Source organism: Amblyraja radiata, chromosome 16 (assembly GCF_010909765.2).
Source record: "Amblyraja radiata isolate CabotCenter1 chromosome 16, sAmbRad1.1.pri, whole genome shotgun sequence".
Taxonomy (NCBI): Eukaryota; Metazoa; Chordata; class Chondrichthyes; order Rajiformes; family Rajidae; genus Amblyraja; species Amblyraja radiata.
Window position 1 is genome coordinate 4,782,547 of NC_045971.1, and position 71,724 is coordinate 4,854,270.

A 71,724-nucleotide genomic window follows, 5' to 3' on the forward strand; every position below is an offset into this window, starting at 1 on the left:
ACCACCCCTGACATCACGTTCCAGGCACCCACCACTCCCTGTGTAAAAAAACGACCTCACACATCACCTTTAAGCCTTTCCCCTGTCACCTTAAAGCTATGCCCTCTAGCCCGTTGACATTTATACCCTGGAAAAAAGGTTCTATCTACACAGAGTTAACATCTTCGACCTGAAACGTTAACTCTACTTCTCCTCCCACAGATGTGCCCTGGTCTGCTAAGTGTTTCAAGCGTTTTCTGTTTTTATCTTTTAGATTTCCAGCATCTGCAGTTTTTAAAATTGAATTCCTTCTTTCTCCATCCCACATCATTGTTATCAATCAGACCCTTATTTGCACAGGTCAATATTCCTGTGAGGTTTGGACATCTTAATATCACCAATGTCAGATTCCATATAGCACAGTGCTGGAGGAACTCAGTGGGTCAGGCAGCATCTGCTGAGGGAAGTGGATAGATGACGTTTTGTGTTGGGGGTCTTCTTCAAATGAGGCGAAGTTATCCTCTGTCTCTATTCTTTTTACTGCTGTGTTCTCCAGATACAACCATGGCCCTAACATCAACCAAACATTTGTTGGCAAAATGTCAATACTACCCTCAAACACCACAATTTAATGTCTTTAACTTGAAGCAAATGGAAAAGAATTCAAAGTCAATGTTCGCCAATGGTTCAAACGTCAGCATTTGAATTTTTTTTAATTGTTCTTAGAAACTGGTGATCAGAAGTTGGGAAGCTGTGGGTGGGCAGGGGATTGTGGGGTGGTTCTTATAGAAACATATAAAATTCTTAAGGGATTGGACAGGCTAGATAGAAACATAGAAAATAGGTGCAGGAGTAGGCCATTCGGCCCTTCGAGCCAGCCATTCAATTTGGCTGATCATCCAAAATCAGTACCCCGTTCTGGCTATTTCCTCATATCCCTTGATTCCCTTGGCCCTAAGAGCTAAATCTAACTCTCTCTTGAAAACATGAATGCAGGAAAAATGTTCCTGATGTTGGGGGAGTCCAGAACCAGGGGTCACAGTTTAAGAATAAGGGGTAGGCCATTTAGGACTGAGATGAGGAAAAACTTTTTCACCCAGAGTTGTGAATCTGTGGAATTCTCTGCCACAGAAGGCAGTGGAGGCCAATTCACTGGATGTTTCCAAGAGAGTTAGATGTAGCTCTTAGTGCTAAAAGAATCAAGGGATATGGGGAAAAAGCAGGATCGGGGTACTGATTTTAGATGATCAGCCATGATCATACTGAATGGCGGTACTGGTGCGAAGGGCTGAATGGCCTACTCCTGAACCTATTATTTCTGTTTCTAGGAAAGATGGAAGAGGGGGGAGGCAGGAGGTGATTGGGGGTGGATGGGGAAGATGAGAGTGTGGGGAAGGAGAACGGTTGGGAAGAGCATGTGGGAAGGGAGTGTGGGGAATACGAGGAGGTGAGGAAGATGAGGGGGGGTGGGGAAGGGAGTGTGGAAAAGGGCGTGTATGAAAGGAGAAGTGCTGGGACGATGGGGTGTGGAAGGAAAGGGGCCGGGGAAGAAAAGATGGGGGTTGACATGTAAAGCAGGGAGGGAGATGGGATGTGGTGGAAAGAGGGAGTTGGGGAGGAAGAGGACAAGGCAATGTGGCGGGTTAGGGTTGGCGGGGGGGAGTAGATAAGACATGGGGTCAGCAGGTAGCTGTGGGTGGGGAAGTGGACAAGGGGGGCAGCAAGTAGGTGTGGGTGGGGAAGTGGACAAGGGGGAAGCAGGTAGCTGTGTGTGGGGAAGTGGACAAGGGGGGGGGAATAGATAAGACATGGGGTCAGCAGGTAGCTGTGGGTGGGGAAGTGGACAAGGGGGGTAGCAGGTAGCTGTGGGTGGGGAAGTGGACAAGGGGGGGGGCAAGCAGGTAACTGTGGATGGGGAAGTGGACAAGGGGGAGTAGATAAGACATGGGGTCAGTAGGTAACTGTGCGTGGGGAAGTGGACAAGGGGGGGGGCAAGCAGGTAACTGTGGGTGGGGAAGTGGACAACGGGGGAGTCAGCAGGTAGCTGTGTGTGGGGAAGTGGACAAGGGGGGGGGGGCAGGTAGCTGTGTGTGGGGAAGTGGACAAGGGGGGGGGGCAGGTAGCTGTGTGTGGGGAAGTGGACAAGGGGGGGCAGCAGGTAGCTGTGTGTGGGGAAGTGGACAAGGGGGGGGGCAGGTAGCTGTGTGTGGGGAAGTGGACAAGGGGGGGGGGCAGCAGGTAGCTGTGTGTGGGGAAGTGGACAAGGGGGGCAGGTAGCTGTGTGTGGGGAAGTGGACAAGGGGGGGCAGCAGGTAGCTGTGTGTGGGGAAGTGGACAAGGGGGGGGGCAGCAGGTAGCTGTGTGTGGGGAAGTGGACAAGGGGGGGGGCAGGTAGCTGTGTGTGGGGAAGTGGACAAGGTGGGGGCAGGTAGCTGTGTGTGGGGAAGTGGACAGGGGGGGGCAGGTAGCTGTGTGTGGGGAAGTGGACAAGGGGGGGCAGCAGGTAGCTGTGTGTGGGGAAGTGGACAAGGGGGGGGGGCAGGTAGCTGTGTGTGGGGAAGTGGACAAGGGGGGGGGCAGCAGGTAGCTGTGTGTGGGGAAGTGGACAAGGGGGGGGGGGCAGCAGGTAGCTGTGTGTGGGGAAGTGGACAAGGGGGGGGGGGCAGGTAGCTGTGTGTGGGGAAGTGGACAAGGGGGGAGTAGATAAGACATGGGGTCAGCAGGTAACTGTGGGTGGGGAAGTGGACAAGGGGGGGGAGGGAGGGGGAGTAGCAGAGGAGGCGGGTGGTGCAGGGTTGGTTGTCCTGCGGTTCCACCTGGCGGCCGCGGCGGGCGAGAGGAGGAGGAGGAGGAGGAGGCGGGGTTGGAGCCGGAGTTGGAGCCGGAGCCGGGGCCTTGGATCGAGGCGGCGGCCGGGGGCCGGAGCTTTCCCGTGGGCGAGGGCAGCGGCAGCAGCGGCGGCGGGGAGCGGCCATGCGTCGGCGGGGGGTCGGAGCCGGCGCTATCGCCCGCAAGAAGCTGGCGGAGGTGGGTGGCCGGGGCCGGGGTCCGGGGTCTGGGGTCTGGGGTCTGGGGTAGGCCCCGGGGACAGGCCTCACTGCTACTGGTGGTGGAACCGTGCTAGAGTCAAGAGAGTGACATTACTTGCAGCAGCACAGCAGCATAAATAAACCTCCAGGCAGGGTTTAAACTCCATTACAACAGGCAGACGCGTTGATTTAAACATTCAGCAAGCGATCAGCCATGATCATATTGATTGTCGGTGCAGGCTCGAAGGGCCGAATGGCCTACTCCTGCACCTGTTCTCTATGTGTCTAAATATTTAGAGGGATATGGGGCAAAGTTGAACACAGAACAGTACAGCACCCCCCCCCCCCCCCACTCTCACTCTAACCCCCTCCACTCACACTCCGACCCTCACCCCCCCCTCACTCTCACCCCCACCATTACCCCCCCACTCTCACTCCCAACCTTACCCCTCACTCCCACCCTCACCCCCCCACTCTCAACCCCATCCTACTCACCCCCCACTCTCAACCTCACTCCCCAATCTCACCCCCACCCTTACCCCCCACTCTCACCCCCTCCCTCACTCTCACCCTCACCCCCCTCACTCTCACCCCTCCCTCACTTCCACTCTCACCCCCCCCCCACTCTCACCCCCCTTCCTCACTCCCACTCTCACCCCCCCCCCCCACTTTCACCCCCCGTTCTCACCCTCACCCCCACTCTCACTCTTACTCCACCCCGCACTCACCCCCCCCCCCCACCTCACTGTCCCCACCTGGCCGCACACCCATTTATACCCTTCCCCCCCTTTTAAAAATAAAAATAAACTTCAGAATAAAAAATATAAAGAATATATTATTATTATTATTATTATTATTATTAAATCGTTGAAAACATTAGCGACGCAGTGGTGCTGGTTTCCGATGGTCTTACAATGCTATTTGCGACAGTGATCGCAACTTCTACTGAAGTGTGGATGGCCGTTGGCTCGCTAGGAGCTCATCCGCCCTTTGACAGGTCTTGTTTTTGGTCCTGCTGGGGGTCCACAGCCCCCTCCTCACCTGGCAAACCAGGTGAGGGAGAAGGTTTAGTCGCCCACTATCCGACCATGGAGCAGGTAGCACGGGATTACATGGTACCCTTGGCGGGGGGGAACTCCCCCCCGACTTGACAATTCAGAGTCTGAGGATCCTTCAGTGCTTCTACTCTGGGGCTGTAGAAAGCATCTTGTTCGGCAACATCACAATCTGGTTTGGGAACTGCTCTGCCCAGGACAGGAAGGCTCTGCAGAGAGTAGTGCGTTCGGCCGATCGCACTATGGGAACTACACTCGCCCCCCTGCAGGACCTATACATCAGAAGGTGCAGATCCAGAGCCAGCAACATTATGGGGGACCCCTACCACCCCAGCAACGGACTGTTCCAGCTGCTACGGTCAGGCAAACGCCTCCGCTGTCATACCGTGAAAACAGTGAGGATGAGATGGAGTTTCTTCCCACAGGCCATCAGGACTGTAAACTCTTATCTCACCCGGGACTAATTTACTGTACTAATTTACTGTTGTGTTGTGTCTTTTTTAAATTGTTTTTTTTCTAACATGTAAATACTGATTGTTCTATTCTGTTATGTCGTTTTTGCACAATCCGCAGGCATTGCCACTTCCATTTCACTGCACAGCTTGTATGTGTATTGACAAATAAAGTTGACTTGACTTGAATATATACAAAACAAGAACAGTGCAATAATGGTTCTGACATTCTCGGAGGCTATACATACATTCATTAATTCTTCCCCTCCACCTACATTCCTTCCTCTGGCTTCACAGTTCTCACCTCTTCTATCCTTATCTCCCACCTTTTGTATTTTCATCTCTTGCCTTTCTCCAATTGCCTATCAAAAACCACACTCACGTGTAGCCACCTATCATTCGCCAGGCTTTCTCCTGCCTCCTCCAGCTTTCTCCTCTTCCAGCCTTCCAGAGGTTATGAAATAAGTTTGCAAATTCAGTTTAGTTGATAGATACAGCGTGGAAACAGGCTCACCGAGTCCACTCCGACCAACGATCCCCACACACTGGGTAACACCCCTTCTTCTTCTTGCGTATGCCGTGCACAGCCTAAAGTTGTAGGACAACTTGTTCTATTTGATCTTATTTCATTGTGCACGCTGGGTTGATTGCATTCGTCGAAACAGGGCGGACCACGTGAAGGTTGCAATCTTCCACCCCATTGGGTAACACAATTTACAATTATACCAAGCCAATTGGCCTGCAAACCTGTAGGCCTTTGGTGTGGGGGTGGGGGTGGGGGGAATCCAGAGATTCCAGAGAAAACCCACGCAGGTCACGGGAGAACATATAAACTCCATACAGACATCACCCGTAGTCAGAATCAAACCCAGGTCTCCGCCGCTGTAAGGCAGCTACCCTACCGCTGAGCCACACAAGGTTTACAGAAAATGTTCAGTGACAAAATGTTCAGGAGCAGTGGACTTGTCTCCAACTTTCTGAAGAATATTTGTACCACTAAAACATTATCTGGTCTTTACCACATGTAGGTCTGTGTTGTGTGCAGATTGCTACTACCTTTTCTGAATTTCCCCAATGACTTGATTTGAAACATTATTCTTTATATGTAAACATCATTACAACCTGAGGTCATGTAATAAGCTCTGCAAATGCGAAATGGTATTTAAGTCTGACAGTAGACTGACTTGCAAACTTGATTTGTTTAGGCCAAATATAAGGAGAGAGGAACAGTGATGGCTGAAGATCAACTAATGCAGGTTAGTGCCCAATGTCTTGAGTTGAAATCTCTTCATCTGGTCATTTTTCCTGCCTGAGTTTTGCCTTTTAAATTCCTGCATCTTTTTCTGCGGAAGAAGTAGTGGACAGTTTTTCAAAAGTTTGTCCCACATTTTGCAGATGTCAAAACAGTTGGAAATGTTCAAGACTCACCTGGAGGAATTTGCCAGCAAACACAAGCAGGAGATTCGGAAAAGCTCAGAGTTTCGAGTTCAGTTTCAAGACATGTGTGCAACAATTGGAGTGGACCCCCTGGCATGTAAGTCCAGAAACACAAGGAACTGCGGATGCAGGAATCTTAAGCAAAACACAAAGTGCTGGAGGAACTCAGTGGCCCAGGCAGCATCTGTGGATGGAACGGGCAGATGATGTTTTGGGTTGGGACCCTTCTTCAGTCCTGATCCGAAAAGTCAGTACATTCCCTCCACAGATATTCATAAGTTAAAGGAGAAGAATTGGGCCATTCGGCCTATCAAGTCTACTCTGACATTCAAGCATGACTGCTCTATCTTTCCCTCTCAACCCCATTCACGTGCCTGCTGCCCATAATCCCTGACACCCGTAGTAATCAAGAATCTGTCAATCTGTGCCTTGCAGCAGCACCTGATAGCGACCCAAGGTCATGACGAACCATCGGCTCTAGAGGGCGGCGTCTCGGTGAGGGAGGCACGAGTCACGGGGTTGTTATCTGAGTTATTATTTAAGGCCGGGCAACGCCCGTGTCAGCTGAGGAGTAGGGAGCTGTATGCAGAAGAGTAAACACGTCTAGAACACACACTTGTGTCCGACTAGTGTTTGGCTGGACTCCTGCCAGTCCCCGCCACAACCTTAAAAATACCCAATGACTTGGCCTCCACTGCCGTTTGTAGCCATGAATTCCACAGATTCATCACCCTCTGACTAGAGAAATTTCTCCTCATCTCCTTTCTGTTGCCTAACCAGCACTTTGTACTTTGCATGTACTCCTGTCTATTTCTCTACAGTCAACTTTCCACAATCCATATCCGTTGGGGGTGTTGGTTAGTACAGATGGACCTTTCCTCTGCATTTATCCCATAGCATGTCTATCCTGAGGGCATTCGATGGGGCAGACTTTATTCTGCCTAATCCTTGTGATCTTTGCCCTGGCAGTGTTTGATGGTACAGTGTACAGGGAGCAGGAAAAGGGTCCCAACCCAAAACGTTGTCTACCTCTTCCCTCCATCGATGTTGCCTGAGCTAGAGAGAGGTATCTAACCCAAAATGTGTCTCTGTATGTACCTATGTACCTTCACTGTATCTAACTGTACCTGTGCTTGAAGTGTTTGATGGGGGCAGTGTCAGAGCAGAAAGTATTAGGTAGACAAAAATGCTGGAGAAACTCAACAGGTGAGGCAGCATCTATGGAGCAAAGGAAATAGGCAACTTTTCGGGTCGAAACCCGGAAGGGTTTCGGCCCGAAACGTTGCCTATTTCCTATAGTGGAGATTGTTCAACTCTTTGCATGGAGCGAAGGAAATAGGCAACTTTTCGGGTCGAAACCCTTCGTCAGACTAATGTGAGGGTGGGAGGGGCAAAGTCACGGTAATAAAACAAACAGAACATTTGCCAACAATAATTGTATTACAGATTTTTGAAAGTTTCTATTCCACTACCACTGACTTGAGGTTTATTTTTCACTCCCTCTGTAGCCAGCAAAGGATTCTGGTCTGAGATGCTGGGTGTTGGAGACTTTTACTATGAGCTGGGAGTACAGATTATTGAAGTCTGCCTGGCTCTGAAACACAGAAATGGAGGTAATACACTGACATTATTCTGCATGTGTCTCTGTGCTGTGTTCAGGGGTGGAAATATAAAAGGCACTATAATTTAGTCATCAAGTTGTACAGCATGGAAACATGCCCTTTGGCCCAACTCTTCCATGTCGACTAAGATGTCCCATCTATGCTAATCCCATTTGCCTGCGTTTGGCCCATAACCCTCTAAACCCTTCCTATCCATGTAACTGTCCAAGTGTTTTTTAAATGCTGTTATTGTACCTGCCCCAACATCCTCCTCTGGAAGCTCGTTGCATATACCCACCACCATCTGAGTGAAGAAACATAGAAACATAGAAAAATAGATGCAGGAGTAGGCCCTTCAAGGCCATTCAATATGATCATGGCTGATCATCTAAAACCAGTATCCCGTTCCTGCTTTTTCCCCAATATCCCTTGATTCCGTTAGCTCTAAGAGCTAAATCTAACTCTTGAAAAAATCCAGTGAATTGACAGAGAATTCTGGCAGAGAATTCCACAGATTCATAACTCTGGGTAAAAAGTTTTTTTCCTAATCTCAGTCCTAAATGGCCTACCCCTTATTCTTAAACTGTGATCCCTGGTTCTGGACTCCCCTAACATGGGGGGCATTTTTCTTGCATCTAGCCTGTCCAATCCTTTAAGAATTTTATATGTTTCTATAAGATCCTCTCTCATCCTTCTAAATTGCAGTGAATACAAGCCCAGTCAACCCATTCTTTCCTCATATGACAGTCCCACCATCCCAGGAATTAACCTGGTGAACCTATGCTGCACTCCCTCAATAGCAAGAATGTCCTTCCTCAAATTTGGAGACCAAAACTGCACACAATACTCCAGGTGTGGTCTCACCAGGATCCTGTACAACAGCAGTAGGACCGCCTTGCTCCTAAACTCAAATCCTCTCGCAATGAAGGCCAACATTGCACCTCCCCTTTTCCTAATCTGTCACCATTCAGATAATCTGATAGTCTGAAGGGTCTCGACCCAAAACGTCACGCAATTCTTCTCCCCAAGATGTTGCCTGTCCCGCTGAGTTACTCCAGCATTTTGTGTCTACTTACCATTCAGATAATAATATGCATTCCTGTTCCTACCACCAAAATAGATAATTTCACATTTATCCACACTATACTGCATCTGCCATGCATCTGCACACCCACCCAACCTATCCAAGTCACCCTGCAGCATCATAGCATCCTCCTTGCAGCTCACACTGCCACTCAGTAAACTTGGAGATGTCACATTTAATTCCCTCATCTAAATCGTTAATATAGAAATAGAAACATAGAAAATAGGCGCAGGAGTAGGCCATTCGGCCCTTCGAGCCTGCACTGCCATTCAATATGATCATGGCTGATCATCCAACTCAGTATCCTGTACCTGCCTTCTCTCCATACCCCCTGATCCCTTTAGCCACAAGGGCCACATCTAACTCCCTCTTAAATATAGCCAATGAACTGGCCTCAACTACCTTCTGTGGCAGAGAATTCCAGAGATTCACCACTCTCTGTGTGAAAAATGTTTTCCTCATTTCGGTCCTAAAAGATTTCCCCTTTATCCTTAAACTGTGACCCCTTGTTCTGGACTACCCCAACATCGGGAACAATCTTCCTGCATCTAGCCTATCCAACCCCTTAAGAATTTTGTAAGTTTCTATAAGATCCCCCCTCAATCTTCTAAATTCTAGCGAGTACAATTGAATTGAATTGAATTGAATTGAATCCTTTATTTGTCATTCAGACCTTTCGGTCTGAACGAAATGCTGTTGCCTGCAGCCATACATGTAATAATAACAAAACACAATAAACACAAATTAACATCCACCACAGTGAGTTCACCAAACACCTCCTCACTGTGATGGAGGCAAAAGTCTTAGAGTTACTGTCTCTTCCCTCCTCTTCTCCCTCTGCGCCGAGGCGATACCCCACCGGGCGATGGCATCAGTCCCGCGGTTCAAGCTCCGCGGCCCGCAGCTGTTGCAACGGGTGCTCCGGAAAACAGGCACCAGCCTGTGACCTGCGAGCTCCCGACATTGTCCTCCACTGGCCCGCGGCCGAGCCCCGGATCCAGGTCGCCGCCGCCTCAGCCGCCGTAGCACCGTCTCCGCCCCGCACCGGGCCGCCCACAAGGCAGCGTCTCAGCCCCGCACCGGGCTGCCCCCACGAGAGCACCTTCCAGCCGGGAGCCCCCCACACACATAACACCACCTAATAACCAAAAAAATTACTAAACTAGACAAAAAAAACAACACAAACACAACAATACAAGCCGTGTCTATCCAGTCTTTCTTCATATGAAAGTCCTGACATCCCAGGAATCAGTCTGGTGAACCTTCTCTGTACTCCCTCTATGGCAAGAATGTCCTTCCTCAGATTAGGAGACCAAAACTGTACACAATACTCCAGGTGTGGTCTCACCAAGACCCTGTACAACTGCAGTAGAACCTCCCTGCTCCTATACTCAAATCCTATATATTGTAAATAACTGGGTCCCAGCACCGAGCCTAGCTGCACCCCACTAGTCTACCTTTGAGACCTTTGTTTGGACTCATGGACTTATTGGGTCAAAGGGCATGTCGGTAGCTTATTTGGCTGTTATAAATTGACCCTAATTTGTTACAAAACTGGAGGAAATTGATGGAAGGAGGGGAGAATAAAAAAGACTGGGATTACTGCAGGATTGATGGTCAGCATGGACTTTGTGGACCAAAGGGCATGTGAGGGAGGGTGATAGTAAGGAGTTCCAGAGCTAAACATGTGCTGGCTGAAACCTCTAGAGGGCAGTGTAAATTAGGAATGTGTGAGTTACCAGAATGGGATGTGGAGATGCCGGAGGGGGGAAGGGTCGTCGGGATTGGGAGAGGGAGGGGGACGATTTGTGGACGATGGAATCAGATAAGAGGTGCTGCTGCTAGTCTGTCGGGAAGAGTTTCTTGCCCAGAGTAGATGAATCGAGGACCAGAGTACATAGGTTTACAGTGAAGGAGAAAAGATTTAAGAGGAATCTGAGGGGTAACCTTTTCACACAAAGGGTGGTGGGTGTGTGGAACAAGCTGCCGGAGGAGGTAGTTGAGGCAGGGACTATTCCAATGTTTAAGAAAGAGTTAGGCAGGTACATGGAGTGGTGAATCTCTGGAACTCTCTGCCACAGAAGGTAGTTGAGGCCAGTTAATTGGCTATATTTAAGAGGGAGTTAGATGTGGCCCTTGTGGCTAAAGGGATCAGGGGGTATGGAGAGAAGGCAGGTACAGGATACTGAGTTGGATGATCAGCCATGATCATCTTGAATGGCGGTGCAGGCTCGAAGGGCCGAATGGCCTACTCTTGCACCTATTTTCTATGTTTCTATGGATAGGACAGGTTTGGAGGGATATGGACCAAACGCAGGCAGGTGGGACTAGTATAGCTGGGACATGTTGGCCAGTGTGGGCAAGTTGGGCCTGCTTCCACGTTCTATTACTCTAAGACTTTGAGATGTATGGGGTCTGGGGCAGGAATCACCTCTCCTCCTTGTATCCTCGGACAGGCCTGATCACACTGGACGAGCTGCACCAGCGCGTGCTGAAAGGGAGAGGCAAGTTTGCCCAAGATGTCAGTCAGTGAGTAGTGGAGAGTAAAGAGAGTATCATCATGATTGCTGATTGTCTTCTCAGTTCTTTGCATTCAAATTCTGTCCTTTGCAACCCGCTCATCCAGGGACGATCTCATCCGAGCGATAAAGAAGTTGAAGTCCTTGGGCAATGGCTTCACTATTATCCCAGTGGGAGGCAGGTACCTGGTGCAGTCTGTTCCGGCCGAATTGAACATGGATCATACTGTGGTGCTGCAAATTGCAGAGGTAGGTGTCCCGATTCCTGACAGCTTCTGCTGCTTAACTCAGCGGGACAGGCAGCATCTCTGGAGAGAAGGCATGGGACCCCTTCTTGAGACTTAAAACGTCGCCAACTCCTTCCTTCAATCCAGAGATGCTGCCTGTCCCGCTGAGTTACTCCAGCATTTTGTGTCTATCTTCGGTTTACAGTTCCTTCTGAACCATCAATTTCTACTTGTGCTCTCCGTTCAACTGTTTAGTTTCAAATACTTCATGTGTTTAGATTCTGATTTATTCGGGGAAGAGAATTAACTCAGCCCATCTTATTTTTACAGAGGAATGGATACGTGACAGTCAGTGAGATCAAATCAAGCTTGAAGTGGGAGACGGAACGCACCAACCAGGTGTTGGTGGGTATTTACACTTGGTCTGGGATTCCCACGGTAACACCTTGCTGTGTTTTGGAAACTGTGAATTAGACTGTTTGCATCGAACAGCTTTCATTTCCGCACATCCTGAAATAACTTTTCAGTGCAAGGTGCTACATTCAAACAAATGGCACCAATGGGTGCAAAGTGATGAAACATAGAAACATGGAAAATAGGTGCAGGAGTAGGCCATTCGGCCCTTCAAGCCTGCACCGCCATTCAATATGATCATGGCTGATCATCCAACTCAGTATCCTGTACCTGCCTTCGCTCCATACCCCCTGATCCCCAGGGCCACATCTAACTCCCTCTTAAATATAGCCAATGAACTGGCCTCAACTACCTTCTGTGGCAGAGAATTCCAGAGATTCACCACTCTCTGTGTGAAAAATGTTTTCCTCATTTCGGTCCTAAAAGATTTCCCCCTTATCCTTAAACTGTGACCCCTTGTTCTGGACTTCCCCAACAATCTTCCTGCATCTAGCCTGTCCAACCCCTTAAGAATTTTGTATGTTTCTATAAGATCCCCCCTCAATCTTCTAAATTCTAGCGAGTACAAGCCGAGTCTATCCAGTCTTTCTTCATATGAAAGTCCTGACATCCCATCAAGAAATATAGTTTACATGTTGCTACCGACTACCTTATAGTTGATAGCTGTTGTGTGAAAAACAGTGGGCCGAAGGGCATGTGTCCGCACTCTAGTTCTAAACTATAATGAAGCTTCCCACCTTTTTCAGGAACACTTGTTGAAGGAAGGCTTGGCGTGGATTGATAAGCAGGCTCCCGACGAGCCTCAGTATTGGCTGCCTGCCCTATTCTCTGACCTGTACTCTCGGGACGTGACACCAGAGGAAGCCGATGAAAGCTTGCCATGAGAGAAATAAGTTCATCAAACCGAGGGGGAAACAACAGCACAGATTGGGACTGTAGCACTGCTGCCTGAGTGAGGGGAATTGGTGTCTGAAGATTAAAAATGTCGTCACTTGTTATTCATATCCTGTATTTAATTTTACTTAATATTTCTGGTATCAGTGTCAAAGATCTCATTCTATATTGCTGTTGGTGGCAACTTTGTGTATTGTTGAGACAGAAAAAACTACAGATGCTAGAACACGGAGAGTGGAGTAACTCAGTGGATCCGGCTGCATCTGGGGGGGGGGGGGGGTGGAATGGACAAGTGATGTTTCAGGTTGGGACTCTGCACCCTGAAACTTCATCTGTTAATTTCCCTTCGCAGATGCCGCCTGACCGGCTGTGAATACCTACAGTACTTTCATTATTTTACTGTATTGTTGCAATTATATATCTTTCTCCCAGTCTTTACCTGGGGGTTAAAGTTTGAGAGGATACAAGGAGGCAGAGGAAGTAGGAATGGGTGAGGGGAGAGTGGAGGAAATTGATCAATTTGTTATATATTCCTAAAAAATAAATGTTAACGGTCATTGCTGAACTGCAGGCCAACTGATGTCTCTGCAGCTTAGAATCAGTTCCAGCAACTGGCTCATATATTTAGAGAAATTGAATAAAAAAAAGTCAAGAAGAAGAACGTGATTTTGTTTCTGTAACTTAACGCACCAAAAACATTGTGCATCCTGTTCACATCCCATCCATGGTAGAGATTGGGACTGTAGTACTGCTACCTGAGGAAGGGAAATTGCCTGAAGGTGAGAAATGGGGATTTGTTATTCAGTTCCTGTTATTAAAGGTGTGTTGAAAACAATCCAGAAGAGTTTGAGTTTTTCACGGCGTTCGGTTACTTTAAGTAATGGAGAGTTTCCAGTCTGCATTGAGTCTTTTACCACAATGAAACAGGCCCTTTGGTCCGACTAATCCATGCCGACCAAGATGTCCCATCAAATGGTTTCATTTGTTAATAGTCCTCTTCGCCATGTCTCACTTTCTTGTAGTTCATTAAAACCAACTTCAGGCTTCATGGCAGCTCATTTTACGTAACTGCCTCTAAGAGCTGATCGGAGCCAAATGTGGATTGTGTGCCAGTTTTGTCCTGAGGTTTATTTTAGTTCACGATAACCTATAATTATTTATCAGTTTTATTTTTAAGGGGCCCTGACCTGCAGCGTCACCTATCCAGAGATGCTGCCAGACCTGCTGAATTACTCTGGCACTTTGTCTTTTTGTAAATTCTCACTGGATTGTACAGTTTAACACCTTACACCTTGGTTTTTCTCCCACCCTCATTCAGACCTAACACTTTGTCTCCTTGATCTTCATGCAAAGAACTTTAACTTGTTATAGAGAGTAATACCCACTGTACAGGTCTCAATCCAAGTGCATAAACACAGGTCTAAGGTGATGTTTTGGTACAGTGCGATGTATATCCAAGGCCACATATAACATGCGATCTGGACATAAATAATCACTCTATTGAAGAATAGCAGAGCCGTCTCGTATTAATCCATCGATCGTCATGACGGAAAAAATTTCAGCATTCAGTTGGTGGGGAGTTACTGTGTGCAAAATAGTCGACACTTCCTAAAACTGAGTACACGGCAACAAGACGCACTCACGCCACACGTCCTTCCTTTCTGGCAAGGTAACTGTTATACATTCTCTTGGGTGGAAACTTTCGATTGCCAGAGTGAGCAACACCGGAAATTGGAGGAACAGCACCTCATATTCCGCCTGGGTTGCTTGTGTCCCGATGGCATGAACGTTGAATTCTCCCAGTTTTGCTAGCCCTTGCTGTCTCCTCCCCTTCCTTAACCCTCGAGCTGTCTCCTCCCATCCCCCCGCCCTCGGGCTCCTCCTCCTCCCCTTTTCCTTCCTTCTCCCCCCCCCCACCCCCTATCAGTCTGAAGAAGGGTTTCGGCCCGAAACGTCGCCTATTTCCTTCGCTCCATAGATGCTGCTGCACCCGCTGAGTTTCTCCAGCATTTTTGTGTACCTTCGATCTTCCAGCATCTGCAGTTCCTTCTTGAACACTTTCGATTGGATATTGCTTCTGTCAAAGTAGATTCTCCTGTTTCTGTAGAGTACCCCAAAACATTCTCATACACACCTGCAGCAAGATTGAAGAGACAGTCAACGACCGAAACGTTGCCTATTTCCTTCGCTCCATAGATGCTGCTGCACCCACTGAGTTTCTCCAGCACTTTTGTCTACTCTGGAGTAACTCAATGGGTCAGACAGCATCTGCAGAAGAATGGACATTTTGGGTCAGGACCTTTCAAGATTTGATCTGATTTATGATCAACCCACTGCATGTTAATTAGTTTGAGTGACTTTTACCAGATCGTTCCAACTCAGTTTAGTTTAGAGACACAGCGCGGAAACAGGCCCTTTGGCCCAGCGAGTCCCCGCCGACCAGTGATGCCCACACATTAACACTATCCTACACACACTAGGGACAATTTACTATTTTACCAAGCCAATTAGCCTACAAACCTGTACGTTTTTGGAGTTGCTCTCAGTTCAACTGAACACTTGCATTGTGGACACAAATGTCTGCAAAGGAATAGCTGGAAAGGTTTGCAAGGCTCTTAAGCAATTACAGACGGGATTAAATGATTTGTTTTTCCCAACAGCCTGTGTAATTAACTGAATGGCTTTCTTCTGCACTAAGATCTCGACGAATGATCGCGACAAATCTGGTGCACTCTCCCATCATGGGTCTATTTGCAAAGAATGAGGCAGCACAAGAATCATGCGTTGTGTAAATTTTCTGCTATCAGCAAATTTTTATTGCACCAAAAAATTCAATAGTTGCTTATATACAATATGAAACAAATAGACATCAGTGCTTTACATAGTTTGCATATTAGTTGTTAACCACAATTAGACAGTCCTTAACAGATGCAGGTGGTTAAATCGGTGTCATAACCCAGCCTGAGTAGCATTACTGGATCTCCTATCACCCAGGGACTAGCTAGTAACCCCTTCCCTCATGTGTAGGAAGGAACTGTAGATTCTGGTTCACACCGAAGATAGATGGAAAATGCTGGAGTACCTCAGCGGGTCAAGCATCATCTCTGGAGAAACGGAACAGATGACTTTTCGGGTTGGAAAAAGGGTCTCGATCTGAAACGTTACCTATTCCTTTTCTCCAGACATGCTGCCTGACCCGCTGAGATATTCCAGCATTTTGTGTCTTAATCTCCTCCCTCATGTTGCCTTGTTGGATAATGTCCTTGCTCACCACTAACGGGCACTGGAATGTACTTTCCAGCTGGAGAACTTAAACCGCTGCAGGGAGCCGTGAAAAGCCGATGAATGGCCATTCCCCCAGATACATTTTCACCACATAAGGAAGTCGATCAGAGACAAAAACTAGTGCAGCACTGCCTGGCATCATAAACCGAGAGATCACCTGTATGTGTGGTCCATCCGGCCCAGCTTGCCATACAAGGAGTCACTGCAGTGAGATGTCGCTAACACGAGTAGCCCAGGCTGAACAAACCAATGTGTGGAAAGGAACTGCCGATGCTGATTTATACCGAAGATAGACACAAAATGCTGGAGTAACTCAGAGGATCAGGCAGCATCTCTGGAGAAAATCCGAGAGGTGATGTTTCGGGTCGGGACCGTTCTTTAGACTCTGAAGTATGAAGAAGGGTCCCGTCCCGAAACATCACCCATCCTTTTTCTCCAGAGATGCTGCTTGACCTGCCGAGTTAGTCCAGCATTTTGTGTCAATCTTCTGAACAGACCAATCTTTAATTTACAAAAGGAGGTGCAAGCAGGTGTTTTACATGAAGTTCTCACTTCAGTATTTTCTCTCCCCACTCGTTGCCGAGATACCTGCACCCCATCCAGATGCCTGCAGTGACTTGCAGGATGTTTGTGGACAAGAGTGGAGACGGCACAGTGCCTTTTCAGGCCAACATACAAACACTTGAGGCATTGGCGGAGGATGACGAGCTTGGGCAGACCGACTGAGGGCACCAGTGTCAACTCCATCACAATCACAAATCAGAACACTCAGTCCTGCACAACCCTGGGTCTCCCGACATTTACCTGGGGCTTGAAAGAAAAAGAAAAAAAAGAAATCCAAATAATTGGTTTAAAGTGAAAAAAAAAGCATTTGATTAGTGCAGGGACGGAGTAAAGAAGACCAAACTCAAGTGGTCTTCTGTGGGAAAATTTCTTTTTGACCAGAATCAGCTTCAAGGCTTGCCTGCCTGTACAAAAAAACCACTGGTTTCCAATCCTTGTGAAAGACAATTCAGCAAAGACTTTCAGGGAGGTTCTGTGTGCTTCTTCGTTGGACCCTAACAAGTATGCTTCAACGGTACCCTAGTGAATATACCCTTCGAACTACAACCTTCCTGCCACTAACAACATCATTTGCAATCCAGTGGATGTCTTTGCAAGGAAGAAAGTCAATGATGCACTGTTTGTTTATCCTTCTGATGCTTTGCATCAGACAGTACTCATGCAAGCCTTTGGGTTAGAAAGAATATCTTGGCAGCTAATTTTGGAACCACACTTTTCGATACATTGGGATCCACGAGTATAATAAACTACTGCTTTCACAAACTACTGCTTAAAATGGACAAATCAATCATGAAATTAATTACAGCCCAGTGGACTAGAGAGCAACAATCTATTATCCATTCACCCATTTACAACATTCCAATAATCCTGTTCAAGAAGGAACTGCAGATGCTGGAAAAACTCAGCGGGTGTGGCAGCATCTATGGAGCGAAGGAAATAGGTAACGTTTCGGGCCGAAACCCTTGAAGGGTTTCGGCCCGAAACGTTGCCTATTTCCTTCGCTCCATAGACGCTGCCGCACCCGCTGAGTTTCTCCAGCATTTTTGTCTAGTCCAATAATCCTGGTGGCCAGAGGTCTGGTGGACTGTCGTTAAACATGTTCACCTAGTAACGGGCTTAAACGTATTGCATTACGTTTGGTTCAAGCATTTCTTCCATTTTATTCCACATGACAGCATCTGAGAGAAGTTTTGCCTGAATGTGTACCCGGGTGGTTGAAGTTCAGAGGGGCAAACCTGCTTTGGATTTAGGTGTCAGAATCTACACTGATCTGAGATCTCAGTTCTGGGTAGCAAAGGTTTCCATTGCAAATGAACATCAATGATGAAAGGTTTAAGAAGGAACTGCAGATGCTGGAACAATCGAAGGTAGACAAAAAATGCTGGAGAAACTCAGCGGGTGAGGCAGCATCTATGGAGCGAAGGAATGGGTGACGTTTCGGGGACCCGGAACGTCACCCATTCCTTCGCTCCATAGATGCTGCCTCACCCGCTGAGTTTCCCCAGCATTTCTGTCTACCTTTTAATGATGAAAGGGTTAGAACAGCCCAGTAATTGTATGTCTGTGTAATGTGAGCCAGTCTATGGACTGCAAAACAGTTCTCACATCCCTATCTTCCCTTATGGCACAATACTTTACTGTGTTGTGGGGGGGGTTGAAGCCTGAAGTGTACATGACATAGGTTTTAAAATGCGCACGCACAGGCACAGAGTAATGCATGTTGCCCAATAGCACCGTGAATGAAGGATCCCAGAAAGCAAACCGAGCCACTGAAGTGGTCTGGCACCAACTCACTCTTGAGAAACAAGGTGTTAAGTCATCATGGTGAAATCTGACCAATTGTCTCAAATATAAAGTGACTTTATTGTTCCATCAGATATCTATCAAACCGTTTGCTCACAGGAGCAAACCCTCACACTGGCCTCGACTATTAATTGCATTGAAAGTGCATAATTACAAGAGCTGTGATCAATGTCCGTGGTTATTATCTTGGATCGCTTTATAGGATGGAGAACTATTGCATAACACGACATGCCCACCGAACAATCACACTCAACTCCTGAGAGCAGCACACTCTCGCTGGTACAACAGGCAAGCGACAGAAGGATCCCTCCTCATCATGCAACGGGGCAATTTCACGCTGGGTGACCCAGGCACACACACACACACATCTTTTAACCCGATCTTGCTGGAAAGTGCACAGGGAGAAGAGTCTTTGCACATCGATCAGGAACAAAGGCAGTTTGGTGAATGTTTCCCCTTCCCCTTCCTCCTGTCACCTGGCAGCAAACCAAAGGAGCCACTCTGGTGTCAACCAACCCAATGCACACCATCAACGGCCCAGGACACCTCTGGGGTCTTTGGGGGAAAGGATTACTGTGCAAGAACTGAACTATTAACCGAGTTCCCTTTTTCCACAAACGTTGCCTAACCCGCTGAGTATTTCAAGCAGTTGATATGTTTGCTTGTGGTCCATCTACTCAGGTCCAGTGGCAGAGAGCCAGCTCACCGAAGAGTTAAATTTAAAAATGGAGACATTATTTAGAGAAAAAGGAAATCCTGATTGTACCGTGATGTGACATGCTTCAAGATCCTGCCGCAAACTGAAAAAAAAACAGGACTCTATGTCTTCAACTTTTGAATGACACACGTGCAGGTCCCTACAGTACTCATCACCAGTCAAGCCCATAGATTAGTGTAACAAAGGATTCAAGGCAAATTCATTGGACTTGTTGAGGAACACAGTGTATGGCCTTGTCCTCTGGACCACCAGAAATGGGATCCTTGGACAAACAAGGTAACACGGTCCATAGGCATCTACTCCACTGCATACATCAATGTCCACCACAAACGTATAATCTCTGGGTGGGATAGAAGAATAAAGCAACAGGCAGGCCACATGGAAAGTGTTTTGTTTTTCTCCTACTTGTTGTTGATCACAGAGTACAAAACCAGGAGGACAGGATACTCGAACCCCAGGAATTTTACAGCCATTGGCCTGTCAGGGTTGATGTTTTACAAATGTTCTGTCTTGCTCGCACCTAGTTAGTTAATTCACCTGAGCAACAAATCTGAAATAGACACCAGAACTCAAATAAGGTGAAAGCTACTTTGAACCAGAAGGGACATTGTGGATTGAGGAAGGATTTAACAGTCTATTCTCCTAGATTGGATTTGAACTTGCATCGGAGAATGACAAAGTTATGATGGGAACGCAAAGAATCCAGAGTGTGGAGACGGGACTTCAGTAGCATAGTATGTAGGAGAAACTTTGAATAAAGATTTATATTTATCTCCAGTTTTAAGCCAGCCCAACTGTACATTTATGCATAAGAAATTAATTAGCTATGATCGCACATCATCTCCAGATATGGTCTGCAGAAACCTAACAGATCACCAGCCTTTTAAAGACAATAAAAGGAACAAGCAGGCAATAGTGCTTCTTCAGCAGGTTGTTAGAACTGTTAACCGTGGGGCTTTTTTTGGATTCTAGTTCGATTTTCCAGCACACACTTCAAACAATCTTTCTCCTCGACCCGGGTAACTGACTGCTCAACCAGTTACTCCACAAGACAATTTGCAGGCACCCAGTAGAGTTAACATTATTACACAACATGCGAGACTTGAAGCCAGACTGTGATAAATTCACAGTTTTTAATACTTAAAATCTCGATATGTGGAAAAGGGTCAGGAATAAAGCTGTCAAACTACCATGCACATTAGACTAAATATTTCACAATGCGTGGTTAGTCACGTACCACAAATTCCCTTTAAAAAAATACATGCCTTTGGGTAGTTTGATAAAACAATTTGAATCGTATCGATTTACGTTATTGATTGGTTAGGGGAGAGACCATAAGGAGCTACTTGTCACCAGTGCAGCCTCATGGAAATAAACAAAACTGAAATGAAGTAAAAAATGTGGGATTACTGTAAATACTTACTTTAGTGGACAATCGAATGTCATTAATATAAATGCCTGTAAAAGTGGCCTTTCAGTAAACTGTATTTTGCTGCCTTTGTTTGTGTTTATCTGTTAGCAAGTTCAAAGGGCCTTTGAAAAAGACTGAAGGAAGATTCTCTGTAAATGGAGTGGATTAATTGTGTAGGTTGTGCGGAACACGTTAGCCCCAGGCTCTCTCTCCCCACCTGGTGAAGCTGCAAAAAACTGACTGAAGATGCAAATCCTGAAGCCATAAATACTTGGAACAACAACAGCCCAGAGGAAGTCACCACCACAAACTGGTTTGCATGTGAATGTCACTTATGTAAAACACACAAAACGTCTGTCTGCTGGTTGTATTGGTCGGGATGAAGCACAAGGGTGACATTGTTGGGTAATCTGGGCATTGGAGCAACACTTTACAATGAAAGCAGGGCCCTGCCATTGAGGAGTATGGATTGGAGAGCTAAAATCCTAAAAAAAAAAAATTATCATATATGATTCTGACCCAAGCCAATTCTCCCCTTCACTCTCTCTCTCTCTCTCCTCTCTATCATTATAAAGCGAAAGCCAAGTGAAACAGGCGGCCCACAAAGATCCCTGACCTTTGGTCTATTTACAAAACCACACGAAGGGTCTCGCCCCTGGACCTGAGCTTGTGCCCAGCTTCCCTTAGATCCTCACCACCACAGACACTGCCCGTCCCACAGTCTGTACCCTAGGGGTTCGAGGTGCCCTGGCTGTCTTGCTCGTTTCCTGAGGAGCTGCTGTCAGAGTCTGGCTCTATCTCCTCCTCTTCGTGTTTCTTTTTCAATCGTTGCCGGGTGATCTGCAGCCGATTCAGTAGGGTCTGGTAATCAAAGTGACCGCGCCTCTCTCCAAACGGATCCTGCAAGAGCAAGGAGAAAATGGCCACCGCTTTACGCTGAAATTGATTACTACCATTAACAAACACACGCGCGCACGCACGCACATGCACACACACGCACACACATATATATATATATATATATATATACACACACACACACGCACGCACGCACACACACAATATACAATACGGTTTTATTTGTCACATTGCACATAAAGTGCAAGTGAAATGAATTTGCCAGCAGCGGTACAATGATAAAGAACACACAATCTATCTATCTATATTACTAAAAGTCTGTTCTTGACCGGTTTTGGCCATCTGTGCTGCGATTTCCGAGAGAACGCCGCCACCTACGGCCGTCATTTTTGGCCACCTTGCTCAGAGCCCCCCTCCGCCGTATGTGTGCCGAGGATTTTTCCCGTCGATGAAAAATGACAGAGATATTAATGATTTTAATATGATGGGGAGGGGGGAGGGACTATAAATCCAGGAAGTGGTGTGCCTCAATCAGTGTCTGCAAGCTGGAGGAAGGCAGAGGGTCACGTTTCTCTGAGCTGTGAATAACACTGAACACATGTCTACTCAAATGTAAGTGTCCTTAGTGGTTCTAAAACGCTTGCAGAATGTGTCTATTGGTTCTAAAATGTTTGCAAAAAGTGTTTATTGGTTCTAAAATGTTTGCAAAAAGTGTCTCTTTTGGTTCTACAATGCTTGCAGAATGTGTCTTTTTTGGTTCTAAAATGTTTTTTAGGTTCTCCCCTCCCCCTTTCCTCTCCCCCCTCCTCTCTCTCCCCCCCTCCCCCACCATTCCACCCCTAAACCCCCTCCCCTCCACACACTCCTACCCCCTTCCCTCCACCCACCTCTCCCCCCCCTCTCCCCTCCCCCACCCTCCCTCCCTCCCCTAAACCCCCTCCCCTCCACACCCCCTCCCCTCTTCCCTCCACCATCCCCACTCCCTGCTCCCCACCTCACCCCCCTCACTCTCACCCTCTCTCTCTCTCCTCCCTCACCCACCCTCCCTCTTATCCTCCTCTCCACCCCCTATCCCACTTGCCCCCCTCTCTGTGTCTCTGTCTCTCTCTCTCTGCCTCTGCCCCTTCTCTCTCTGCCCTCACTCTCTACCCCCTCTAGATGTGACTGCAAGTTGGGGGCTATGCGTCAGTAGATAGGGTGGTTATGGGGTAAAAGGAGCAAATTAATAATATTAATATAATATCAAGGGGGTAATTAGCGTGAGTGCTGGGGGGGGGGGGGGGATAGTTAGTGTGTGTGACGCTGCGTGCCGCATCCCCCTCCGACAACCGCACGTTGGGGGAACAGACCCAACGGGTCTGCACTTGGTCTAGTACACAATTAAAATTTAACACAGCCATCCACCACAGCATTCATCACGGTGGTGGAAGGCACAAAATGCGCACACACACACACATGCAGGAAGGGAATGCAGACGCCAGTTTATACCGAAGATGCTGAAGTAACTCATCTTCACCGGGCAGCATCTCATGAGAAAAGGAATAGGCATTCTAGTTGGGACCCTTCTTTAGACCCGAAACGTCACCCATTCCTCTTCTCCAGAGATGCCGCCGCCTGACCCGCTGAGAGCTTAAGAGCCTTTTCGATAAGTAGATGGATATGCAGGGAGTGGGGAAATAGGATCATGTGCAGTTTAGATCAACCTGGAATCAATCATGTTCAAGAAGGAACTGCAGATGCTGGAAAATCGAAGGTAGACAAATTGCTGGAGAAACTCAGCGGTTACGGCAGCATCTATGGAGCGATGGAAATAGGCAACGTTTTGAGCCGAAACGCTTGAAGGGTTTCGGCCCGAAACGTTGCCTATTTCCTTCGCTCCATAGATGCTGCCGTACCCACTGAGTTTCTCCAGCAATTCTATTTACCCTGGAATCAATCATGTTTAGCATGGGCATTGGGCCGAAGGGCCTGTTCCTATGCTCTACTGCTCTATGTTCCTAAGTAATTTGCAGAGAAAGTTCAGCAAATTTACCGACGACTTTGCAAGATGCATAACTCCTTTCGACAAGCATGTGTGAAATCATGTATATGGCATTAAATGTGAAGTGCTTTGCGTCCTCAATGACAATTTGAGGCATAAATTAAGGAGATTGGCTCAGAATGGAGATATGCCGGCACAGTTGGGCTGCTTGTAAAACAACAATTAATCTAATTTGAAACCTGCCAATGTTACATTTGTCTTTGTAGTGGTGCTAATGTCACCTTTTGACTGTCAAGTGGGAACAGATGAGTCAACCTGGATGTAATGCTTGGAGTACTGATGCATCATCGTTGACTTTGAAAGAATTTTGCATTACTCTTAGTCAATAACCCCAATGGAATGATATCCCAGTAACTAATTAATAACAGATTCTGTAGAGGCAACAACATCAATCCAGTCCATGTGGAAGGTCGCTTCACAGAACAACTTTGTGAGGAGAATCCACAAGGAAGCGCCCTGCCCAAGTGCGGGGGGGAATGAAGAAGCAATATGTTTTTTTAAATGCTCCAGTCTGGGATCTAACAAAACCAATCAGCATGCCAGATATAATTAAAACAACGTATGTGGGTGTTCAATGCAAAGCAGCGTGGAGGAAGGAACTGCAGATGCTGGTTTGAACCGAAGATAGACACAAAATGCTGCAGTGACTCAGCGGGACAGGCAGCATCTCTGGAGAGAAGAATGGGTGGCGTTTCAGATCGAGACAAGTCTTCAGACTGAAGAAGGGTCCTGACCCGAAATGTCACCCATCCCTTCTCTCCAGAGATGCTGCCTGTCTCGACGAGTTACTCCGGCATTTTGTGTCTATCTTCAATGCAAAGGAGATGGATTGGATTAGGTTGGTTTATTGTTGTAACGTGTGCCAGAGTACAGTGAAAAGCTTTTGTTTTTTGTGGTAACCAATGAATTCAGATCATACTATACATGAATACAATCAAGTCATACACAAGTTCTACAGCTAGCGCAGAGAAAAAATACCAGAATGCAGAATATAGTTTACAGCATTGCAGCATTACGTTTACAGAGAAAAACAGAATTTAAAAAAATTTTTGTTACGTTTATTCATTTATTTACTTTATAAGTTTATTACTGAGATATAGTGCAAAGCTTTTTGTTGCATGTAAGCCAGTCAGCGGGAAGGACAATACATTATTACAATCGAGCCATCCACAATGATTTGGAAAATAAATGGTTAAAGTTATTTTTGTACACTGATGCTGGATGTTGGATGAATGATGCTCAAGAAAATGAGGCTCTCTATAAGAGCACCCATTATCGCTGAATTAATCACCAACAAGGCTGGGAAGTACAGCTGGTACAGCTGATGCCTCACGGTGCCAGAGACCCAGGTTTGATCCTGATCTCGGGTACTGCCAGTGTGGAGTTCGCACGTTCTCACTATGACCATAGGATTTCCTCCGGCTGCTCTGGTTTTCTCCCACATCCCAAAGACGTGCCGGTTTGTAGGTTAATTGGCCCTCTGTAAATCGCCCTAAATGTTCAGTGAGTGGATGGAAAAGTAAGATAGGAGAACTAGTACAAACAGGTGATTGAAGGTCAGTGTTTGACTCGGTGGACTGAAGGGGCTATTTCCACGCTGCATCGTTCAATCAATCAACTGATTTCACCAATGGCACAGGAGCAAATCACATGTAGATATGAGTAACAAGATTGAGCAAAAAGATGTTACCTGCATGGTTTGTCCCTGTAGATGAAGTCGATCCTTACAAGACAGTTCATAGAAATCGTAGAACTCCATGAAAGATTTCTCCATCACACTCCTGAGTCAATGGAAAACAATCATACAGTAATTTAACTAATCAATATTTTACAGTTGTGTATCTGATTTGTAATTTACACAGCAACAAAAACAACCTACGGCTGAAGACTAGAGGGCATAGGTTTAAGATGAAAGGGGCAAATTTTAAAGGAGATGTGCGGGGCAAGTTTTTATTTGACAGAGTGTGATGGGTACCAGGGCTGGAGATGGAGTTGGAATGAAATTGGCTTTAAGAGAGACTTTTAGATATGCACACGGATATGGATCATGTAGGCAGAGGCAGAGGAGATTAGATTAATTTGCCACCATGGACATTTTGGGCTGAAGGGCCATATCCTGTGACGTACTGGATATCACGCAACAAAAAAGCTTTTCACTGTACCTCGCTACATGTGACAATATTGAACCAAACTACTGTTTTATGTTCCATTACTGGATGGTGGAGCAGAGATGAGGGGCAAGATAGCCTACTCCTGCTTCAATACCGTATGTTTTTATACTAGCCAATTTAAGTGCCTCTAGAATAATAGAGCGCAAGAGGCCATTCACCCCACGGCATCCATGCTGGCTCCTTCAAAGAGCCATTCAGCTCCCTTGCTTTCTTCACCTTGTTTGCAAATTTCCCACAGAATCGTGTCAATATCAAATTCTCGTCCACTGAATTAAACCCTTTCAGGGAATGCTTTCCACATTACATCCACCTACTGATTAAATATTTTCATTTCCATTCGACAAATATTACATCCTTTGGGTATTGACTGCAGTCAGTCACAAGTGCTCTGTGCTTTCTTTAAACTCTCTCAGTATAATTATCACGCAAATTGCATTTAACAGTGAATGGCAACTGGATGACATTTGACGGCACTGGGCCTGTACTCGCTGGAGTTTAGCAGGATGAGGGGTGCCGTCTTTATTGAAGCTTACTGAATCGTGAAAGGCCTGGACAGAGTGGACGTGGAGAGGATGTTTCCACTAGTGGGAGAGCCCAGGACCAGAGGGCACAGCCTCAGAATAAAAGGAAGCATCTTCAGAAAGGAGATGGGGAGGAATTCCTTTAGTCAGTGGGTGGTTCATTGCCACAGACAGCGGTGGAGGCCAAGTCATTGGGAATTTTTAAGGCAGGAATCGACAGATATTTGATTAGCAAACATGTCAAAGGTTATGGGGAGAAGGTAGGAGAATGGGGTTGAGAGGGAAAGATAGATCAGCCACGACTGAATGGCGAAGTAGACTCGGTGGGCAGAACAGTCTAATTCTGCTCCAATGGTTTATGATCTGAAGGATCAAATATTTCAGAGCATAATTTAACAAGCTTCACCCTTGAGTGAAATTGCTTCACTTAAACCCATGTGAAGTGACCTTACCTTAGTGCATCTGGGCAAGGACATTTCCCATCTAACATATCACAGACAGCTACCCTGACAGATTCATGCCGGATGCATTCATTGTAGTTTTTACTGTCTCCTGGATGTCTCTCCTAAAAAGATTGTTAAAAATATCACAGTTTTTAAATAATGTCCATTTATATATTTACAAATATTACCCGACCCATTCTCCCATCCAAATTTTTCTCCAACTCACTAGAATAGGGAGGTTCTAGAGGGATGTGGGCGAAATGCAGACAAGCCTAAAATGCCAACCTGGTCGGTATGGACGAGATGGGCTGAAGCTCAATGTTTCTGATCTATATAGCTCTGTGGCTCTAAGTGACACACGGCTAGGATTTTGATGGGAATGACAATATTTTGATAGCCTTTGTGTCTATCTTAGGCATAAATCAACATCTGCAGTAAATTTTCATTACAACATTAAAGGAGATTTTTTTTCCATGTTACCCCTCTTTCCCCTACAAAGATAAGCCGTTACTCGACCACGGTCCCGGAATAACACATTTAAATGGTTACAGCTTGTTAGCTCTGACTGCTGATGGTAATGGCTTCTCATTTGCAGCGTGCACCATGTGACGAGCCTGCCTTTACTCCATCTGCTCTCTGGTATAACAGGTACAAACAGGAACCTCGGGCAATTTTCCCTTTTGCAAAGTCCAGAGTAAAACCTGGACGCTGCTAAAGAATCACAACCCTCCCCAGTCACCAGTGGTGTTCCCCAGTGCTCAGTCCTAGGGCCCCTCCTTTTTATAATTTATTTACTTCCCCTTGGTTTTATTTTCAGGAAATACAACATTCAATTTCACTGTTACGCGGATGAAACCCAGCTCTACCTGTCCCACCAAACCCACTTCCATGCTTCCTCCCTCTTCCCTGTCTGACTGCTTAGTGGAAATTAAAACCTGGTTTGCACACAACTTCCTCAAACTCAACAGTGGCAAGACTGAAATTCTCCTTGTTGGCTCCAAATCCACCCTATCTAACTGTCCCAATATCTCATTCACCATTGACAATTCCATAGTCCCTCCTTCCCCTCAGGCCAAGAGTCTGGGTGTCATCCTTGATAGCGCACTTTCTTTTGAAAAACACATCAATAGTCTCACTCGGTCTGCTGACTTTCACCTACGCACTATCCACCGTCTTCATCCATCATCCATCACTCGCACTGCTACTCTCATCCACGCCCTCGTCACCTCCATTATTGATTATTGTACTCTCTCCTCTCTGGTTTACCCAAGTCCATCCATAAACTCCAATTGGTCCAGAACTCAGCTGCCCGCATTATCACCAGAACACCATCCACTGAACACATCACTCCCACCCTCAAACAACTGCACTGGCTCCCTGTCCAATACCGCATTGGTTTTAAGATTCTCCTCCTCACTTTCAAAGCCCTCCACAATCTCGCTCCTCCATTCCTCTCTGAACTCCTCCAGCCTTACACTCCATCCCGAACTCCCCGATTCTCTTCTTCCTCCCTGCTCTCCACTCCATCTGCCTGCCCGCCCACGATGGGGTTCAGAGCCTACAGCCGTTCTGCCCCCTGCCTCTGGAACTCTCTCCCACTTTCCACCCGTACTATAGAGTCTCTTCCCACCTTTAAAACCTCCCTCAAAACTCACCTATCCAGTCTGGCCTAGCCCACGTAACTCCACCTTCTATCAAATTCATGGATATGTTGTTTTTATTTCATTTTATTTACATATTTGCAATTTGCTTGTTTTAACTGTAAGGTGTCCTTGAGTGCTCTGAAAGGGCGGCCATAAATAAAATGCATTATTATTATTAATATCAGCAACTGCGGGAGAGGTGCCGACTGGAACCAAGAATTATGAAGTTCTCGTCCGTTTAATGCTATCTCTGGTCTCACAGACTTGGGGAGGAAGCACAGTGGTTTAAAGACTAAGTTGGATGGAAGAAGTTCCGAGGTTGGACTAGGTCTGAAGAAAGGTCCCAACACAAAACATCACCTATCCCTTTCTCCAGAGATGCTGTCTGACCCGCTGAGTTATTCCAGCACCGCATGTCTATCTTTAGGATGGAAAACAGATTGGCAGAATTTAAATTAAAAATTCATCACCTAACAATACTTCTTTGACATATCACTACACTCTAGAGGCCAAATGCCTCAGACGTTTGCTACTTGCCACAACTAGACTGCACTAGTGTCGCTGGGCTCTCCCACTCCTTCACTTCACCGCATTACCGTCGTCTTCCATTTCCATCACTCATCTATTTATCTAACTTCCCATAAATAAAATCGTCAAGTCCAAATTATAAATGACTCTAACGTTGTTGAAGATGGTGCCAGCTTACCTGTTCAAAACCCGGCTCATTGTGATATGGGTTCTCAGTCATCAGGGACTGAATGGATATGAGTACTGAAGAGATGCTCTGGGCCGGGCTCCATGCTGGACCTGTCCAGGTGCTAAAATGACAGATGTCTCCTTAAGACAGAGCAGAAACCTCCAAAATCAGAATATTGGTGATTCGGCACCAATCTCATGCGATATCGGCAAATCTTTTATTTAGTGCAAATCATCAGCCTGCAACTTTTTTTTAAAATACAAAATGCTGCAATCATTCAGCGGGTCGAGGAGCATCGATGGGAAGAGACACTGCCTGGTCTGCTGAGCACTTGTGGCTTTTGTTCCAGCTTTCCACAACTCCAAACGCAGGCAGGACGGCCTAGTGTAGATGGGGCATGCTGGTCGGTGTGGGCAAGTTGGGTCTGTTTCCACACTGTGTGACTCTATGAACTGGTGGTTCGGTGATCCCGTTCTGAGCCCTCTGAATTTTATAGTCGGCAGGGCAGTACTCTGCATATCGCCAACTTGGACAATTTTTACATTTTATCAAGCCAATTAATCAATCCAATTAACCTACAAACCTGTATGTCTTTGGAGTGTGGGAGGAAACTGAAGACCTCGGAGAAAACCCACGTAGGTCACGGGGAGAACGTACAAACTCTATACAGACAGCAGCCGTAGTCGGGATCGAACCCGGATCTCTGGCGCTGCATTTTGCTGTAAGGCAGCAAATCTACCGCTGTGCCACTGTTCTTGTGTTGTACTCTCTATGATTCTGTCTTTGCAAGGACAGCAAAGCAAAACGTAACTGCATATTCGCACATCCACTGTGCCAAACATCATAGCATTCTGCATCTCTTTATGAGGTGTGTCAATTGCTGATTTCTGCTGGTAAAATGGCTCAGCGGGTCAGGCAGCATCTCTGGAAAAAAAGGATGAGTGATGTTTTGAGTCGGAACCCATCTTCAGCCATCTGGAGACCAGTTCCAACTCGAAACGTCACTCGTTCTTTTTCTCCAGAGATGCTGTCTGACCCGCTGAGTTACTCCAGCACTTTGTGTCTACCCTCAGTACAAACCAGCATCTGCAGTTCCTTCATACGTTCATAAGTGATAGGAGCAGAATTAGGCCACTCTGCCCATCAAAGGCCCTTCCTCAACATTAGGTCATTCTCTCAACTGATTGCAGAGTTCAGCATTCAGTCCTGCCTCAGGCTAGTGGGAGGCATTTCAACTTTACTCAGAAATATAAGCACCGCATCTCCACCTGACTGTCAGTACTTACCCAAGTATGCTGAGGCACACTTTGCCGTTTCTGTAAAAATTTGGGTTAAAGCGCACGCTGTTATTTCCAGTTGTCACGAGTTTGACCCTCGGAGGGTGGATGGGATAGTCAGGAGGGCAGCGAAAGAGAAAAAGAAAAAAGCCCCCTTCATACGGTGTGTCGAAAGGTCCTGTGATTAGTGCATGGATCTGCATGGAAACGACACAGAAAATCTGATCAGAATGTACTTAACAATTACAGGGCATCAACCAACAAGAGAAAAATTCACGTGTTACAGTGCCCTCCAAATTGTTTGGGACCAAGTCATTTATTTATTTGCCTCTGTACTCCACAATTTGAGATTTGTAATAGAAATCACACGTGGTTAAATTGCCAAATTTTATTAGAGGCCGTTTTTGTATATTTTGGTTTCACCATGTAGAAATTACAGCTGTGTTCAAAAGAGCTAACTGATAGAGCTCTTGGGGCTAGCGGAATCAAGGGGTATGGGGAGAAGGCAGGAACAGGGATACTGATTGTGGATGATCAGCCATGATCACATTGAATGGCGGTGCTGGCTCGAAGGGCCGAATGGCCTACTCCTATTCCTATTGTCTATGTATAAGCTATGCCCTCTATTCTTTGACATTTTCTTCCAGGGAAAAAGGTTCTAGCTTTCTACCCTATCTATGCCTTTCAAAATGTTATACATTTCTATCAGGTCTTGACTCAACTTCCATAGAAAACAATTCAAGTTTGTGCAACTTTTCCTTGTTAGCTAATACACCCTAATCAAGGCAGCATTTTGGTAAACCTGTTCTGCACCTTCCCCCAAGCCTCCACATCCTTCCTGTAAAGGACTGATCAGAACTGCATGCGATACTCCAAATACGGCTTTACCAAAGTCTTAAAGAGCAGCAACAAGACTACCTGACTTTTATACTTAATACCCTGAAGTATTAAGGGTTCAGAAGGTTAGCATTCTATACACCTACTTCTATCCACCACTCTATCTATGTGTTGCCACTTTCAGGGAGCTATGGACCAGGACCCCAAGATCCCTCTGCACATCAATGCCGTTAATGGTCTTGCCACCTACTGTATACTCCCTCCTTACATTTTGCCTCACAAAGTGCAAAACGCCACACTTGCTTGGATTAAACACCAGCTCCCATTTCTCTGCCCTTATATGTAGGTATTCTATATCCTGATGTACACGTTGACAGCCTTCCTCACTGTCTGCAACCCCAGCAATCTTGGTGTCATCTGCAAATTTGCCCATGCATGTCCAAGTCATCTATTCCACATGTAATTATATGGATCTGAATTAACTCTAAAGGTCAGGTTTCAGAATGTATTTTTGGTTTAATATGGAATGCTAAACGAAATTGTGCATGTATGTAACACGTTGCAGTCACACCTTAGTCATATCTTGTGGGTCTGGCACCACAAACATCCCCGGGGGCGGCTCTTTGTAAATGGACATGATATCCCTGCATCAGAGAAGGAGGACAGCATTAAAACACATTCAACGTTAGACTGCAAAGCAATCGAATACTACAACTAATTCAATCACTGTAACTGAAGTCTTTAAAATTGTGAAAGGATTTGAACTTTTAGTTTAGTTTTTGATTTGCTCTCTGCGGAGAAAAAAAAAGAATAATGCTACAAACACCGGGAGAGACAGAGAGATTCAAAGAGTCCACTTGACAGTGTGAACTCCCTGGCAATTGGGAGTGATGATCGATGTTTGCTGCAGAAGAAGGGGCAGAGAAATGGCAGCTTCATCCCAGAAACAGTTTGTGTTTTTGGAACACTTTCCCAACCTTACAACCAAATTCTAGACCCAACATACAGAGGTAAAGAATCCCAGATTAAATCCAATCCAGTTCCCGTTCTATTGCGCTTTTCATCCACGTAACCACAAAATCCCAGGTAAACCACGTGAAAAAGGTAGAGGACTCAATATTGTTTCTGATATTCATTTACCTGCATCACTGGTAAAGCCATCGTTTATTCCCCACCCCAATTGCTCGAGAAGGTGTTGGCGAGCTGCCTCTTGAACCACTGCGGTCCTTTTGGTTAAGTTGCTTCCAGTGCTGTTGGGACTTATCATGTTCTTTGTGCTGGGATGCAGTCATACAGCGTGGAAATAGGCCGAACAGACTCACGCCAAACAACATACCCTCTAAACCTATCCTATCCTACCCATGAGCCTGTCCAATTGTCTCTTAAATGTGATGATAGTGCCTGCAGTACTAATCCTGGATGATTTTCCGTATTGCCAGGTAGATGTCAGTGTTGTGACAGTACTGCTTTGCCTAGATGGCAGCCAGCTCTGGTGTTCATGACCACACTTGGGACGTTGTCTGTGTTCGGTATCATGCGGAGTGAATCGATGGGCTGCACACTCTTGTGGTGGCATGGATGTCGGGAGAAGTCCAGATGCATCATCTATTCGGCATTTCCGACATATCAAATTAAGCAGATCTGCCACCCTATCACAGCCTGTGGACTGTTGCTGCTAAAAATAAAGGCTGAACATCAGATAAGAATAGAATTAAGATTAGCTGTGATGGCTTCCAGTCAAATTGCTCATGAAGACTAACAGCCTGAGTTTGTCCTTGAAGAAACACCGGAATGATGACATGTGAGCAGAGTTAGCAAAGTCTATTGACAATCAAGAAATTGTGTTCTGAAATATTACGCTTCAATTTTTGGTTCTGCTAGAATTTGATGACGGAATCTAACAGGCAATATTTAATGATGTGTTACTGACATGTAGAGCCTCAGCAAAATTGGTCAGTCTATCCAATAACAGATCAATAATAGAAAACAACAGCCATGCCAAAAGCTAAAAGATTGCAACACAAAATGCCAAAGCTTAGAACATCACCAACTCCAGTCTGGATTAGAAGCCACGTGAAGGAAATTTAGTCACAGAGAGCAATTTATTTAATTATTTAGTAAAGTGTGATTGCAGATCCACTTCTGTGACCCTGGTGACTTCTGTGACAAAGAGTCGCCTGGCCTGGGCGCCATCTTGGATTACATGAGCAGATACAAAAACTGTATGTACATTCAGAATACACTAAAAACATGTTTTGAGACAATTAAGCACCTTTGAAGTGCCGTCACTGTAGAAATGTAGAAAATACAGTCTAATTGCACAAAAAAAGTTCCGATGTAATGGACGGAGAATGGTTTTGTTAAAATTATGCTCTCGGCACCTCTGGACCAAACTGCTTCACCATACAAGTGGGATGGAAAATTTGTCATCAAATCAAAAGAGCTCACTAATAATTCTTCGGAAGGAGAGCAGGAACTGTATTTAAAAAAAATGTTGATCTCGTGCTCATCTGCAGAAGAGAATGAACCATAAATACCCAAGGGCCTTCAGTTATTTAGCCAAGGTGCACGGGAAGCTCTCAATGATACACGAACCAAGACCTTGTGACTTAGTTTCAACAAAGCCTTAGCTTTTTTAGAATTTAACCTACTGCATAATTTATTGGAGCAGTGTCAATCATGATATGTTCATTGATAATTAAAAATTAACTGAATGGACAAAACTGTGCTAAATGGATTTCAATGCAGGTAGATATAAGGCTGTCCATTCAAAACTAGCACAGAGATTGTTTTCCAAAAGGAGAGGTACGTAAATCATTAAAATATCAAGGAGAAAGTCAGAAAATAATTAAAATGGCAAACAGAACCTGGACCTTTACATCAGGAAAATTAAAATACACAGCATTAAGTCACGCAAGAGCTTGCCAGGACTACAATTGAAATACAGCTGGCAGTTCTGGGTACCATTTAGGAATGATCCATTGGTCTTAAAAGCATAGATTTAGTCAAGCTATGAAGGTACAAGGGAGCAGGTCACCACTGCCTTCTCAACAGCCGTAAGAGATGGGCAAAAGGTAGGCCCAGATCTTAAAAAATAACTGAATTCCAAGGATAAGCTGAACAACCTCAGGGCGCATTCCCTAATTCAAAAGGTAAATCTGCAATTTGATTAACATTGTACTGAGGAGAATTATTAGAAAGGTTGAAAGAAACACTTGCCGCTGGTTGGGGAATTGAGCAGTGAAAGTCAGAAATCACTTGCACCTGCAAATAGTTCTAAGTGAGGAATCCTCTCCCGCACAGAGCTGCCAGAGGTGGTAATTGAGGCAGGTACTATTTAAATTTAAAATAGCTCCATCCAAGACCGCAAGAAATTGCAGAGCATTGTGGACGCAGCCAAGGCCATCACGCAAACCAACCTCCCTTCCATTAACTCCGTCTACACTTCACGCTGCCTCGGCAAGGCCACCAGCATAATCAAGGACAGGTCTCACACTCCCTCTTTTCTTTCTCCTCTCTCACATCTGGCAAGAGGTACAGAAGTGTGAAAATGCAAAGCTCCAGGTTCAGGAAGAGTTTCTTCCCAGTTCAGGCAACTGAACCATCCTATCACCAACTAGAGAGTACTCCTGACCTAGCATCCACCTCTTTGGAGACCTTGAGACTACATGTAATTGGACTTTATCCTGCATCTGTCCACAGTGGACGGCTTGATTGTAATCATGTATAGTCTTTCTGCTGACTGAATAGCACACTTTTCACTGTACCTTGGTCCACGTGACCAAAAACGTAACTAAAGGGGGCCCAAAGAAAAGATTGAAAAGACTAGGCTTGTATTCACTGGAGTTTAGAGGGATGAGAGGATATCTTATAGAAACATATAAAATTATAAAAGGACTGGACAAGCTAGATGCAGGAAAAATGCTCCCAATGTTGGGCGAGTCCAGAACCAGGGGCCACAGTCTTAGAATAAAGGGGAGATCATTTAAGACTGAGGTGAGAAAAAACATTTTCACCCAGAGAGTTATGAGTGTATGGAATTCCCTGCCACAGAGGGCAGTGGAGGTCAAGTCACTGGATGGATTTAAGAGAGTTAGATAGAACTCTAGGGGCTAGTTGAGTAAGGGGATATGGGGAGAAGGCAGGCACGGGTTATTGATAGGGGACGATCAGCCATGATCACAATGGCGGTGCTGGCTCGATGGACCGAATGGCCTCCTCCTGCACCTATTTTCTATGTTGGCCCGAAAGGCCTGTCTCCATGCTGTATGACTATCTAATAATTCTACAGCATAAGAATGGGTAGATCCCTGGACTTCAGGGCACAGATCAGCTACAATCTCACTCTTAAACAACAGCAATAGCTCCAGCGGCTTGATGACATTCCCCATTCCTACCACAACTTCCATCCACATTGTGCCCATTGTTTCACAACTCTCCATCTCCCTGCACAGAATATTACCAAAGGGGTTAGTTTGCAATATTTTAATTCCACCAAATCCTCTGTTGCTTTAAAATATTCACACAGGACAAATCATAAAGCTCCAAATATCTTCATCAGAACATCTGCAAATATAACTGCTGGCACTTTGTTAACTAACAACAGATATGAATGCTCATGACCATAGGGAGTTTAGCAGGGAGTGGGCCTCCATCACAGAGAGGAGTAGGAAGTTGAAATAAACACCAACGTTTGTGTAAAGGCAGTATGCAAATAAAGTTGGCTTTTGAAAACAAAAGAAAAAGCTGGTGGAGGAAAAACCCGAGTTGAAGGTACAATGAAAAGAGACACCGTAAATATACATTTAGTACGTGCACTGATGTGCATTAAAGTGAAACTGATAGACACTGGAGTAACTCAGTGAGACAGGCAGTATCTTTGGAGAGAAGGAATGGGTGATGTTTCGGCTCGAGACACTTCTTGAGACTTGAGACGTCACACATTCCTTCTCTCCAGAGATACTACTTGACCCGCTGAGTTACTCCATCAATTTGTGTCTATCTTCGGTTTAATCAGGCATCTGCAGTTCCTTCCTGCACAAGTGAAACTGATAGTTGTGTACGAGGGAGGATGGGATTGAAAGGATCGTGGATGAAGGAAGTGATTGAGCTCAGGAAACTGCACCATGAACGTTCTCCTAGACCATTCTTGCTTTTTGCTCCTTACTGCACCCTGCTATCCTAAACATCCCCCCCTCCCTCCATCTCACAGCCACCCCCAGAAGCCCCCCGTCCTCTACACCCCCTGGATATTGGGTTACTTCACTAACGTCCTTCCCTCACCCTTCTCCCGTGGCCCCCCTCTTCTCTCCATTGTGACCCCGCACCCCGTCCCCTCTCCCTATGACCCCTCACCCCGTCCCCTCTCCCTGTGACCCCTCACCTCGTCACCTCTCTCCCTGTGACCCCTCACCTCGTCCCCTCTCCCTGTGACCCCCTCACTCCTCACCCTGTGACCCCTCACCTCGTCCCCGCGCCCTGTGACCCCTCACCCCTCTCCTTGTGACCCTCACCTCGTCCCCTCGCCCCGTGACCCCCTCACTCCTCTCCCTGTGACCCCTCACCTCGTCACCTCTCTCCCTGTGACCCCTCGCCTCGTCCCCTCGCCCTGTGACCCCCTCACTCCTCTCCCTGTGACCCCTCACCTCGTCCTGTGACCCTCACTCCTCACCCTGTGACCCCTCACCCCGTCCTCTCACCCTGTGACCCCTCACCCCGCCTTTTTGTCCCCTCTGGGCCGGACTAACGAACCCACCTCTTGATCCGCAGCAGGCAGGGCTGCGAGGGCTTCTCGCTGTCCCAGTCGGTGCTGAGGGTGGGGTCCCACGAGGTGGCGTGGAGCTGACTGAGGAGGCCGCTCGCCACCGTGCCGGTGCTGCCTGGTAACAGCATCGGGCTCACGCTCTCCTCCACCGGGGCCTCCGCCATCTTGCCCGCTCCGCCCGCACTGCGCACGCGCCGACAGCCGGCCGGCCCCGGCGTCAGCAGCGCCGCCACCGCCCGCTCCCAGTACTGCAGCCCGCCCGCCCGCCGCAAGCACCGCCACCGGCCGCCCGCTCCCAGTACTGCCGCCCGCCCGCCCGCCGCAAACACCGCCACCCACCGCCCGCTCCCAGTACTGCCGCCCGCCCGCCCGCCGCAAACACCGCCACCCGCCGCCCGCTCCCAGTACTGCCGCCCGCCGCAAACACCGCCACCACCGCCCGCTCCCAGTACTGCCGCCCGCACGCCCGCTAGTATCGTGAACCATGCAGCAGCCTCGCCCCGCGTCTTGCGTCTGCCGGGGGCTGGTGCCGCACACCCAGGCTCTGCAGCAAATGGCGGATTTCACCAAGGAAACACTGCAATGCCGGCACAATGAGATTCCCAGAATAGTGCAAAAGATAAAATGCTGGAAAAGCCCAAGCAGACGCAGCCTGACCGACTAAGCTAATCTGTGTACATATTTACGAACATTTCCAGATTTTTTGTTTTTATTGCAAATTTCTAGTACATGCATTTTTTTTTTTTAAATCACTGCTGAATGTAAATGGGTGCCTCTCTATATATCACACACTGCGCTGTTGAGTCACGTCCTTATGGGAAGAGCAGGAATTGGGGAATTATCCACGTTACATACGATGTGCAACACTAAATGTCGTTTGACCCAACAAGCTCTTACTGCCAGGCACATTGGCGTAAAGTCTGAAGAAGGGTTTCGGCCCGAAACGTCACCTATTTCCTTCGCTTCATAGATGCTGCTGCACCCGCTGAGTTTCTCCAGCATTTTTGTGTACCTTGGCGTAAATATAGTTGGTCCTATCTCTATAACTATCTCTATAGCGCCTCCAACTCTATAACTCATTTGTTCAATCTAATCGTAAAATATATCTACGCCATATACCTCGACTACACAAGAGAACACGGTAAGGATAGACACAAAAAGCTGGAGTAACTCAGCGGGACAGGCAGCATCTCTGGAGAGAAGGAATCGGTGACGTTACTCAATACTCTGACTGATGAAGGACAATGTGCCAAAAGCATTTTTGACCACTTAATCGATCTGCGACTCAACCTTCGAGGAACCATGCACCTGCACTCCGAGATCCCTCTGCTCCACAACACTCCCCAGACGCCGACCATCCATTGTGTAGGTCCTGCCCTTGTAGGACTAATCCTTAATCTTTATCTGCATGGATTCTATTTCTGTCTTGCCCCCTTTTTGTTTTAATTGCTGCTGCTCTGATGCCCAATAGGTATTGCAACTCCACTCAATTTCCTTCTATCCTTTATAAATCCACCTCACCCTGAACTGATCCATCCTCATCCGATTTTTCTTTAGCCGTCTCATTACATCCCACCCAGTCTTGTTTCAGTTCAGTTAATTGTCATGTGTACTGTGGTATAATGAACAGCTTTTGTTGCATGCTAACCAGTCAGCAGAAAGACTATACATGATTATAATCGAAGGTAGACAAAAGTGCTGGTGAAACTCAGCGGGTACAGCAGCATCTATGGAGCGAAGGAAATAGGCAACGTTTCGGGCCGAAACCCTGCCTATTTCCTTCGCTCCATAGATGCTGCTGCACCCGCTGAGTTTCTCCAGCACTTTTGTCTACCTTCGATTTTCCAGCATCTGCAGTTCCTTCTTAAACATGATTATAATCGAGCTGTCCAGTGTACTCACTAAGCTTTATTAGACACCATTGTCCAGAAAGTTGAACTCGTGTGAATTGGATTTCCAATCACCTTTAAGATCTCCACCCAGTTTAACTCCTAGGAATGTTTGTGCAAACCACTCATCAATAACCTCCCATATTATTGTCATATGCTCGTTTACTAACTATACTTTTTGTTCATATTTCTTGGAGATGTTTCCTTATGCAAGGACTTTGACATCGTCCCATTTACATAGATTACCTGACCTTGATGTTAACTTATTGCCGAGTTACTCCAGTATTGTGTGTCGATCTTTGGTGCAGCTACATATGTGGGAATGCTCTAAGAATAAGGGGTAGGCCATTTAGAATGGAGATGAGGAAAAACGCTTTCACCCGGAGAGTTGTGACTCTGTGGAATTCTCTGCCTCAGAAGGCAGTGGAGGCCAATTCTCTGGATGCTTTCAAGAGAGTTAAATAGAGCTCTTAAAGATAGCGGAGTCATGGGATATAGGGAGAAGGCAGGAACAGGGTTCTGAATGTGGATGATCGAAGGGCCGAATGGCCTACTTCAGCACCTACTGTCTATTATAAGCAAACCAGTGGGGCCAGTAAAGGTACTGCCATGTTTGAAGTACATCTGTTAGACACGTTCATGGAATCCTCAAAATGTGAAGAATAAAGTCAGTTAGCGAGCAGCCCCATCACCGAGCGTTATCAAATTTCTGGCTCCATATGATTACCCCACTCCTCAGTCATGCACTGTTTCTGGACAGGACAATGATTCATTACTGACACACATTTTAGGAGTTGGTTTAACCATTTTATTCAGACATCGATCCTGTTGGACTAAATCAAAGAGTTCTTACACAATTGGACTGGACAAAATAATCGGTTTGAATACTCGGGGACGACAGAGGCCACCTGTCTTTGCAATAATTTACTCTTCCCCAACATGTCTTCCAGATCTCTGCAGGAATTTACATGGCAAACAGGATGAGGAAGGCAACCATCAGACAGAAGAGCCCCATGGCTTCAGACAGGGCAAATCCCAGGATGGCGTAGGAGAAAAGCTGCTGTTTCAGAGAAGGGTTCCTGTTGAAGAGACAAAACAATGATTAAGTAAAGTAAATCCATATTCACTGATGAAGTGTCATTGGCATAAAACTTTAACTGGTTATCCAAGTCTGAAGAAGGGTTCCGACCCAAAACATAGTCTGTCCATTTGCTCTCCTAATGTAGCCTGAACCGCTTATTCAAGATTCCAACATCTGTAGCTCCTCGTCTCCACTATTACATTTTGGAGACACCGCCCAAATTGCTGATTTTGTTCGTTCCCTTGGCTACCTGCTCAGCAAATCCCTGCCACCCACGGTAGAGCTCCCATTAATCTTATCACCCCATGTATGGCACCTTCTCCCACACACAGCAACCCTGCTTACTACCCATTGTCCTGTAACCTTCTTATCATGTTGACCTAAACTACAATGGAACTTGGTTCCAGTTACCAAGTGACCAGCTGGGAGATCTGGTCATTAGCTGAAGTCCTTCCACTGGAGACCCACACATGAGGTGGGAAGGTCGATGGGCAAGACAGACAAGCACACCACTGCCAGGAGCAGCCACGCTCTTCACACGGCAAGTACTTGCTTCCACCACCGCCGCACACGCCCCTATATCTTGCAACTGCGCCATTATGGATGGAGCTCCCATAATAGTTACACCGAGTAATCAGGTTACTAGCCTAGTTGCATTCCGATCATTTGCCTGGTGACCTGCATCCAGCACCAAGATGGGCCACTCTGACATGGGGGGGAAGCAGCTACTACTGTCTCATTATCACAGGGTCCACAACTAAGCAACTCCTAGAGCACCTTCGCCACATGGACTGCAGCAGTCGAAGGAGCTGTTTCACCATCTCGTGGATCAAGGTAAAACATGGAATCATTTATTTCTAGGCAAGTGATTGGGAAGCAACTAACTTAGCCACTCTTTTGTAGGCAGCTGGGCACAGGAGCAGAAACTGGGAACCTTTCAATTGCCACTTTCATTTCACTGCACATCTCGTATGTGTATGTGACAAATAAACTTGACTTGATTACAACCCTTGGGGTAATTACGAGACTTCAATGCCAGAGAAACTGTTGCATGAAGATATTTCACCTGGAAGACAGTAGTAAAGTAATCCTGATCTTTTCACATTGTACCTAAGCACGGATATAAAGCTAGTTCAAACCTGGGGACAGCAGCAGTGCAAGAAAGCAACCCAGCATTCTGCTCTGCACAACCGGTGGAATCACAAAAAAAAAGAGTTCTAATGGATGATTTGACCATAGGCCGCAGCACACATAAACAGACCTGGATAATGGTGAAATTCAAACCGGTTCCTTCTCCTAGAGTATTAATCCTCCTTTAGATCGAAGCAACGTGGGACAGATTCAAAGTTTTAGAGAACATGATTGGTAGTGTTTCCGGCTGAGTTAAAAGACACCCGACCCAAAATATCACCTATCTTTGTTCTCCAGAGACGCTGCTTGATCCGCGGAGTTACTCCAGCACTGTCTTTTGTTTTGTGTAAATCAGCATCTGAAGTTCCACGAGTCCACAGTCCCTTGGTTCAACACGTGCTAGCTAAACTAACGCTCCACAACTTGGCTCAAGGAGGCTCACCTGGCATAGCCGATGATCAAGCTGCCAAATACAGTTCCAATACCAGCGCCGGAGCCAGCCACCCCCACGGTGGCAGCTCCAGCACCGATAAACTTAGCAGCAGTGTCGATGTCCCGGGAGGTGACACTGGTCTGGAGGTCCCGCCTTACCATCTGCATTAGTGCGCTCCTTGGTCCAGGGAGGAGCTGTGCCTATAGAGGAGGCAGACAGGGTTAAAATGCACCGCCTCAAAACACAAACCATTCCTTGCAATTTGCCAAATTCTACTATTTGATACAAATCACAGCCGTGTGGCCAAGGGGCTTCCCTGGTCAAAATGGGAGATAATGGGGAGGTGAGATCTCAGGCACACAAGCATAATATAACATACGCTCCAACCAAAACTACATTTAAGGCAAAGAATTGCCTCAGAAGGAAAGCAGAGTAACAAACCGCAATGGCAGAGTGAGGTTCAGCACTCTGGCTTTTATATGGGGCAATTTGAGTAAAAATAATAGGACTTTGACAGAATAATAGGAACTGTTTAGGGGGATATGTACAGACAGATAAATGGTATCAGCTTACATCGCCACAGAAAGGTTGAGTCGAAAGACACGTTTCTTTGCTGTGTTACTCTATGACAGCAGGACACGCATACAGCAGGCAGAAGCTACAATGAAAAGGAGATCCAGAAGCACCTGCCACAAACAGCTTGGCAGGCCGTTCAATGTTAAATCTGAGTACAACCTGAATCTGCGAGCCGGGGGCACGCAGTCAAGGCAGGATAAGCATATGAAGCTCAATCAGGAATGTTGTACAGGTGAACAGAAGCTTCTGCTGCATCGAGGCTGATCAAGGGCAAAGCATGAAACTTTATCCTAATGCATTGAGATAGAGCTAAATGAATTGGGGGGGCGGAATGGACACCTTCTCCATTGATGTGTGTGCTTTACTATTCAAACTGAGCATCTCCCTCCCATATTCTCACCCAAACATCTACCAATTCTTGGTCCCACCCACACTCCACGGAATTTGCGCTTCACTATACAGAAGCAGCACCTCTGTTGACCCAGTCAACCGCCCACCTTAATGGCCTGGTGAAGAATTCTGCTGCAGGCACCACTGGATAGATTGGAACCCAGCAACGAAGGTCGTTTGTATTTAATTTAGCAAAGGCAACCAATGGTACTGGCCCTGGGCTCCAATGGGGAGGGTAAAAGCAGAAAAATCGCCAATCTATCCCTGAGAAATACCATTGGCTGTTTTATGCCACGTTCTATACAAATAGGCATTACTACTGCCGTTTTAACAGCAGCACTTAATTGAGCAGGTCAATCTACTACAGGCACAAAGGAGATGTGTAAAGTGGCAAATTGCTTTTCCTGTACCCAATCTTTTAATCATTTTATTTATAGCAACAACCCATTTTGGGGAAGGGAAATGTCCGTCGTGCTTTTGACTTGCATTGCACTTGGCGAGTGTCACTGCCGCCATGACAAGTGGCCAAGAGCGGTCTGACAATCGTGTCATTCAACAACCCCATTTCCTAAACTCCACAAGGTTTCAAAGAAATTTGCACCTGTTCATTTCGGGGCTCTGGTCTGCTTAGGACAGAGGCCGACATAGGCCTGAGGAATGTCCTTGAAGTGCTGCGAACCTGCAAACAAAAAAAGGTGCTTCAGTAACAAAATAAAAAACCCTCGTCCTACTTCAAACCCAATAGCCACGCGCCACGCCCACTTTGTGCCTATCCGCTAACTCCCCATTGTCCCAAAGACAATTCTGCCCAATGGCTAATGATTCAGACACCCCATCCACATCAACTGATCACCTCACCTAACCACCTCCACTTTGATCCTGTATGCTACCTCTCTACCCAACCACCCACAACCCTCTCCAACTCTCCAAGGTAAGAGAATGGGGTTGATAAAAAAAGGACCAGCACTGACCTAATAGCAAAGCAAATTCACCCATCTTATGGTCAACAGCTCATAGCATTCTCTAAAGATCATGACCCACAGTTAAACCATCTCTCTTCTGCAAAATGGTGCCAGATCAAGACAGCTCTTTGCATGCTCTTCCCAGAGTTGGATCTACTACCATCGCTCAACTCTTCCAATTATCTTTTCTACAAAGTATCACCCCTTTGCTTATTTTATTGTACTCAAATTTGAATTGATGGTGTCCATGTATGATGTGTCTGAACTGTTTAGATAGCCTGCAAGACAAAGCTTTTCACTGCCTCAGTACAGGTGACACTAAAAGCCTGAACCCACATTGTTCAACATATACCATTACACTTGAACATCACACATCCTTTCCAAGCATCAATACATTTCATTAGAAATCCACCGGAATCTGACCATCAAGGTTTGCCATTTTCTGAGCAGCACAAGGTCAGATACAAGACACTAGCAAGGTAGGGCACAAGATGGAGAAATTGCTAATATTGGAGATTGCAGATAACATTTCTTGTTCCAGAGAGAAGCTAATTAAGGTACACTTCATCTTTCAAGTATAGTCATCTTTACACCGAGCATAAAGACAATGACAAGGTGACCCACAATTATGCCAGAGGAATGTATAGCAAATCAAGGAGATTAATTCCATCATACAAAATGAAACAAAATGTCATAGTAAAGAGCAGAGAGCCACAGAGTTTTCATCAAACACTTACCACAGCAGGACAGGAGACAAACTTAGCACAAGCGTACATCATGGTTAAACCTACAAGAAAGAAGAAAGGTTACACACAATGTCTAAGGTAGACAAAGGTGCTGGAGAAACTCAGCGGGTACAGCAGCATCTAAGGAGCGAAGATGCTGCTGCACCCGTTGTGTTTCTCCAGCACTTTTGTCTACCTTCGATTTTCCAGCATCTGCAGTTCCTTCTTAAACACACAATGTCTATCTGACTCGCCCCTAATAGCCTGTACTATAACCGGCACTTTAATGCGCGGAGATAAAGGAATAATGCGATTAAGGGGGTGGGATGCCGAGTGAATGGGGACACGCAGGGCTGCGGCCAACACCGAGCCCCGGGGTCGGTCCCAACGACCCTCGGCGCCGGCTGGAGGTCAGCCCGAGGTCGGGGCCGGAGGATCCTCCGCTCGGCCGCACGGGGAAGGGGTGACCGGGGGCCCAGGAGGTGGCGCTGACCGCCCGAGGTCAATGGCCGCAGTGGAAGCCTCGGGGCGCGGTGAAATCGGCCCGAGGCGCCGGGGAGGCGCTGGGCCCCGACCACCGGGATCGCCGACCCTCCCTCCACGCCGCGCCCGTCCACGAGCCGCAGGCCCCGGCGCCAAAGCAGGCGAGGCTCGAGGCCTATGGTGAGGCCCACAGGCCCAACCCTCCGAAGCCCGGGGCGATTCCCACCGCACCGCGGGGTGACGGGGGCCCGGGGGCGAGGGATGTTACCGGCGGCGGTGGTGCAGCGACGCGCGTCTGTCCGTCTCTCAGCCCCGCTCCCCCAATGGCGCCGCCGCTCACTCACCTTCTCCTTTAAGTCACCTCGAAGCTCCTCTGTGCCGATTGGCTGCCCGCGCCGGATATCCCGCCCCACCCACGCACGTCCGCTCGCCGATGATTGGCCGGCTGCGCTGAGCGGCGGCGCGGGAGGCCAATGGCCGGGCAGTCGGCGGCGGCGGTGGGAGTGGAGGCAGCGCTCCCTGGCGGCGGGAGGACCGCGGGGCAGCGCTCCCTGGCGGCGGGAGGACCGCGGGGCAGCGCTCCCTGGCGGCGGGAGGACCGCGGGGCAGCGCTCCCTGGCGGCGGGAGGACCGCGGGGCAGCGGCCAGCGCCCCGTCCCTGCGCGCCAAACAGCCGTCCGCTGCATTCTCAACCTCAAGGTGACTTTGCATCAAAGATACGTTCATTGAGGGGAATAAGTCATTGTCACCACATCTTCACACCATGAATCGAACTAACAGTCACCTCATAGATTAATACAGTGTGGAAACAGGCCCTTCGGCCCAATATGCCCACACCGGCCAACAATGTCCCATCTGCATCAGTCCCACTTGCCTGCGCCTGGTCCATATCCCTCCAAACCATGAATACTTTTGCACGCCACATTTTTCAGTTTTTTATTTGTAAAAAAAACATATATCATTTTCCTTCCACTTCACAATTATGCACCACTTTGTGTTGGTCTATCACATCAAATCCCAATAAAACACATTTACGTTTGTGGTTGTAACGTGGTACCACCGACCGAACCATATAGATTCAAATGGGAAAATGAAATAGGTCACCCTATCACGAAAGATATGTGGGACGAAAGTTTACAACAAATACATCAATGTTCATTAAATGCCAGACATACTTTAATACAATTCAAGGTCTTACATAGACTACACTACTCTAAAATAAAACTAAATAGAATCTTCCCACAAATCTCTCCTATTTGTGATAAATGTCTACATCTAGAGGCTAATTTAACACATACGTTTGCAAACTGTATAAAACTTAAACATTTCTGGATGGATATTTTTGAAATAACTTCAGAAGTTATTAATACAAAACTGGACCCAGACACAAAATTAATAATACTTGGAATATCAGAAAAAAGCTTAACACTCACAACAAACCAAAGAAACTTCCTCAACTACAGTATAATAACCGGGAAAAAATTAATATTAAAATTTTGGAAAGGCCCTACAACCCCCACAATTAAAATGTGGATTACGGAAATGTCGGAGACCCTATACTTAGAAAGAATTAGACTTGTCTTAATGGACAAACAAGATCTTTTCCATAAAATTTGGGCTCCATTCATTAACTATCTGAAGGGATAGATTGGCACAGCACGAGGACCCAACTGAAACTTGAACTCAGGAACAGATGAAAAGCTATACTTTATAACCTACGAACCTATCTCCATTGACGTATTACAGGTAACCCATTCCACCTCCCTTGTTTTTCTGTTGTGTTTTTTTTTCTTCTTTTTTCTTTGTAACTTTCTACCCTCTCTTTCTCCCTCTTTCTATAAAAAAATAAAAACACTAGAAGCAGAAGTAATTGATAATGGAAAATTTTAATAATGTAAGACTGATGTATATGAAAAGTTTTTTTACTATAATATGTAACTACATTTTATAATATGTCTACTTCTAATAAATAAATTAAAAAAAACAAAAAAAAAACACATTTACGTTTGTGGTTGTAACGTGACAAAATGTGGAAATGTTCAAGGGGTATGAAAACCTTTGCAAGCCACTGTATTTACAATATACATCAATGATTTGGATGAAGGGATTCAAAGTAACATTAGCAACTTTGCAGATGACACAAAGCTGGGTGGCAGTGTGAATTGTGAGGAGGATGCTATGAGAATGCAGGGTGACTTGGACAGGTTGGGGGAGTGGACAGATGCATGGCAGATGAAGTTTAATGCGGATAAATGTGAGGTTTTCCACTTTGGTAGCAAAAACAGGAAGGCAGATTACTATCTAGATGGCATCAAGTTGGGAAAAGGGGAAGTACAACAGGACCTTGTACATCAGTCTATGAAAGTTAACATGCAGGTACAGCAGGCAGTGAGGAAAGCGAATGGCATGTTGGCCTTTATAACAAGAGGAAGTGAATATAGGAGCAAAGAGGTCGTTCTGCAGTTGTACAGAGCCTTAGTGAGACCACACCTGGAGTATTGTGTGCAGTTTTGGTCCCCTAATTTGAGGAAGGACATTCTTGGTATTGAGGGAATGCAGCGTAGGTTTACAAGATTAATTCCCGGGATGGCGGGACTGTCATATGCTGAGAGAATGGAACAGCTGGGCTTGTACACTCCGGAGTTTAGAAGAATGAGAGGGAATCTCATTGAAATATATAAGATTGTTAATGGTTTGGACACGCTAGAGGCAGGAAACATATTCCCGATGTTGGGGGAGTCCAGAACCAGGGGCCACAGTTTAAGAATAAGGAGTAAGCCATTTAGAACGGAGACGAGGAAACACTTTTTCTCACAGAGAGTGGTGAGTCTGGAATTCTCTGCCTCAGAGGGCGGTGGAGGCAGGTTCTCTGGATGCTTTCAAGAGAGAGCTAGATAGGGCTCTTAAAAATAGCGGAGTCAGGGGATATGGGGAGAAGGCAGGAACGGAGTACTGATTTGGGATGATCAGCCATGATCACATTGAATGGCGGTGCTGGCTCGAAGGGCAGAATGGTCTACTCCTGCACCTATTGTCTATTGTCTATTGTCTATGTTCATAAGTCATAGGAGCAGAAGTAGACCCTTCGAATCTACTCTGCCATTCAATCATGGCTGATCTATCTTTGTTTCTCAACCCCATTCTCCTGCCTTCTCCCCATAACCCTTGACGTCCTTACCAATCAAGCATCTGTCAATCTCTGCTTTAAAAATATCCAATGACTTGGCCGTTTGTGGCAATATATAGGATGTGGGCTTAAATTCTAAGATCTTTTAAAGGAGCAACAAAGGTTTGTGTGGTACAAAATTGTATCAATCATCATCACTATCCACTTCAATAACCTGGAGCCTCACTGTTCAAGTTCAAGTTCAAGTGAGTTTATTGTCATGTGTCCCTGTATAGGACAATGAAATTCTTGCTTTGCTTAAGCACACAGAAAATAGTAGGCATTTACCACAAAACAGATAAATGTGTCCATATACCATGATATAAATATATACACACATGAATAAATAAACTGGTAAAGTGCAAATAACAGTAAGTGGTTATTAATAATCAGAGTTTTGTCCGAGCCAGGGTTAATAGCCTGATGGCTGTGGGGAAGTAGCTATTCCACTGCCTGCTGCACCTGGGGGAGGGGGAAGCTTACAAAGCCGTCCCCCTCCCCCACCTTGGTCAGTCTGATCACCTCTCATTGTTCCTGCTCCCTAAGTACTCCCCACTCATCAGACGGGTTAAACCCACTGTGAGGACAGTTAAAGTCTGGTCAGAGGAGGCAGACTCCACACTTCAGCAGTGTTTTGGAAACACTGACTGGGAGGCGTTTGCAGCCCAGGCCACCCTTGACTCCCACACGGACATTGATTCCTACACATCCTCTGTTCTGGACTTTATAAACTCCACCATCAATAGTGTCACCTCCCTCAAACGGGTGACCATATTCCCGAATCAGAAGCCATGGATGAACAGCGAGGTCAGGCTACTGCTGAAAGCACGGGACACCGCTTTCAGGTCAGGCGATGCTCGAGCCTACAATTCATCCAGGGCTAACCTGAAGAGGGGCATCAAGAAGGCCAAGCACTGCCATAAGCTCAGGATTGAGGAGCACTTCAACAACAACTCCGACCCCCGACGCATGTGGCAAGGCATCCAGGCCATCACGGACTATAGACCCACCAACACCACCCCCACATCCAGCGACGCCTCCTTCCTTGAGGAGCTTAACCACTTCTATGGCCGCTTCGACAGGGACAATCTAGAGACAGCCATCAAGGCTGTGCTCCCTGCTGATCACCAACCCTTCACACTCACCCCCTACGATGTGTACGTGGCACTGAGTAGGACTAATGCACGTAAGGCTGCTGGCCCTGACGGCATCCCCGGGCGCGTCCTCAGGGTCTGTGCTGCGCAGCTGACAGACGTCTGGACTGACATCTTCAACCTGTCACTTGCCCAAGCAGTTGTCCCCACGTGCCTTAAAACCACCTCCATCGTGCCGGTGCCAAAACACTCCACTGCGGCAAGCCTCAACGACTTCCGCCCAGTTGCACTTACTCCCATCATCACCAAGTGCTTCGAGAGGCTGGTCCTGGCACACCTCAAAGGCTGCCTACCCCCCACATTGGATCCCTATCAGTTTGCCTACCGCAAGAACAGGAGTACGGAGGATGCCATCTCAACGGCACTTCACTCCGCACTCTCCCACCTCGACAACAGAGACACTTACGTAAGAATGCTGTTCATCGATTACAGCTCAGCATTCAACACCATTATACTCTCTAAACTGATCACCAAACTCGGTAACCTGGGCATAGACCCCTCCCTCTGCAACTGGAAACTGGACTTTCTAACCAACAGACCCCAGTCTGTTAGGTTAGACAAGCACACCTCTTCAACCCTCACCCTGAACACCGGCGTTCCACAGGGCTGTGTGCTGAGCCCCCTCCTCTACTCCCTCTTCACCTACGACTGCACACCTGTACATGGTACTAACACCATCATCAAGTATGCAGATGATACAACGGTGATTGGCCTTATCAGCAACAACGATGAGTCAGCCTATAGGGAGGAGGTCCAGCTCCTAGCAGCATGGTGCGCTGACAACAACCTGGCCCTTAACTCCAAGAAGACCAAGGAGCTCATTGTAGACTTCAGGAAGTCTAGGGGCGGCACGCACACCCCCATCCACATCAACGGGACGGAGGTGGAACGTGTTTCCAGCTTCAGGTTCCTGGGGGTCAACATCTCCGATGACCTCTCTTGGACCCACAATACCTCAACTCTGGTCAAGAAGGCTCACCAGCGTCTCTTCTTCCTGAGGAGACTGAAGAAGGTCCATCTGTCTCCTCAGATTCTGGTGAACTTCTACCGCTGCACCATCGAGAGCATCCTTACCAACTGTATCACAGTATGGTATGGCAACTGCTCTGTCTCCGACTGGAAAGCACTGCAGAGGGTGGTGAAAATTGCCCAACGCATCACCGGTTCCTCGCTCCCCTCCATTGAGTCTGTCCAAAGCAAGCGTTGTCTGCGAATGGCGCTCAGCATCGCCAAGGACTGCTCTCACCCCAACCATGGACTGTTTACCCTCCTACCATCCGGGAGGCGCTACAGGCCTCTCCGTTGCCGGACCAGCAGGTCCAGGAACAGCTTCTTCCCTGCGGCTGTCACACTACTCAACACTGTACCTCGGTGACTGCCAATCACCCCCCCCCCCCGGACACTCCTCCCACAGGAAAAACACTATGACTGTATGCATGTAAATAGATTTATTTATTGAAATTATATTCTATGTCGCTCTTCCAGGGAGATGCTAACTGCATTTCGTTGTCTCTGTACTGTACACTGACAATGACAATTAAAGTTGAATCTGAATCTGAATCTGAATCTAACCTTTGTACTTCTGGAGACATGAGGAACAGCAGTTGTTGGAATCACGAGCAAAATACCAAATACTGGAAGAACTCGGGGTCCTGATTCAAAATGTTGTCTGTCCATCTCCCTCCCCAGATGCTGCCCAACCTGCTAAGTTCCCCAGCAGTTTGTGTTTTACGTTAGTATTCCTGTGTTTTCCACATATGCTTTAATTAAACAAGTGAATTGCTCAGTTTCTGACCCGAAACATCACGCATCCATATACTCAAGAGATGCTGCCTGGCCCGTCAAGTTACTCCAGCATTTTGTGTGAATTCTCAGATGCACAGTTTGTTTGATGCATAGACTGTGATATATATTTATATATCCACATTACCTTCTTATGGCAATGAAGAGAGCCATTCAGACAGGCATGTCTATGCTTCTAAAGCAATCCCGTCAGTCCTATTCCCCCATTTATTTTTTCTGTTGCCTATTGGAATAGCATAGTGGCGCAGCGGTAGAGTTGCTGCCTCACGGCGCCAGAGACCCAGGTTTGATCCTGACCTCGGGTGCTGTCTGTGCAGAATTTGCACGTTCCCCCTGTGACTGAGTAGTTTACCTCAGGGTGCTTCGGTTTCCTCCCGCATCCCAAAGACGTGCGGGGTTGTGGGTTAATAGGCCTCTGTAAATTGCACCAAATGTGTGGGGATTGGATGAGAAAGTGGGATAACATAGAACTAATGTAAATAGGTGATCACCCTTGGACGGAAACCTTCTACAGGCTGATTATGATAAAGGGGGTTAAAGCTGGAAAAGAGAGGTGGGGGCGGAACAATGCCTGGTAAATGGGAGGTGCCCAGAATGCAGACTTGGTCAGCATAGACAAGTTAGGGTGATGAGCCAGTTGGCATGCTATACACTCTATGAATCTAGGACACTACAATGGACTGGGTCCATGCCAACCATCGATCATCCATTTACACTACTTCTATATTATCCCTCTTTTACATCCATTCCCTATATACCAGGGACAATTTACAGAGGCCAATTGACCTACAAACCCGCATGTCTTTGGGATGCGGGAGGAAACTGAAACACCCAGTGGAAACACGAGGTTACGGGGAAAACATTGTTTTTTCGCTGAATGGATAGCACGTAACGACAAGCTTTTCACAGTACATTGGTGCACATGACAATAATAATAAACTAAACTAAACTAAAACATACAAACTCCACAAACACAGCACCCAAGGTCAGGATCAAGCCTGAGTCTCTGGAGCTGTGAGAGAGCAGCTATACCAGCTGCGCAATGGTGCCGTCCAAACTAGCGTGTTGAGCAGCAGCAGCAGGAAATATCTTCAGGAAGGAAGGGAGAAATGCCTGTTAATATTTCATGGTGGACAGGATCAAATAACCATGATAAATGTTTAGCACTGACATATCTTCCACTGTCCCAAAGATTAAGGGTCACAGGAAGAATTAAAAGCATCTCATAAACATCACAGGATATAAATAACAAACAATTTAAAAGGCTGAGGTCTTTCGCAGTTTAGATGATGGGTAAATCCTGCATTTACAGGAATGAAATCATCCTACAAGATTATTGCTGTGTAATTATTCCTCTTTTGTTTTTTTATTTATATAAATTGAACTTCATGATTGAACCCAGGATAATTTTGAAGTTAGATCAGTTCTAAACTTTCACAATCAATTTAAGCTAAAGCTTGAGATTGAAGAAGGGTCCCGACCAGAAACGTCACCTACCCATGCTCTCCAGAGATGCTGCTTGACCCTCTGAGTTATTCCAGCCATTTGAGTCATTTTTTGCAAACCAGCATCTGCAATTCCTTGCATCCATTATAGGTTGGGAGAGGTTGGGCAGGCTGGCACTTTATTCCATACAATATATATATTAATGATTTGGACGAGGGAATTGAATGCAATATCTCCAAGTTTGCGGATGACACTAAGCTGGGGGGCAGTGTTAGCTGTGAGGAGGATGCTAGTAGGCTGCAAGGTGACTTCGATAGGCTGGGTGAGTGGGCAAATGCATGGCAGATGCAGTATAATATGGATAAATGTGAGTTTATCCACTTTGGTGGCAAAAACAGGAAAGCAGACTATTATATAAATGGTGGCCGATTAGGAAAAGGGGAAATGCAACAAGACCTGGGTGTCATGGTACACCAGTCATTGAAAGTAGGCATGCAGGTGCAGCAGGCAGTGAAGAAAGCGAATGGTATGTTAGCATTCATCGCAAAAGGATTTGAGTATAGGAGCAGGGAGGTTCTACTGCAGTTGTACAGGGTCTTGGTGAGACCACACCTGGAGTATTGCATACAGTTTTGGTCTCCAAATCTGAGGAAGGACATTATTGCCATAGAGGGAGTACAGAGAAGGTTCACCAGACTGATTCCTGGGATGTCAGGACTTTCATATGAAGAAAGACTGGATAGACTCGGCTTGTACTCGCTAGAATTTAGGAGATTGAGGGGGGATCTTACAGAAACTTACAAAATTCTTAAGGGGTTGGACAGGCTAGATGCAGGAAGATTGTTCCCGATGTTGGGGAAGTCCAGGACAAGGGGTCACAGCTCTAGGATAGAGGGGAAATCCTTTGGGACCGAGATGAGAAAAACATTTTTCACACAGAGAGTGGTGAATCTCTGGAACTCTCTGCCACAGAAGGTAGTTGAGGCCAGTTCATTGGCTATATTTAAGAGGGAGTTAGATGTGGCCCTTGTGGCTAAAGGGATCAGGGGGTATGGAGAGAAAGCAGGTACGGGATACTGAGTTGGATGATCAGCCATGATCATATTGAATGGCGGTGCAGGCTCGAAGGGCCGAATGGCCTACTCCTGCACCTGTTTTCTATGTTTCTATGTTTCTATACAAGCATCCATCATAGGAGCAGTTAGGCCATTTGGCCCATCCTTGGAGCACAGGAGCCTGAGCTGTGATCTTCCAGACGTATAGAAAATCATGAGGAGAATAGATAGGATGAAAGCACAGAGTCTTTTACCCAGGGTGGGGCAATCAAGAACAAGAGGACATTGTTTTAAGGTGAGTGGGGTGGGGAAAGATTTAAATAGGAACCTGAGGGGGCAACATTTTCACTCAGATTGGTGGATATATGGAACGATTTGCCAGAGGATAGACACAAAATGCTGGAGTAACTCAACGGGACAGGCAACATCTCTGGAGAGAAGGAATGGGTGACTTTTCGTGTCGTGACCCTTCTTCAGACTGATGTCAGGGGAATGGGAGGTACATAGATAAGGAAGTTTATAGCTAAGGAAATGTAAGGTGTGAAAACAGGACAAAGGGAATGGAGATCAAGGAAAATGTAGAATAGATCATTGTGAGTTGGGAGAAGGCAACAACGAAGCAAACAGAGATAAAATGTAGTCAGAGACAGTAAGATTGGTCGGTGAACTGGGAAACGGATGGAGAGAGAGGGAAAGAATAGGTTACGAAGTTTCTCCGACTACATTTTATCTCTGTTTGCTTTGTTGTTACTTCAAGTAACCCTCTCTTGTTGGGAGGGGGTTTGTGCTCAATTACACTGTATGTTGCATGTACCCAGGTACAATGAAATTCCTTTCTTTTTGCTTACAGTTCAGTAAAAATCTTACTCTACATAAGCACAATCATACTTAAGTACAAGTGTGTAAGAATGGTAGATTACACCGAGACAATACACAAGAGTCGCCCCGTTTCTTGTGCCATCTTATATCCTTCAAGTTTCAAAGTGGTTAAAAACCTAGAGCCTTAACTTGGCCATAAAGGCTTGTGTAGGGAGGAGGTATGGATTAAGCTTCATAGTTTTGAGGCTGTGGAAAATAACAACTGACTTGCATTTTTTCTGAGTAATAATCAGTGCAGCAGATGGGAAAATTGACCAGCCTACACTTATAACTCTTTATAAACCCAATTAATCTGATAATATTTTCAGCTTCTATCATATTATGGTGGCACAGTGGTGCAGCGGTAGAGTTGCTGCCTCACAGCGCCAGAGACCTGGGTGTGATCCTGACTACAGGTGCTCTCTGTATGGAGTTTGAACGTGCACCCTGAGTGGGTTTTCTCCAGAAGCTCCGGTTTCCTCCCACATTCCAAAGACGTGCAGATTTGCGGGTTAATTGTTTTCTGTAAATTGTAAATCGTCCCTAGTGTGTAGGATAGTGTTAGTATACGGGGTGATTACTGGTCGGCGTGGACTCAGTGGGCCGAAGGGCCTGCACACGGGCACTTTCCTACACACTAGGGACAATTTACAATAGCCAATTAACCTACTAACCTGTACGTCTTTGGAATGTGGGAGGAAACTATTTCTGCGCTGTATCTCTAAACTATATGGAGGAATTCTTCAAAGTGCACAAAGCATGATCTGGATTAAAGAGCTGGACTTTGCAGAATGGGGGAATCGTTTCGACTGACCTCTGCACCGTTGCCAGACCACTTCCTTTGCAGTTCCGTCACTGGCCAGACGGTGCCACATGCGACCTGTTAATGTAAAGACTGTTCAGTTACAACAGGAGCCAGGCAAGGTCCCAAAATCACAAGACCCAGAGGAACACTTAGCATGTCTCAGCTTACCCCGACCCAGACACTTTACCCTGTAAAAAGGTCTGATGAAATATGTCGACCCGAAACGTCATCTATCCATGTTCTCCAGAGATGTTGCCTGGCCTGCTGAGTTTACTCCTGCACTTTGTGTCCTTTTCTATATTAACCAGCATCTGCAGATCTTTCTTTCTATAACTTAACTGTGTATGTTTGTCTGTGGTTTGGGTTTAGGTTCATAATTGTCAAGTGTATCGAGAATCGGTGAAAAATGAGTCAGTCTGAAGAAGGGTCTCTACCAAAACGTCACCTATCCATATGACTCTTGTGTACTGCAAGGTGAGGTCTGCTATATGATTTTACCAGATTATATGCAAAACAAATAATTTTGCTGTACTTAGGTACATGTGACAATGACGTATAATTGATTGATTGATTCTCCAGAGATGCTGCCTGACTCATTAAGTTACTCCAGCACTTTGTGTCCTTTTGTGAAATAGACAATAGACAATATGTGCAGGAGTAGACCATTTGGCCCTTCGAGCCAGCACCGCCATTCAATGTGGTCATGGCTGATCATCTCAAATCAGTACCCCGTTCCTGCCTTCTCCCCATATCCCCCGACTCCGCTATTTTTAAGAGCCCTATCTAGCTCTCTCTTGAAAGCATCCAGAGAACTTGCCTCCACCGCCCTCTGAGGCAGAGAATTCCACAGACTCACCACTCTCTGTGAATAAAAGTGTTGCCTCGTCTCCGTTCTAAATGGCTTACTCATTATTCTTAAACTGTGGCCCCTGGTTCTGGACTCCCCCAACATCGGGAACATGTTTCCTGCCTCTAGTGTGTCCAAGCCCTTAACAATCTTATCAATCGAAATACTTGTGTGTTGCGTGTTATGTAATCAAATCAGATAATATGGCGGAGACACAAGGAGCTGCAGATGCTGAAGTTTTGAGGAAAACACAAAACATCAGCGTCAGTGGATCAGGCACCAACTCAGAAGGGAATGGACGAGCAATGTTTTGGTCAGGACACATCTTCAGTCTGTTCATTTGAGTTGCTAAACCAGGTCGTGATACAACCAGTCACACACAGCTCTTTGAGAAGCTCCTCCACAAATAGACACAGGTCTCTACATTTTAAGTCTGCTGGGGAAGAGCAATAAATGTTGACCTTGCTACTTAGACTGCCATTTAATGAACTAATAAATAATAAGTACTACATTGTTACTTTGGCATGACTGATCCAACCAGATCAATTGAAGCTCACCGACCGGCAGAGAGGCAGAGTTTGCTGATTTATTGTCCTATTGGTGGGTTGAGTTGAGTTTATTGTCACATGCACCAGATACTGTGAAACGTTTTTGTTGCGTGCTAACCAGTCAGCAGAAAGAAACTACATGATCGCAATCGAGCCATCCACAGTGTGCAGATTCATGATAAAGTAGGTATGTTGCAAAGCCTACCTGAAGCGTCTTTGAAAATCTGCCGCTGCGGGTGTGCGCGATTTTGGCGCCGTTTAGAGGGGGCGGGTTTAAAACGCGATTTTCTCTAGGCTGTTCAAATCGAAGATGTTCAGCCTAGTTAATTATTAACGAAAAATCGCTGGAAGACCCCGTCGCAAAAGCTATTATTAGGTTTAAAGGCCTTGAATAATAGTTATAGTAGTTTAAAAATCAATCTCTAAACCCGCGACCGCCAGCAACCGCAGGGTCTCATAAAGCAGACAGCTGAAGGTAGGTTGTATATTTTTACATTAAAAAGGGCTTCTAAAGATCCCTTTATACAAAGTTTAATATTGCGAGGAGCTCATTTTGGGCCCATTATATCGCGCAGTATTTTTCTGGGCATTTGGGGCACAAATCTACCGCAATGTGAACGTTCTAAACCAGCGCGTTCCACAGGGACCCACTGGAAAGCTGATTTAAATGGGCATTTATTTACAGCAATTGAACACTGAATTCCTTCCATTTGGCCTATAAATTAATGTAAATGAGATTTAAAAATCATGTTTTATTGTGAATTATTTGTGAATATTATTTGGACATTTAGGCTATTTAAAAATGTTAATCATTTATTAAGAAATGGATAGATGTTTAGATCTAGTAATTGAAGTCTGAAATTAGCTACAATTAGGTAACTAACTAATTATATGCTTTAATTTCAGGTCATCCAAGTAAGATTATTTTATATTTGTTTCAGAATGCTTCAATCTATGATAACTGAAAATTTCATTCAGTTCTCTTAATTTTTAAGAAAGTTATGGGCTTTTGACTGTTCACGATCACAACTTTTTTGTTATGTCCATAGAAAATCAATAGGGAACAAGATGCTCATTTCCGAGTATGAAAATGGCCATAACTTTTTAAATACTTGAGATATGAAAGTGAATTAGGTGTCAAATTAAACTTATTTTTATGCTTTATCTGATGGGATAAATTACAGACTTGATTTTTAAAATCTCAAAATTTTGTAACATTGCTAGATAAAGGGGGTCAGACTGCTTCACAATGCCAGGGACCCGGGTCCGAATCCAGACCTCTGTTACTGTCTGTGTGGAGTTTGCACATACTCCCTGTGACACTGTGTGGATTTCCTCCAGGTGCTCCAGTTTCTTTCAATCCCAAAGACCCATGGGTTGGTAGGTTAACTGGACTCTGTAGGTTGCCCCTAATGTAGGTGAGTGATAGAATCTTTGGTTTAGGTATATATTATTGTCATGCTTTCAAGACACAGTGAAAAGCTTTTTGGTTACGTTCTGTCCAATCAAAACAGATAATACAATGCATGAATACACTAGACACTAGAGGCAGGAAAAATGTTCCCGATGTTGGGTGAGTCCAGAACCAGGGGCCACAGTTTAAAAATAAGGAGTAAGCCATTTAGAACGAAGACGAGGAAACACTTTTTCTCACAGAGAGTGGTGAGTCTGTGGAATTCTCTGCCTCAGAGGGCAGTGGAGGCAGGTTCTCTGGATGGTTTCAAGAGAGAGCTAGATAGGGCTCTTAAAAATAGTGGAGTCAGGGGATATGGGGAGAAGGCAGGAACGGGGTACTGATTGTGGATGATCAGCCATGATCACATTGAATGGTGGTGCTGGCTCGAAGAGCCAAATGGCCTCTACTCCTGCACCTATTGTCTATTGTCTTATACAAGCAAGCCAAAGACAAGTTCAAAAGGTCGAGCAGAGAGAAAGATAGAAATTATGATAGATTTATAAGTGGAAAAGGGGATTGTAAAGAGTTGAGCACTTGTATTGGATGATAGTAGATCCTCCTCTGGAACTAGAATGCAAATAGTCACCACACTTCAGCGCCATCTTGAATCTGGAGGGAATATGGGGATGTGCAGGAAATGGGTGGTTGATGTTTAGCATGGACTCAGTGGGCCGAAGGACCTATTTCCAGTGGTGTATGTATCTATGACTTCATGAAAACATAATGGTTACGTTACCAGTTGGGACCAGTGACACTCAGCAGGGCAGTGGGGAATTTAATTAATTCAATAAACCCAGATTACATTTGGGTATTTGTAATAAAATACATGGATTTAAACTTCTGGATTAGTTCAGTTTAGTTTGGTTTCGTTTGGTTAGTATAGTTTAGTTTGAAAAGTATACTTCACTTTAGTTTAGAGATTCAGCATGGAAACAAGTCCATCTGTATTTATGTACAGCATTTTTTTTCATTCATCATCGTTGTAAACATTAGCGACGCTGTGGTGTTGGTTCCCGACGGGAACGGTGACGGACGCACCACACATCTCTGTCCTCCAGTTCCTGCGGACTTCCACCGCTGGAAGTCCAGGATTCTGGTGTGTGTGTGTGCGCTTTATCAACATTCCTTTCAATGCTATGTACGACAGTGATCGCACCTTCTACTAAGGTGTGGATGGCCGTTTGCTCGCTATGTGTAGCATTATCTGATTTGTTTGGATTGCATGCAATCCAAAGGTTTTCACTGTACCTCGGTACACATGGCAATAATAAACCTAAACCTAAACATGTCCATTTAAAACAAATAATTTAATCTCATCTACTGAGCCCCCACCCCCATGGACTGTCTCCCTCAGATGGTCACGTCGCACAGACACATCTGCACTTTAGTCTGTTTTGACTATTTTACTGTTGTAATGTTCTTTGTACAAACCATGTTCTCGGGTATCTAAACCTAAATTTTAGTAGTTACTTAAGTTATGATGTCGGTTGGAAGCTGCATACCCAAATCTCGTTGCACTTATGTGCAATGACAATAAAATATATTATTAATATTATTATTATTATTATTATTTTATACTTTGTAAACATAAGATTCCGAACTTAAGATATTTATGAAATTGTCAAATCATGAGTTAAGATTGCCTTACATTCCCTGGGTACTGTCTCATGTTTTTTAAGTTATTGAAGTTGATCAGGTTAATAAATCGATATATTCTTCCAAATGGATTCCAGAAAGAGAGAACGTATCCATAAAAATCCCCTTCCTGAGATGTCTCCATCCCCCCTCCAATCCCCACCTCCTTTGAATATGGACACTCTTTGTGCCATCACTAAACTCAGGAACAGCATCTTCCCCTCTGTTATCAGGCTTCTGAATTGTCCTTCCGTAAGCTAGGGTACTGTTCGATTCACCTCTACCTCATTGCGGACATTGGACTTTGTATCTGGAACTGACGCACTATAATGCTGAGAACTATGTTCTGTACTCTGTATCTCCCCCTTTGCTCCACTGATCATACCTGAGAGTCTGACTTGATTATAGTGATGTACAATAATATATGCTTTGATTGGATAGCATGCAATGCAAAGCGTTTCCCTGTACCTCAGTACACGTGACAATAATAAACTTAAACCTGGAAACATTATCTCTCACGTTTGCCTCTGCCGATGTATTGCACCGTGTCCCACTATCTTGCCCCTTCCGGCAAATTAAACTGGTGAAGAAACAGGCAGCAATTATTTGCTTTCCATCCGCGAGCATCTGGTTCCCATTGCAACTCATCAACTGCGGTGTTTAATGTGAAAGCATCACACAATGGAGGTGGGAACGTTGCCGTTACGTGGGGGAAATTAATGGAATTGGTGGGAGAACGGAATTGTCGGCCCGAAACGTTGACAAATCCTTCCCCCCCTCCCCCACCACCCACAGATGCTGCTTGACCAGCTGAGTTCCTCCAGAGGTTTGGTGTTTGCTACACTATGGACAGCCGTGGTCATTAGTGAACAGTGTTTAATTGTATCGAATATGCAACAATGAAATTCTTACTTAGTTTTAGTTTAGTGTAGTTTAGTTCAGAGATACGGAGCAGAAACAAGCGATTCAGCCCACCGAGTCCACGCCGACCAGCGATCCCCGCACACTGACTTTATCCTACACACTCTAAGGATAATTTACAATTATACCAAGGCAACTAGCCTATAAACCTGTACGTCCTTGGAGTTTAGTTTAGTAACACAATACACATAAATAATGTATAACAATAAAAGAATAAAAAAATCTACCTCATTGAAGACCCTCGGACTATTTTTAATTGGACTTTACTGGACCTTATCTGACACTAAATGTTATTCCATTCATCATGTACACTGTGGAAGGCGCGATTGTAATCATGTATAGTCTTTCCACTGACTGCATAGCATGCAACAAAAGCTGTTCACTGTACTTTGGTACACGTGACAATAAACTAAACTGAACAAGTGGGATTTGGAATCACCAGCTCCTGACTCAGGATGGAGACAAAATGCTGGAGTAACTCAGCGGGTCAGGCAGCATCTCTGGAGTGAAGGAATGGGTGACGTTTCGGGTCGAGACCCTTCTTCGGACCGGAGTAAGGAAGCTTCTCATTGAGCTATAGCTGATAGCATATTGATTTTCCAGTTTCCAAGGAGATAATGGAACACGTGTCAGGACTTTGCACAGGGAACAGGGATGTGTGGCAGCATGAATCACGAGGACTAGTGACTGCAGTACACCCTTGATGATTTCCTAGTCATCTGCTCCCTTCCTCCCCCAATCCATTAAAACAGCTCAGCAACAAGTAAAGGCCATTTGACCTAATAAGTCAGTTTCCTTCTGGTCGATTTTAATTCTGACTTCCTGCGCCCTCACCAATCCCCTCTTTCTCGGTAAGAATATAGAGCTGTCTCTTGAAGCCATTCATCATAATTACTTTGTATGACCTTGGCTCCTTCCCTGGTAACTTAATCCACATGTTTATTGATGTGGAATGTTTCTACCTGAAGTCCTTGTTCACTTCCACGTTTCAAATGATGCCATTTAGATTTTGAGGCCCTTGTCAGCATGAATAACATTGAAGGTTATTTCTCCCTAATTCGCCATCCCTGCCTCTCATCGGAATTTTATTCAACCTAGTGTAAACTTGATACAACTAGGACTGCCAAATATTGGCTAGAGGTAGTTGCCCTGATTGAGAGCGTTGCTAAAGGGGTTCGTTTGTTAAGGAACGGAGTCACATATAATGAACCGGTTAGGATTTATGACACTCTGAGAGCTTGTCAGTTTGTTTTTAACTAATAGCAGATTTATTGTTTTAAATTGAAATGATATTCTCAAGCCATGCCGAGGATTGAACCCCCCAATCACTGAGATTAGTGGTTCTGCAGAGTGGTAGTGCTATAGCCACACCACCTCTGCAACTGTGTAAACTCTACTGTTGAGAATAGATCTTGGTCTCTCACCCATGGCTATTCTCGTTGGGAGAGATAGGAGCAGCTCTTTGAGTTGGGGGTGAGAAGGTGTACGTGGGAAAAGGCCAATCCCAATTCTATCCAGGTAAAGTTCTAGTGCGAGATACATTGAGTAAGTAAGTACATTTTATTTATATAGCACGTTTAAATCAACTCGGGTTGAAACCAAAGTGCTTTACAGAGAAGAAATAATTAAGTTTCCGTACATCCATAGAAAAAAAAAAAAACCCAGTAAAATGACACGGAACACATTATAGAATTCAACATGAACGTCCCCCCACAACAGAATCAAAATGTTCTACTGTGGGGAAAGGCATCAGAAAGTTCAGTGATCACCCGAGGTCGGGGCCTATTTGGCCTCCGCAGCCAGTCCAATGTTTTTAGGCCCTCTTGCCGTGAAGATGGGGCTCTGGCGTCGGGTGAACACTCCTCAGCGGTTTGGAAATGTCTGGAGCAACCGCTTCCTCCCCGGAGACCGTGGTACGCGAAATCCTCATTGAGGCAGTGAGGCAATTAGACTGAAGACTTTATGTTACAGATAGAGTGCGGAAACAGGCCCTTTAGCCCACCGAGTCTGCGCCGACCAGTGATCACCCTGTACACTAGCACTATCCTACACAATAGGGACAATTTCCAATTTTTACCAAATCTAATTAATCCAACTCTCTGGGTGCTTCGACTTCCTCCCACATTCCAATGACCTACGCGGTCACAGGGAGAACGTACGCACTCCGTATAGACAGCATCTGTGGTCAGAATTTAACGTGGGTCTCTGGTGCTGTGAGGCAGCACCCTCTACTGCCGCACCACCATGCTGCCCCTGTATTAATTGGCAACATCCTTGTAAATCTTCTCTGCACTTTCCAGCTTAACAAGCAAGATGCCCCATCTACTCTAGCGTTTGGCCCATATCCCTCTAAACCTTTCCTATCCAAAGTTGTTACATTTTAATCCTATTCACGATGGATTGTTCCACTCTCTGCTCCTCTCCATTTGCAGTAGGGATTTAGTGCAGCCTCAGTATTTGTTGCTGCTGTTACCTGAACACCAGGGCCGATATTTGACCATAAGGCTTCAGCTGGGCTCATTCATTATCAAAACTTGGTGGCTGCTCTGACAGGTGAAGGCCTAAGCTGGAAATGCCAGAAGAAACATAGAAATATAGAAAATAGGTGCAGGAGGCGGCCATTCGGCCCTTCGAGCCAGCACCGCCATTCATTGTGATCATGGCTGATCATCCCCTATCAATAACCCGTGCCTGCCTTCTCCCCATATCCCTTGACTCCACTAGCCCCTAGAGCTCGATCTAACAACTCTCTCTTAAATCCATCCAGTGATTTGGCCTCCACTGCCCTCTGTGGCAGGGAATTCCATAAATTCGCAACTCTCTGGGTGAAAAAGTTTTTTCTCACCTCAGTCTTAAATGACCTCCCCTTTATTCTAAGACTGTGGCCCCTGGTTCTGGACTCGCCCAACATTGGGAAAATTTTTCCTGCAACTAGCTTGTCCAGTCCTTTTATAATTTTATATGTTTCTATAAGAATCCCCCTCATCCTTCTAAACCAGTGAATACAAGCCTAGTCTTTTCAATCTTTCCTCATATGACAGTCCCGCCATCCCAGCGATCAATCTTGTGAACCTACGCTGCACTGCCTCAATCACAAGGATGTCCTTCTTCAAATTAGGAGACCAAAACTGTACACAATACTCCAGATGTGGTCTCACCAGAGCCCTATACAACTGCAGAAGAACCTCTTTACTCCTATACTGAAATCCTCTTGTTATGAAGGCCAACATACCATTAGCTTTCTTCACTGCCTGCTGTACCTGTAAGCCAACTTTCAGTGACCGGTGTACAAGGACGCCCAGGACTCGCTGCACCTCCCCCTTACCTAACCTAACCCCATTGAGATAATAATCTGCCCCCTTGTTTTTGCCGCCAAAGTGGATAACCTCACATTTATCTATATTATACTGCATCTGCCACGCATCTGCCCGCTCACTCAACCTGTCCAGGTCACACTGCAACCTCTTAACATCCTCTTCACAGTTCACACTTCCACCCAGCTTTGTGTCATCCGCAAACTTGCTAATGTTGCTCCTAATTCCCTCTTCCAAATCATTAATATATATGGTAAACAGTTGTGGCCCCAACCCCGAGCCTTGCGGCACTCCACTCGCCACTGCGATGTGCAAAATTGACAGGGTGGCACTGTGGCACTACGGTAAAGTTGCTGCCTTACGGCGCTTGCAGCTCCGGAGACCCGGGTCCGATCCTGACTACAGGCGCTGTCTGTACGGAGTTTCTACGTTCTCCCCGTGACCTGCGTGGGTTTTCTACGAGATCTTCGGTTTCCTCCCACATTCCAAAGACGTACAGGTATGTTGGTTAATTGGCTTGGTATAAATGTAAATTGTCCCCAGTGCGTGTAGAATATTGTCGGTGTGCGGGGATCGCTGGTCAGTGTGGACTTGGTGGGCCGAAGAGCCTGTTTCCACGCTGTATCTCTAAACTAAACTAAACAGCTACAGGAAGAAAAAAACTCCCCTCTGGAAGACAAAACCCATTCCCTCTGCTGTAGATAACCTTCTGAACTTGGTATTAATATTGATTTATTTTTATCAGATGTAGTGAGGCAGGATGAACAGCTTTTGTTTGTTTGCTATCCAATTAAGTGAGATCATTTGATCAGCATTTGATGGCTCTGGTAGGTGCTCGCTGGAGTTTGGAAGCATGAGGGGGGATCTCATAGATACCTACTGAATAACAATGGGTCTGGATAGAGTGGATGTGGAGATGATGTTTCCAGTTATGGGAGAGTCTAGCCAGAGGGCACAGCCTCAGAATAAAAGGACCTACCTTTAGAATGGAGATGAGGACGGTGGTGAATCTGTGGAATTCATTGCCACAGACCGCTGTGGACACCATGTCATCGGGTATTTTTAAAGCAGAGATTGACAGCTTCTTAATTAGTAAGGGTGTCAAAGGTTACGGGAGAAGGAAAGAAAATGGGGTTGAGAGGGATCAATAGATCACCCATGATTGATTGGTGGAGCACACTAGATGGGCTGAATGTACTCATTCTGCTCCTATGTTTTATAGTCTCATACTACACATGAGAACTTCCACTCACTTCCAAATCTTGTTGCTTGCTCTAGAACTCACCTGACACCTGTCCTAACTTCACATATTATCGAATGTCAACAATGTACATTGTGGGACTTTACAAGCAGAGGCACACTAACACACATTGTTCATGCACGTAAGGAAATAAATGCACACATATATTGATGCACATCAAGATGGAAAGGGTCCAGAAAAGATTTATGAGAATGTTGCCAGAACTCCAGGACTTGAACTATAGAGAAAGGTTGAGTAGGCGGGGTCTCTATTCCTTGAGTGCAGGAGGATGAGGGGGTGATCTTATACAGGTGTACAAAATCATGAGAGGAATACATCGGGGAGACACACTGAGTCACTTGCCCAGAGCAGGGGAATCCAGAACTAGGGGAGATTTAATAGGAACCTGAGGGGTAACCTTTTCATACAGGGGGTGATAGGTGTATGGAACACGCTACCAGAGGAGGTAGTTGAGGCAGGTGGGACTAGTGTAGATGGGACATGTTGGTTAGTGTGGTCAAGTTGGGCCGAAGGGCCTGTTTCCACGCCGTATGGCTATCACATTGCACACACTAATAACCACACATAAATAGTGTATATACAAACAGATATATACACTCATGTAAGCACTTTCATACCAATACAAACATAAGAAAATAGTGACACACATGTTCATCCACTAATACAAACAGCAGACACAAAGCAGAAGAATTTGCAGACTCTGCCAGCAAATGGTGCAGGGGTGTGAGGTCCCTTTAAACACCGGGCTGCAAGGAGGGCGCTGGATACAGCCGTGAATGAGGGTTGAGGGGATTCTTTGTAATGTCGCCATGGTATTGTGTTGATTGTCAGCCCGAACCCGGAAGCAGATCTCACTGAACTGCAAGTTACGCTGTGAAAGTATATGTGTGGGAAACGCCTTCTAGGTTTCTATTTCATTGTTCAAGGTGTGCAGTCACTTCTGTTGTGTGTATTTATTAATATTATACATGCACACAACTGCACAGACATATATACATGGACATATGTACACACACACACACTCGCACACGCACACACACTCACACACACACACAAATGCACACAAGCACACACCCTCACACGCCCACACACACTAACACATACACATTCGCACACACACACCCACACACACTCACACATGCACATGCACACACGCACGCACACAAACACACACCCCCCCCACACACACACACATGCACATGCACACACGCACGCACACAAACACACACCCCCCCCACACACACACACAGTCACATGCACACACCCACATACGCCCACACACACTAACACATACACACTCGCACACACACACCCACACACTCACACATGCACATGCACACACACACGCACACAAACACACACCCCCCCCACACACACACACATGCACATGCATACACGCACGCACACAAACACACCCCCCCCCACAAAAACACACACACAGTCACATGCACACACCCACATACGCCCACACACACTCACACATACACACTCGCACACCCACACACACTCACACATGCATAAACACACGTGCACAAACACAAACCCACACACACTCACACTCACGCACATTCACTCTTACACACGCACACATACATACAAACACACCGGAACACCTGGAGTAAACCGACGTGGTCACAGCGAGAGCGCCGACCGGTGATCACTCCGTACATTAGCACTATCCTACAATATCGGGACTATTTACAATTTTTACCTAAGCCAATTAACCTACAAACCTGTATGCCTTTAGAGTGTGGAAGGGCCACAGCTTAAGAATAAGGACTAACCCACTTAGAACGGAGACGAGGAAACACTTTTTCTCACAGAGTCTGTGGAATTCTCTGCCTCAGAGGGCGGTGGAGGCAGGTTCTCCGGATGCTTTCAAGAGAGAGCTAGATAGGGCTCTTAAAAATAGTGGAGTCAGGGGATATGGGGAGAAGGCAGGAACGGGGTATTGATTGGGGATGATCAGCCATCATCACATTGAATGGCGGTGCTGGCTCGAAGGGCCGAATGGCCTACTCCTGCACCTATTGTCTATTGAAACTGGAGCACCCGGAGAAAACCCACGCGGTCACGGGTCACGGTACAAACTCCGTACAGACAGACCCGTAGCCATGATCGAACCGGGGTCTCTGGTGCTGTGAGGCAGCAACTCTACCGCTGCGCCACCGTGCTGCCCCTGGTTGATCCTAGCAGAGCAAGGGCACAGGGAAAAGCACAGCAGAGGGAGTAATTGGATTCCACTTGCAAGGAACTGTTGCAGGCACGGTGGGTTAAATCATTTCCTTGTGCAGTGAGCTGCCGAATGATTTCAGGATTCTGATCGTGGGCCAGACGGTGAGTACAAAACTGAGGATCTGCTCAGAAACGGAGGGAATCTGGGGCGGAGGAGCAAGGGTCGTAATCAGCTCTTATGATAAAGGAATGAATGAATGAATGAATGAATGAATGAATGAATGAATGAATGAATGAACAAGCCTGCTGTTTGCCTGGACTACAACATTCCCATCCTCCACGGTGCCTCCATCCCGGACTCTCGACCGTTTGTCAATAAACATTTTACAAGATGCCTCGTTCCCATTGCACCTGCTGCTTGTTAAATAATCTGGGATCTCATCTTCGTCACTCTCTCAACAACTCCTTTCACCCCGCTTCCTCCCGTCTAGACACATTGTAAGTACTTTATTTACCTCACCCTTCCTCAAGATGATTCCATGCGCTGGAGTACAATACACATTTCACACCGTGCATTTCAAAGCAGCACATTTTGGAGAACACAGGAGTGGGAAGCGTTGACCTTGATATTTGTTTATCACTGTCACACACACCGAGATACAGTGAGAAACTTTCTTTTACGTGCTTTCCAGTCAAATTATACTGTCCACGAGTACCATCGGAACCACGTACAAAAACAACAGTTAGTGCAAGGAGAAATACACTGTAAGGGTGTTACAGAGTTACAGTCACAGAGAAAGTGCAGAGAAGAAAAAGTGCAAGGCCCGGAATGAGGTAGGTTGGGAGATCGGTAGCTTATGGGAGGACTGTTCGGTAGTCTTGTAACAGCGGGGAAGAAACTGTTCCTGAATCTGGTGGTACGTGCTTTCAGACCTTTGTGGCTATTCAGCTTGTCGAGTCTGTACCAGCATTAGATTAAATAGGTAGGAAGGAATCGCAGATGCTTGTTTAAACCGAAGATAGACACAAAGTGCTGGAGTTTTTGACCCAGAGAGTTGTGAATTTATGGAATTCCCTGCCACAGAGGGCAGTGGAGGCCAAGTCACTGGATGGATTTATGAGAGAGTTACATAGAGCTCATGGGGCTAGTGGAATCAAGGGATATGGGGAGAAGGCAGGCACGGGTTATTGATAGGGGACGATCAGCCATGATCACAATGAATGGCGGTGCTGGCTTGAAGGGCCGAATGGCCTCCTCCTGCACCTATTTTCTATGTTTCTATGTTTCTAATTCAGTGGGACAGGCAACATCTGTGGAGAGAAGGAATGGGTGACGTTTCGGGTCGAGACCCTTCTTCAGACAAATAGGTCAAGGATATGGAGACACAAGAGACGGCAGATGCTGGAATCTTGCTGCAGCACAGAGAAGAGGCCATTCAGCGCATCTTGCTTATACTGGACAACCTGAAGTGCTGCACAAACAGAACCTCTTGGCATGGAGACTCATGGAGCTGTTGTGCAAAATGACAAATACTTGTGTTAATAAGGTCACGGTCTATGAACTGTGTCTTTGATTGCACCACATTTTATTTTGCACGAGTATTATGGTTATTTATTTATTGTTTTTTTTGTTTACTTTATATCATCTGTGTGTTTTGCCTTCACAGGCCTGTTAAACTCCTGCAATAAAGAATTTCATTGTTTCATTGTCGGTACAATGGCAATTAAACACTCTTGTCTCTTGACTCTTAGCTCAGGACCACTTTCTAGTTGTTGGTAGAATTGCTCAGTTGCCTCTGAACAGTTGGGAAGAAACCATCCCTGAATCTGGAGGTGTGCGTTCGTTTTCACACTCCTGTACCTCTTGCCTGATGGCAGAGGAGGAGAAGAAGGAGTGACCAGGGTGAGACTGGTCCTTGATTATGCTGCTGGCCTTGCCGAGGCAGTGTGAAGTGTAGATGGAGTCGGTGGGAGGGAGATTGGTTTGTGCGATGGTCTGGGCTGCGTCCACAACTCTCAGCAATATTTTGTGGACTTGGATGGAGCTGTTCCCAAACCATGCTGTCTTCTTCTTCTTCTTGCGTATGGCGTGCACGGCCTAAAGTTGTACGACAACTTGTTCTGTTTGATCCTATTTGATTGTGCACTCCAGGTTGATTGCATTTGTCGAAACAGGGTTGGGCCACGTAAAGGTTGCAATCTCCCACCCCAAACCATGCTGTGATGCATCCTGATACAATGCTTCCCAAGGAGCATCTGTAAAAGTTGGTGATTGTTGTTGGGTTGAACGTCCTAATCCTTCTAAAGATGTAGAGGCATTGGTGTGCTTTCTTGACCATTGCTTCCATATGGCTAGTCCAGAACAAGCTGCTGGTGACATTCACTCCGTGGAACTTGAAGCTTTCAGTCATCTCTACTTCATTGCATACTGGGGTATGTGTACTGTTTCGCTTCCTGATTGCTTCACTGATTGCTGTGGGAGGCACCCTGGAGCATGGAGACAGAGCACTGGCCGCGGCAGGTGAGGGGCCGGGCCGTTCGTGGTTCGAGGTGTGGGTGGAGTGGACCGCTGCAGTAGCCTGGGCCTCGATTGGACCTGGCCCCGCTCCTAATGGCCGAGGGTGCGGATCGCACGCGGCCTGCAGCACCACGGAGCGGCGGTGGAGAACATCGACAACATCGCCAGGCCAGCCCGACCCCTGCAACTCACACCCAGTGCCATCGCCAGGACAATGGACCCTTGTGGCCAAGTTAAAAGTCTACATTTATTTTGAACAACTTTGAATATGAAGGATAGAAACATAGAAAATAGGTGCAGGAGTAGGCCATTCGGCCCTTCGAGCCTGCACCGCCCTTCAATATGATCATGGCTGATCATCCAACTCAGAAGGATGCAAGATGGCGCCAGGCACGTGGTGACTGTGGTGTAATCTGCTATTCATTCACACTTGTACTTACGTATGATTGTGCATATGTACAGTAAGATTTTTACTGAACTGTATACCTCGATACATATGACAATGAAGTACCATTCAAGCATCGAACCACTGAATCAGTGTGGGAATATCTCACCCTGCTGTAGATTTACCTCATATATCTTTGGACTGGGTCTTGATCAGAGAGGTTCTTCTCCAAACTGGAAGTGAGAATGGTAATTGTAATTAATTTATTATTAGCCAAGTAAGTAAACATACAAGGAATTGTTGGGACTCGTGACTGATAGCAGAGATGAGAGTCAAGGTAGACACAAAATGCTGGAGTAATTCAGCGGGTGAGTTACTCCAGCTGAGTTACCTTTGATTTTACCAGCATCTGCAGTTCTTTCTTACACAAGAGATAAGAGTGAGTTGTATGGTTCAATGGTTCAATGATGCCTTTATTCTCACATGTACAAAGTGAAATTATCATCTTACAAACAGTCCAGAAGAGCATTGCCATACCTAATCCTAAAAGGATTTGAATACAGGAGCAGGGAGGTTCTACTGCAGTTGTACAGGGTCTTGGTGAGACCACACCTGGAGTATTGGGTACAGTTTTGGTCTCCTAATCTGAGGAAAGACATTCTTGCCATAGAGGGAGTACAGAGAAGGTTCACCAGACTGATTCCTGGGATGTCAGGACTTTCATATGAAGAAAGACTGGATAGAATTTAGAAGATTGAGGGGGGATCTTATAGAAACTTACAAAAATCTTAAGGGGTTGGACAGGCTAGATGCAGGAAGATTGTTCCCGATGTTGGGGAAGTCCAGAACAAGGGGTCACAGTTTAAGGATAAAGGGGAAATCTTTTAGGACTGAGATGAGAAAAACATTTTTTACACAGAGAGTGATGAATCTCTGGAATTCTCTGCCACAGAATGTAGTTGAGACCAGTTCATTGGCTATATTTAAGAGGGAGTCAGATGTGGCCCTTGTGGCTAAAGGGATCAGGGGGTATGGAGAGAAGGCAGGTACAGGATACTGAGTTGGATGATCAGCCATGATCATATTGAATGGCGGTGCAGGCTCGAAGGGCCGAATGGCCTACTCCTGCACCTATTGTCTATGTTTCTATGTATGTTTCTAAGCTCATCCCTAATCTACCCCCAACTAGCAAATTGTACAGTAATAGTCCACTGAGCCCGCATGCAAGAGGGACCATGTTTTCAAAGTCCAGTCCGCGCACTAGTTGTTATGTTGGGCGAGTCCAGAACCAGGGGCCACACAGTCTTAGAATAAAGGGGAGGTCATTTAAGACTGAGGTGAGATTTTTTTTTTGACCCAGAGAGTTGTGAATTTATGGAATTCCCTGCCACAGAGGGCAGTGGAGGCCAAGTCACTGGATGGATTTAAGAGAGAGTTAGATAGAGCTCTAGGGGCTAGGGGAGTCAAGGGATATGGGGAGAAGGCAGGCACGGGTTATTAATAGGGGACGATCAGCCATGATCACAATGAATGGAGGTGCTGGCTCGAAGGGACGAATGACCTCCTCCTGCACCTATTTTCTATGTCTCTATGTTATGAGCGGTGGCCGATCCAGGCTGATGCGGGGCCTCCAGCCGTCACCTTCCCTTGGATATGCGGGTGGACCAGTGAACCCACGTCCCTCTCCTCGCCCGTCTACCTTTGTACCCCGGGGGGGAGCCTTCAGCAGATGAAAGATACAACCACGCTGGTGTTGGGGAGGACCGTAGGCATCAAATATATCCCCAGAACATGTCTGAGGGAAGATCTGGGTGAAAGGTCACTGGAGCATTTAAAGATGCATGAAGTGATAGGAGTCACACAGCACAGAAACAGGCCCTTCGGCCCAACTCATCCATGACAACCAAGATGTCCCACCTAAGCTAGTCCCATTAACCTGTGTCTGCGGTATGGATTCAATTCATCAGTTCGTAAGTGAAAGGA

The 71,724-nt window shown here is 46.1% G+C and overlaps 3 protein-coding genes and 1 long non-coding RNA gene across 5 annotated transcripts; 2 read left to right on the forward strand and 2 right to left on the reverse strand.

Moving 5' to 3' along the window:
* The first annotated feature begins 2,847 nt into the window (after positions 1-2,847).
* Positions 2,848-13,528, forward strand: snf8 (SNF8 subunit of ESCRT-II). Its single transcript, XM_033034941.1, has 8 exons — positions 2,848-3,006; positions 5,721-5,771; positions 5,911-6,049; positions 7,461-7,565; positions 11,094-11,166; positions 11,264-11,405; positions 11,714-11,788; positions 12,544-13,528. The coding sequence occupies exons 1-8, from the start codon at positions 2,953-2,955 to the stop codon at positions 12,679-12,681; spliced, it is 777 nt and encodes a 258-aa protein (XP_032890832.1). The 5' UTR covers positions 2,848-2,952; the 3' UTR covers positions 12,682-13,528.
* A 4,548-nt stretch (positions 13,529-18,076) lies between these two features.
* On the reverse strand, positions 18,077-36,928 carry ube2z (ubiquitin conjugating enzyme E2 Z). Its single transcript, XM_033034942.1, has 7 exons — positions 36,716-36,928; positions 31,532-31,604; positions 30,133-30,320; positions 28,856-28,967; positions 26,516-26,628; positions 25,062-25,152; positions 18,077-21,372 (listed from the first exon to the last, which is right to left on the reverse strand). The coding sequence occupies exons 1-7, from the start codon at positions 36,886-36,888 to the stop codon at positions 21,202-21,204; spliced, it is 921 nt and encodes a 306-aa protein (XP_032890833.1). The 5' UTR covers positions 36,889-36,928; the 3' UTR covers positions 18,077-21,201.
* A 2,470-nt stretch (positions 36,929-39,398) lies between these two features.
* On the reverse strand, positions 39,399-44,804 carry atp5mc1 (ATP synthase membrane subunit c locus 1). 2 transcript variants are annotated; one of them, XM_033034944.1, is made up of 5 exons: positions 44,739-44,804; positions 43,924-43,973; positions 42,826-42,903; positions 41,268-41,458; positions 39,399-39,692 (listed from the first exon to the last, which is right to left on the reverse strand). In XM_033034944.1, exons 2-5 carry the CDS (start codon positions 43,963-43,965, stop codon positions 39,578-39,580), a joined length of 426 nt encoding a protein of 141 aa, XP_032890835.1. In that variant the 5' UTR covers positions 43,966-43,973; positions 44,739-44,804; the 3' UTR covers positions 39,399-39,577. The 2 variants fall into 2 exon arrangements, with proteins under 2 accessions (XP_032890835.1, XP_032890834.1); XM_033034943.1 differs by having other exon boundaries at positions 44,663-44,782.
* On the forward strand, positions 39,829-40,897 carry LOC116981816. Its single transcript, XR_004414295.1, has 2 exons — positions 39,829-40,094; positions 40,847-40,897. It is a non-coding gene; the product is annotated as an uncharacterized LOC116981816 (long non-coding RNA).
* Positions 44,805-71,724: the final 26,920 nt, after the last annotated feature.

Excerpts from the sequence above, each read along its gene's own strand:
- snf8 (XM_033034941.1), top strand. The coding sequence starts at position 2,953 with ATGCGTCGGCGGGGGGTCGGAGCCGGCGCTATCGCCCGCAAGAAGCTG. Across the intron at positions 3,007-5,720 it reads CCCGCAAGAAGCTGGCGGAG|GCCAAATATAAGGAGAGAGG; the intron begins GTGGGTGGCCGG and ends TGATTTGTTTAG. Across the intron at positions 6,050-7,460 it reads TGGAGTGGACCCCCTGGCAT|CCAGCAAAGGATTCTGGTCT; the intron begins GTAAGTCCAGAA and ends CTCCCTCTGTAG.
- ube2z (XM_033034942.1), bottom strand. The coding sequence starts at position 36,888 with ATGGCGGAGGCCCCGGTGGAGGAGAGCGTGAGCCCGATGCTGTTACCA. Across the intron at positions 28,968-30,132 it reads GTGTGCCTCAGCATACTTGG|CACCTGGACAGGTCCAGCAT; the intron begins GTAAGTACTGAC and ends CTGTCATTTTAG. Across the intron at positions 26,629-28,855 it reads ATGAGCCGGGTTTTGAACAG|GAGAGACATCCAGGAGACAG; the intron begins GTAAGCTGGCAC and ends CAATCTTTTTAG.
- atp5mc1 (XM_033034944.1), bottom strand. The coding sequence starts at position 43,965 with ATGATGTACGCTTGTGCTAAGTTTGTCTCCTGTCCTGCTGTG. Across the intron at positions 41,459-42,825 it reads CAGAGCCCCGAAATGAACAG|GCACAGCTCCTCCCTGGACC; the intron begins GTGCAAATTTCT and ends CCTCCTCTATAG. Across the intron at positions 39,693-41,267 it reads TTGATCATCGGCTATGCCAG|GAACCCTTCTCTGAAACAGC; the intron begins GTGAGCCTCCTT and ends TCTCTTCAACAG.